Here is a 72089-nt window from a genome sequence, read left to right on the forward strand (position 1 = left end):
AAATCCTGTTAAAACTGCTCTTTCTACAACCATAGTGCTGTCACAAGACAGTGCATCCATACTAAGACGTTAAAATCAATACAATATGACAATGCTGTATTAGCAGAATGACTTAGTGCAGGAGTTCGTGCAAATAACAAAAAGGTTGCTATTCTAAATGATATCTTCGAAGAATTGTTTATCGTGAAACACAAAGCTTTTTAATCCACGACACAACTCAGTAGATAAATGCAAAAATTATCATTGTTATAAATATTATTGAAAGTGATTTCGCACAAAAACTGGTCCTTGTCTTCCGTTCTGAGACACTGTACGCATTTGTCGAAAGTTAGATTTGCATAGAAACAATTCTATTTGCTTTAAAGCAAGCAAATCAAAAGAAAATATAATACTCTCTTGTAAAATGTAATACTGTAGATAGATATTTACTTCTTGAAGATTTCTTAATATGATCTTGTCATTGTGACCACTATAAGAGATGAATTAAACGTTTTTTAAAACATATTCATTAAGTTAAATATTTAAAATAAAAATAATTTAATGGGTGCATTATCTAGTAAAGTGGCTTTAACACAGCAGAATAAGCAAGCCAATAAAATAGCAAATGGGCTACCTCATTGGCTTGCTTACTCAGCTGTGTTACCAGGCAATGTGCCCAATGACAGAGGAGTGACAGCATTCAGAATGAATTTTAAACATGATAATGAAAGAGAAACACTTAAAGACACTCTAATAGTAAAGAATATGATAAACACATAAAATAAATACAATTTGCTAAAGTTTGTATACTTAATTGCAATTCTGTAGCCAGGAATAAATCACTAGCAGCTAGAAGAGCAACCTGAAAAAACTAACAGGTATTTTTTTTCCAGCCAGTACCAGACGTACTTCCTACAATTTAATTCAATTCAATATACTCTTTATTGTAACAAGCCTTGGCTATATAGTACTGCCTACCTAGAGTCCTAGTGCAAAAATAAAGGACAGTAGCCCAAGTTTATGTGATGAAATTGAACTACTAACTACCAACTAAGCTAAGGCAGCCATATGCAGTATACATAATTGTGCAGTATATGGCAATTAAGCAGGGCCAGAGCTATGAGCTTAGCCACCTCGTAGCTATGGCCATGCTTAACTGTAGTATTTGATATTACAATTAAATTACGATAACTGTCATCTCGGCCGAAAACTGTGTCAAATGAGCTTGGGCTGCCGAACCAAGGATGAGTTCGGCTAAAGAAGTTAGTCCAGAAAGGAAAGAGGAAGAAGATAAGTATAAGAATAGAGAGTTTAAAGACTGGCACATTGAATGGGAAGAGTAGAGAGTTGGTTGATATTATGCAAAGAAGAGTGAACATCTTGTGCCTGCAAGAGGCAAAATGGAAAGGAAATAAAGCTAAAGAACTTGGTGAAGGGTACAAACTGTTGTGAGTGGAACAAATGAAAGAGGAAGGAATGCAGTTGGTATCTTACTTGACAAAGCTCTAAAAGACAGAGTCTGTGAGGTTAAATGAAGGTGTGATAGAATTATGAGCATTTGGTGGAATTTTTGTTACGATTGTATGTGTGTATGCTCCTCAGCCAGGTAGTGGAGAAGAAAAAAAGACAAATGTTTAGACAGATCTTGACAAAGTTATAATGTGTGTTCCTGTGAACAAGAGGTTAATCTGTGGGGGTAATCTAAATAGACATATTGGGAAAAGGAAGAAAGTGGAAGGAAGAGTTCTTGGGAGGTGGAGTGAGAGAGAAAGAAATGGGGAAGGAAAAAGACTAGTTGATCATGCTGTGGCTTTTGACCTTGCACTAGTTAACTTTGAGAAGAAAGTGAATTAACTGGTTACATACACGAGTGGAGGTAGATCCAGCCAGATTGATTTTTTCTTGTGCCGCAGGAGGCATCCAAGTGAAGTGAGAAACAGTAAGGTGTTAAATGGAAAAAGTGCTGCTGCACAACATAGTGTTCTTCTGGTAAACTGTGACTTTCTTATGGGCCATTGTAGGAATTGTATTAACCAGATTGAACAAAGGGTTAAATGGTCGAGATTGAAAGAGGAGGAATTGAGGAATGAGTTTAAAGCAAAAGTGTTAAAAGAAATTCAGTTCTCGGATGTTGTGCAAACATGGTGGCTGCTGAATAGTAAGTGCAGTTTGAAAGTTGGAAAATAGGTTTTGGGAAAACCTTCAGGGAAGAGGTCACCAGAAGGAAAGGAACACTGGTGGTGAAATGCTTTTATGCTGACCTCATATAAACATAGGAGAAGGCAAAGAAAAAGAAGAACTGTAAATATATTTGAAAACTCATAATATAATAACAATTACATTAAAACTAAATAAAACCAGGCCAAACTGATTTAAACAGCTTTTTGATTCCTTGTATTTCAAAGGTATGTTTTCATGCAAGTGTTAGTGATTAGCATCTGTAGCAGGAAGATGCAGATCCCCACCAAAAGTGGCACCTACAAACCACTTTCAAGTGGTGCATTCGAGTTGCTGGAACATGCGACCAAGTGATACAGTACATCTGAAAGCAGCCTTAGCGTAATTTGTGTGAAATATTTTTTGCACATTTAAATTGTGGCACAAAAAGCTTGTTTTATTTTGCTACAGTAGAATATTTTAAATATATTTTTTTGAATAGTACAGTAGAATCTACTTATTGTAAACACCGCTATCTTTAGATAAATTGGTATTCTATCCATCCTATCAGCATAGACGTATGGCCATCATTAGTTATCATTATCTTTAATTGTTATTTACTTTTATTGCTGCTAGCATTTGTTACTTCAACTACTAGATATGCAGGATGAATTATTATAATTAATGACGATGATAATAAGTAAAATTAACGAATCTTTAAGTTATACAAATTAACATTTTTTGAAATGGATGATGAACTTTTAAAATTAATAAGTTAGGAAGATTTATTTTTTCTTCTCACCGAAAGATAACAGCATTGAAAACGCTTATTCAAACTTCATTACTGCTTCGGCACAAGACCTCATCATCCACGTAACGAGAACTAATGTGTCAGGCATTGACAGAAGACCTCATCATCCATCTAACGGGCTAACATGTCAGGTGTGGCAGGCATACAAACTCTCACTAGATAGATGAAGAGATTTGTGCTAAAACTTGAATGTTTCCAATGCTGTTATATTTTGAGAGGTAAAAAAATAAACCATTATTGTTGAATATTCCTCATAACTTGTTAATTGTTTAATATGACCTTTTAATGTCAGAGTGAATAAAACTAACATTTCTATTAATGATAGTCGTACTTACTTACCTCGCTTAATTTTATCAGTTGCTTATCATCAAATTCCAAGGCAAATTTCAAAATAATTACAATAAGCAGATTCTACTGTGTACTATTTTCTTCATTTCAATATATGATAAAAAAGTGAAGTTATCCATAAAAAAGTTTTCTAAATACATTTACTTTGTATGCTGAGACTAACACTTTGCTTCCTAAATATTAAAACAAAAAATTGTCTGTGAATACAAGCCTGAGAGATAAATAAAAATAAATGTATTTCATATATTTATATTACAAAATATCAAATGTAAGTTTAAAATACGAGATGATTTTTAATGTAACCATCCAATTTTAAGAAGTTGAGGATTAGACAACTGCTTTGGTTTGTTTACAAAAATGTGAGACTTGGGAACACTGAAAAGGGAAATGCCTGCAGGGAGGACTTTCTAAGGGAAACTGGCTCCTATTTAGGTGGTACAGATGTGAAGAAAGCCTGAAAAACTCTATATAGCCAGCCGTTGGTGAAATGTGACAGACTACTGGTGATCGGCAGTTTCATTTGCTTGGTCACTAATGGGCACTATCCTGTTTTGGACTGAATGATTTTTCAAAGTAATTAAAATTCAAGCATTAATCTCTATTTCTTAATCTTTATGTGAAGTTGGTGATGGAATTGCCCTACTTTCGGTCAAATTTAATAATTAATTAATTAAATTAGCCTGAAGATAAACCTTATTACACGTGAAAATAATCCCAAATTATATTTTGTTGTTGATTCGGTTTCATTATACCATAAGTACAGTGTAATCCCTGTTTACATGTATTACAAAGTGCTTTCTTTTATCCCTCCTCCCCATTAATATTTGATACACTATGTTTCAATTAGTATTTATGAGAGAGAATATTGTAATCACGAGTGCTACAAGAATAGAATTCCTATGCATTCTGATTACATTTTCCATTTTCTTTGTTTCACTCGCATTGTCTAAGAGTTGTGCTATGCATTTTAATCCCATTATAATGTTCACTAGCCACATACTATAGATCTTGCTATTGGCAAATATTGGCTAGCTGTTGCACCTGTTACAAGCATGCTCAAATCACAAAATTATAGAACAATTTATAAAAGAATTAGTCTTTGTTCTACAAGATACTAGCATCTTAAAATCATAACCCCAATTTTATCTGTTACATGAAAATCTACTCTCACTGGTGAAGTGTAGGGCTTATCCCAATCTGCCCACATCTAAACCAAAAGCCTTACATCAGAAAGATATTGAAGAAAGATTGGGAAGACAAGACTGACCCCTATTTAGGTGTTACGCATGAAATAATCCCAGAAAACTCTACACAACTAGCCCATTGAGGTGCAAATCCACGACCGACCGCCAGTATTTGGTGGCATTACAAATTTGGCCACTGGCAGGCACTTCCTTTATACAAATACAAATCAAGCAGAAAATTTAGCTAAGTACAGTTTAAAAATTAGTTATAAAGTCTTAATTTTTAAATTGAAAGAGGGGGGGAAAAAACATGAAAAATAACAGGCGGAAACATTACAAATAATTTCGAATTATTTCTAAAAAATGATGTAACAATTTACAAAGGGAAAAATTCACTTTTTATCTGGAAATCAAACAAGTAAACATAAGTATATTGACATAAACTATATTTAAGAAGTTCAAGGTTAGATTTTTAACAAATAACGACCAGATACGAGCATTTGTTTGTTGTCAAAGTAAATGTAAATGTGTATTTAGATTAAAAGAATGTGAAACAAGATGTATAATTCTCTAAATTTTAATTCACTTTGTCTTATTTAAAACTTTTGCCAAATTTATAATTTTATGTATAGAGATAGGATTTTTGGGAATTGTAGAATTAATGGAATAAAGTGTGGTCTTGCGCCATATCTTTTTGTATATTTTATTTGTATATATATATATATATATATATATATTTTTCATTTCCCCTTCTACCTCTGCCCTCCCGAATATTGTAATATTCATTTATTGATCGTGAAAAGTTATATTATTATGGCAATGAGTAATCCAGTAGGAAGTACTGTTCATAGTGACAGGGCTGTCCGACCCAAAACAGATCCAATTTAAACTTGTAAAGGAGCATCATAATGGCCAGTATTGCACTCCTGGGTGTAAAATTAAATCTGGCTATGCACGTTTTTCAATCAGTTAAAGGTCTCCTGCTCGTTAAGGGCAAGATGAATAATCTGGACGTAACCGTGCTCATAAATACTGGAGCAGAAAAGTCCTTGCTAAGTTCAATAATTTTAAAACGGATATTGCCAGCTTGTGTCAGGGGAGCTAACGTTAGAGAGGAAAAATTGGGGATACGGGGCATAAATGGGATAGTAACAGAGTGCAAACAACTCATTCTGGTACGTAGTTTGTAGCAAAGTGGAACACCTTACGACCATAGCTTGTATGTCCTTCCCTGAACACGTGGAATAAGAGGCTATATTGGGATGGATTTCATTAAGGACATCCCGGAAATCATTGAAAACCTAAGAAAGTCAATGGGTATTAAGCCGCATAACATATCTAAGAATGTCATTTCACAAATGAATTGCCTTGCTAACGCTCCCATCAAAGTGGCCTAGAACCGGCTGAAAAAGAAAATTTATGGTATCCTCGGAAAATACCCGCAGTGTTTTGCAGATTCATCAGGAATGATAGGGCCATCCCATAAACCTATAATTAGATCTACCCGCCCGATTAACACTCGACAACACCGAATCCCCAAGTGCTAGCTAAAGAGATTGAAGAGTTTAACTGATTCATATTTAAAGGTTGGCATCATTGAGAAGAGTTCATCTGGATGGAACTCTCCCATCCATATTGTGGAGAAGACTGCCGACGAAATACGGATGACATGGGACCTTAGGCGCGTTAACAATGTGACTGAGTCACAAGAGTTCCCTTTAGCCTGCGTCGATGAAATTATGAGCAAATTTTATGGCAGTAGATGTTTTTCTGTTTTAGATCTGAAATCGGGATATCTTCAAATTGATCTCGACGGATCGGTCCGTCATGTATACACCTTTTTGACTCCTTGGGGGAAAATATCATATGTGCCGCTTACCCCAAGGAGCAAAAAATAGTGACCGTTTTTTTCAAAATGTAATATCCAACCTCCTGGCCCTGTTCATCGGAATTAACTGCTATGTTTTCCAAGATCATTCGAGGAACACATTATGCTGCTCGACAGGGTTATCGAGGCTCTCTATAACGCCAATTTGAAGCTACATCCTGGTAAAAGCAGATTGGTAGTGAAGGAAGTACGGTACTTAGGACACATTATAAGTCAGGAGGGTATACGTCCAGATCCGGATAGCATGCGGGCTATCTGTGAAGTAAAACCATCTCGTACTGTTAAAGGCACATGAAGTTTCCTGGGGATGATTGGCTTCTTTCGCAACTTCATATCTAATTCCTCGGACATTGCACTGCCATTGACGACTTTGACCAAAAAGAAGATTTAAGTTTAATTGGGATAGCAAGTGTCAGATGAGCTTTGATAAGTTCAAGGCATTACTAACAAAGCCCCATTACTAAAACACCCAGATTTTTCATCCCCTTTCCACCTGTTTAAAGATGCGTCTAATTATTGTGCAGGCTCTGTACTCGGGCAAACAGAAAATAACAATTATTTTCCGGTGGGGTACTTTAGTAAGAAATTTGACTGTGCAGAAAGGAAGTGCTCCACGATCGAAAAAGAATGCCTTGCAATAATATTGTCATTCCGCAATTTTAAGCCGATTATTCTGGGACACAAAGTTGAGGTCCATTCGGACCATAAACCTCTTACATTCATACATAATATGAAAAATCATAATAAGCGGTTAATGAGGTGGTCGTTAGAACTAGCAGATTTGACTTTAGCATAAACCATATCGAAAGCAGGAGGAACTTAATCACAGATGCTTTGTCACACCCCAAGCATTTTGGACCCAAGGAAAACTTGAGGGAATGTAACTTCACTTCAGTTCACCCCGATCTGTGGAAGAAAAATAATAATGTCACAAGAAGAGGACGAATTCTTCCGTAATATAAAACAGAACCATATAAACTAAAATTACGGTTCGCCAATTGCAAATGATGGCATCCAACCTGAATTTGAGCTATAAGGGGGTGTGCTGATCCATAACAAACCGGGACGATTCGGGATCCGCCAGTGGAAGCAAGTCTGTGTGTGAAAAAGGGGATGATCGACGAGGTGGTATGGACATTCCACTGTCAGGCCATCTGGGATATGATAAACTTACCACTTAATCGATCATTATTACTACATTAAGAACCTTCGAACACATGTTAAATGCATTGTTCGTAGTTGCAAGACATGTCAACAACACAACCTCCACCGCAGCCAGGAAACTGAAGTAGCAGATTTCCCTTCCCAAAAGATCGCGATTGACATCATAGGTCTCCTTCAGATATCTCCGAGAGAAAATCGATATATTTTCACCATGATTGATGTATATACCCGTTTCGCCGAAGCTGCCCCTGTTAAAGATCAATCCGCCCTGTTGTGGCTGATGCCATATTTAACTACATCGTATGTAGATACGTTTGCCCAGACGTTACCATTTCCGACCGCGGGAGTAATTTTACTTCCAAAGTATTTCAAGATGCTTGCAGCTGCCTCCAAATAAAACACAACATCACTACCTCGTACCACCCGTGCTCTAATTCTATTGCGAGCACTTTAATAAAACCCTCTATGGCACCATAGCCCATATATCAGGTGGCAATAACCGGAATTGGGATTTATTCGTATCATCCGCCCTTTTTGCACATAATAACGCTATACATACGTCTACTGGTGAATCCCCGGCCTTTTTATTGTATGGGTTCAACCCTCGCTTCCCCAAGGAAGCGCAGGGCATTGAGACTGAAAGACCTTACAGGATGGAATTAAGAGATAGACTAAACGCCATAAGGGAGACTGCATATATTAGGGGAAGACTACAAAATTGTACTAATAATAGACATATTAACAAAAACAGGGAACTGAACGATTGGAGAGAGGGACAACGAGTATGGTTACTCCACAAGGGTAGAAATAAAAACTAGGGGAAATTCTCTGCAAAGTATGTAGGACCCTATCGGGTTTTATGTAAGCTTGGCCCAGTCACAGTGGAAGTTGGCAAATAAAAATAATAAGTTTACTGTACATATTGATCGCCTGAAACTGTGTCACTTTCCAATGTATAAACACACAAAAAGACGGGAATCGTACAAGTGTCCAACAAAACAAGGAGAAGAAAACTCTAGTAACGATTCAATTGACGAAGATGTTGATAAATACATCAGGCATTGGACTCGTCGAACAAACGACGCTCCAGACGAGCTCCAGGATAACCAGGATGGGACTGGGAAACAAGACACTAACAGTGATCTTGAAATAAGACTAAATACTTCACCACAATGACGGTACGACCTCCGGAGTCAAAGATTAGATTACCGTAAGCTGCATTACGGTAATTAACCTTGTGTGGGGGCGTATGTGGTCTTACGCCATACCTTTTTTGAATATTTTATTTGTATATATATATTTTTCATTTCCCCTTCTTCCTCTGCCCTTTGTTCCTTTGTCCTCCTCCTTCTGGAAACTTCTTTCTGCGGGTGGCAACAACCTTTTGTCCAAGGAGTATCGGAATCCAAATGAAAATCCTGTATAAACTATCAAACGCGGGTGAAAAAAAATAAAGAAGTTTTTTTGTAGTCTCCTATCCCTTTGTTGGACTCTTTCACTAAGTGCGTTTACAACAAAAGCAACATAACACATGGGCAATGTGCCAAAGCAGAATCTTGGCACATTGCCCACAAAGCAGAGTATGGGAAACTGTCTCCTATTCGGGTGTTAGACAAGTGAAGAAAGATGGAAAACACCACATGATTGGCCATTTGTGAGGAACAAGCCTGCAGTGGTTTTATCCATTCAGCTAACAGTGGGCTGAAGATTTGGGGCTTACAGATGCTAATGAATGAGAGAATTATGTTCTTGGCCTGCCATTTATAGGATCGTGTACTACTGGAACCAGAATAATTTGCAATTTAGGATGTAGCAACCAATTATTTATTCTAATTTAAAATATTTATTATACAATATCAAAAAAATGTTATGTACTATTTCACAACTTATTCATGGTCATAAAAAAAATCAAAATTTCTGGTTTAAGTAGTTATCATTATTCCATATTATATTAACAAATTCTATTTTAATTACACAGTTTTATGTGTACAGGTTGCATGGTAAAGTTCATACATACATTTAACTGCCTAATGCACATAGATACGGTAATGAACATGATATACACTTATAGTAAAGTGACTATGTTCCACAAACAAGACCACTTGCAGCATTCCTAGTGTCAAAATTTGGAAGACAGCACTCCTATCTTGAAAATAACATGATACTGAAAAACGTCAGCATAAAAATTCATAGACTATGACCAATTTTGCACAGAAGGATGTCCCGTGTAGGCCTATGCCTATAGTGTGAAAGCTAATGTGTATGTCGAGCACAAACTGTAAAATGTAAATTTCTCAATTTCCTATGTCTTTCTGCTGCATTCATTACTGTGTGTTGCTCATGTCAGTATACAAGGATGTTACTATGTGCCCTGTCTATACAGGGTTGTTAAATGAGAAGTTCTGCTTCCAACAGGTAAATCTGGCAATATTAGCAAGAGATTCAAACAGTTTCCTTCAAGTAAATAAATATCTAAGGTATAAGTATTTCTTGTAATGTACAGCAGTAGAGTAATAAGCACGACTAGGCTGCAGCATAGACAAGCCTATTTCTCGCAAATAAACAATTGTTTGACTGTTCAGCATTTGCATTATCACCACATAAAAGTTAAAATATAACAATAATTAAGAATTAATTACATAAATTTTTGTAAATATTAATATTTACCTATAAATTCTTGACATAAATACACCTTAATTGTTAATTATTATTGTCTTCGAGTTTCTTACAAATGACTTTGCATTTGTAATTTAATTTCGGATCACATAATAATTTGGAGTAATCGTTGTTCAGTTTGGCTTTAGTTCTTAAAAACTGGCTTTGACGTCTCTCCTGTCCTAAAAAAATCAAAAATACAAACAAATGTACAAAATTAAATTAATTATTCTATAATAGAAACAGGAAAGTGATTGTAAATGTTATATAAATGCAAGTCACATTCCTATGTAAGCATTCTGCACTCATCAATGTATGAATATTTTGACTTATAGATGATTTATATATTACATTAAGCTATTTTTATACTTTTCAAATAATATTCTACCCCCATAAAGCTCCTTAATGCCATCACATGTAACATGTCCTCGAATGACCCTCTTAAATGTACTAAGGAATAATACATAGTATGGGACAGAGAGCATCATTTTATTAATTGCAAACAAAGTGTTGACTTAAATGATATAGTTCAGTATACGACACTGGAAATAAAAACTAATTGTTCTGTTACCCAAGGGTGGGTACCCTAGCATTATGTAATGTTTTTGTAAATCTCCACCCTTTTTTTTTTTTTTTAAACTCTTTCCGCCCTGTGGGCACTAAGAGGGCCTCTTATAGCAAGCCCATTATGGGTTCGACCAGGCCCACAATGGGGCGGCCGAGTGGTGAGGGACGGGGACCGACATATCCAGACGGACCACCCCCCGAAAAATTCCTGGGGATTACTCGACCCGTTCGGATTCGATCCCGGGTCCCCCAGGGCGGTAGGCTGCTAACCTTGACCGCTCGGCCATCCGGCCTTAAATCCCCACCCTTGTAATGCATTACAATGAACATAAACCATAAACTCACCCACATCTCTGTTATGTAATTTATGTATGCATTCTGTAGATACATCACTATCCTACCTTGTTTGTATCTCGGGAACAGAAGGACTGTTCTTGATTGGGAAGCCAATCAATGTTGACATAATGCCTTGCAGTAATAGTAAATCCTGCTTCTTTTGTAAGATACTGCATGCCGTGTTGCAAAATTATGAACAGTATTCTCAGAGCTAGAAGGAAATTCAGCTCTGAATTGTCAATGCTGGAAAGCGTTTTTCTGCTACTTTGCGTCCTTGAAACACAAAGTTTTGTCTGGGAAGATGTAAGAAAACACTTCTGTTTAATCTGCATTCAAAATATTTTCTGAAGAATACCAAGTGATAATGAAAGTAAGCTTAGTCCCCTATTGTGCTACCGTGTTATGAACGACTCCTAAAAATTCCCAACAAATAGCTTTGGATTTGATACATTGCTTTTGAAATTTTAAAACCATCCATTCAAGGCCTTGAATTCCACAATGCAAGCAAAACTCAAGCAAGCTCATGATTGTGTAAAATCACAAACGGTTTCATTGATAAGTGTATTTTAATAAATGACAATATAATAATTTATCAAAAATTTGAATATTGTAAACTCGGATTTACTGACAATGGATTTACACAAATGGCCAATCATACCTATACATCCATTGTCAGTAAATCCAAGTTTAACAAATATGCTGGTGAGCAATGTTATAGTTTATTCTCACTTTATAATCTGCAATTTATGACACCAAAGTTATAGAAAATATGACAAGTTGCTCGATGATTTTCTGTAGATCAGAAAGGTCAGTTGTTTAACAGGATAGGTAATGCGACACCTGGGCCATCTTCTAAGAAGCATGCCTCTTGGGAGGATTTTCTGAAGCAAATTGACCCCTATTTAAATGTTAGACAAGAGAAGAAAACTCAGAAAATTTGACATGTGACCAAGTGCAAACTGGCAACCAAGTTCCATCTACCTAGCTGCTGGTAAGTAGGTCTATTGTCAACTCTCACAGTAGTTTTTATATAAACTACTGAAACAAATGGTAACAAAGTGAAAACAAAAATGCAACACACTACTACTGCTGCTGCTCAGGAAGATGCCCAATATCAAGAATGCCAAGAATTTTATTGTTAATTACTCAAACAGCACATTACTACTTTGGTTTTGTAATGAAACTAGTCCCTTCTATATCACCTTCATATTTAGTAAAATCTACATGTCCCGTCTCTGTTTATACAACAAATATCAGGTCAGTCCATAAGTCCATGCGCATTTCTATGACCTTGAGAAAAATCTTGTTTTGCTGTTAAAAATTTCAGCCTAATGTGATAATTTTTACACTGAAGTGTTAAATTGGAGCTCATTCATATAATACTGTTCAGAATTGTCAACATTTCAGTTGTTTATTTTCGTTAAAATGAAAGTAACCGACGAATACAAAAGACATGTTTTATACTTTTTATTTTTAAGTGGTGAGAATGCTATAAATGCAGCCATAAAAATAAATACTGTACATAATCAAATAGTAATTAGTGCAAGGATTGCGCAGAAGTGGTTTGAAAGATTTAGAAACAATGATTTAGGCTCGTACTGGAAGATCCCGTTGACTTTGACGATGATGCTCTCTCTGCACTAGTTGAAGCAGAAGCATCTTTAACAGTTGATGAAATTATGGAACATTTAAATTCATCCCATGGAACTGTTCATAGACACCTACAACAAATCTTTTATGTAGATAAAAATACGCATGAACTTATGGACTGACCTGATATAACCCAAGTCAACAATATGTTCTGCAGTTCTCTTCTTAGTCTTATGTAATTTGAATAATTTAGCTCAAGATTTTTTCTTCCAGTAAGTGAAAACTATTGTTGTGAAAATATTTCGCTTACTGTAACTGAACAAAAAATGTAAAGCTTAAAAATGTGGAATTTTCTACTAATAATGATTAGAAATCTTTTTAAAAAATTCAAAAATTTGAACTTACTTTCAATGGTTTTGGATTTCTGGCGATTAACTCGCGATGTGGAAGGATGATTCTCCCCAAGACGAGATAATATAGAACAGTTCCGAGTGGGTTTGGAAAAACAATTTCTTTTGACTTCGCCGCTATTGTCATATTGTTTACAATTAAACAAACACTTCCTCGTGCGTAACGTGTTGTTTTTATCCTTATTCCGAAGACACATCTGAGACGGCGGAGGATATCTCCGCCAAGACGGCAATAGAACCGAATTCGGCGATTGGCGAGAGAAACGTCTTCTAATAATACTGTTTCTACTATAATCTTTACAGTTAGATAAACAAGTTTCTGATTCGACTCTTAATTTATCGTCTGAGGTGTGAGTTCTGGGGCTTCTCTGTAAGATATGGGAGCTATTTTTGTCGGGGTGAGGTAATGAAGATTGTTCGGTTTGTCGGTACAAATGATTTGTTTCTGGAGTAACATAGTCTGAAGATTTCTTGCAGACATCCACAGAATTCTCTCTTGTGTTAGTCTGGAAAGATACATAAAAGATATGTTAACATTTATTTCCTAAAATAATAAACAATACTTTCGATATAGAAGATTTATTGAATAATAACGATGATTTAGCTCTGTATATACACTTAGAATGGCATGTATAGGGGCATCTAAGTTCGTGATTCAAATATAGTGGATCCAAATAGAAAGCTAAACAGGATCGTCAGTCTAGCACCACAAAATGGCTTCTGACTGCATAAGATCCTTTGCCTCATGAAAGATTAATAAAGTTTAAGGTGTGAAATAAATAATATGCTTAGCCAAATATATGAGATTTTTTTGACTGGTTCTAAATAACACAAATTAAATTTTAAATTGGTTTTCAGAGACTTATTGAACAAAGTATTAATATTGAAACAAAACAAATGATGATTAATATACAGAGTGGGTGAAAACTAACTAGGCATTAATAAATTTTTTGCTATAATTTCTGTATTTCTTATGCAAAGGTGATGAAAATTACTCGACATTTACCTTATCGAAGGGAAATACTGTTGCATGCTTAAAATTCAATGTAGGCACTGACACAATCCACCAATGATATTTTCTTTAGATCATGGCCACTTTCTCTGGGAATCCACAACTAAACCCACAGTTATTAGCTTTGAATGACAATTCTTGATTGTTTTTGGATGGATTGTGGTATGTCATCCTTTCACAATACGCTACCATTTCTGCACACTGACCACTGATTTCTACACTTTGTAGCATACAGCAATCTGCACTCGATCCCAAACAGACAAGTGGTCAGCCATCATTTTTGTCACTGTGCATGCAGCCTCTCTCTTTCACCACCCACCCAGTGCAGGAATTATAAAATTTCATTAACTGATGTATAAGCGCGCACACATTTTATTACAATTGTATTTTTGTTACAAAAATGCATGTTTATAAGTAATGCATGCTACAGCATGCATTAATTATAAACAAAACATCAAATTTTTAATATTTTCAGTACTAGTATTAGCATAACGTTTATTTTTATTGTAAATTTTAAAAATTTTTAAGTGTAAGGACAGTTGATAATACTCTTTCAGTTTTAGTGCTTGGAGCATATGCTTCTCTCTCACAGTGTGTAGAAAAAGATGCTTATTATTTTACTTCTACAGCAACTTTTCTTTATTATTTAAACATTTAAATAGTATAATTTGACTAACCTTGTTATTATTTTCATTAGACTGATCGATATCCGGTGTGATGTTTATCCTTCTGGTTACAACTCGACACTTCCGCAACTTTTCGACATTGCTCAGCGTGCTCCAATTGTCAACATCTAATATGAAAGTTTATTAGTTTTTTTTATAGATTATGAAATGTGTTATTTCATTTCTCCTACATTAATTGGAAATGATAATATATTAAAAAGCTTTTTGCCTGTATTATTTAATTACCAAAACTATTTAGTTACTTAACAATAATTACTTATAAAAGAAGAGTTATAATCATCATTTTATTTGTTTGTAGGGAGCAGTCCATTAATTATATGTGCAATTTAAGGGGAGGAGGGTTATAAACAGTACATAATGTACACAACAGGCAAGGAAGAGGGTCGAAAACTCTACACACAATTACCAGACTGCCTCAAGTATGTATTATGCCAGACATGGGCAAATGCGGCTCTTTTTGAGTTACGTGCGGCTCTTGCTGAAAGTGTTAATTTCTGTTTTTTATTATTATTTTTACAATTTTATTTTTATAATTTTGTGAAAATATGTTTATTAAAAAAATTCCATATTTGTTTTACATTATATAATAAAATCGCGTGCCTTACCATACTATCCGCGACGACAGTACAGAACTGCGGCTCCCATGCATTTTGCATAATCTACGTTTTGGCTCCCACTGAACTCTTGCTTGCCCACCCCTGTATTATGCAGTATAGTTAATGGCTGAAGTTTAATTTAATGATTTAAGACTGGTCTGTATTTCTGAACTCGGTGACCAATTCTGCTTCAAATTTGTAATAGATATTACTTACATCATCAGAAAACATGTTGTCGTAGTGTTCACAGATGGCAGAAAAGTATTAAAACATACTTATGTATTTCAAGCCTATTTTATGCACACTGATTTTTATAATTTGTATCAAGATATGCAGTCAAATTTTTCATCTTCTAAAGATGAAAAAGATACATATGCTTATCTACAATTACTGTATGTACTTTGTTACATACAGTAACTTTAGCTAAGCATATGTAAGTAATTAATCTCTCTGGGTGTCATATCAGAAAACCTGACATTGGTGAGCACCTGGTGCAGGTTAATAAATGATTATTAAGGCACCAAGGTGTATCCTGGGAGAAGTTACAACCAGAGTGGTTCCCTGTTGCCTTCTCTGGTGCGCGATGTTATGCGAGGGAAAACTGGCCTTTATCCAGGTGTTACAAACATGGAAAAAACACGGAAAACTCCACGTGGCCGGCCCATCTAAGCACAGCGCAAACCCGTGACCGAACTCCCAGTGCTTAGCGACAGAACCGCTCGGCCACCGGTGGGTAAGTAATTAAGAGCAGCATATAATTACTGTTCCTAATTATGGATAGTTCCATGTAAAACTATCCATAATTTTACTTGTCTGTGACAAGAAATGTTGAAAAATGCTGCCCTGAGGTTCACTTAGCAACAGAGCCACTTAACCACATATTTCTCCAAATGTATCGGTCATTAAGCAGCACAAACCAGCAGCTTATGAAGAAAATATTACGTTTAAAACACATCACATTGATTCACATGAGCAGATTACCTGAAACTGTAGATATTTTATTATTTTCCGGAGAATCTTTAGAATTCATTATTTGTAATCTGGGAGACGTTTGATTATTTGTCTCTTTGCAGACTAATTTATGGGAGTTTGTTTCCTTCACCTGATAAATATAAAACGACAAAAAAAAAATGAGAAAAAAAAAATGTAAATTTTCGGAAACAAAAAATAAAATTATGATTACCTCCAAGTTGCATTTTACGAGAGAATTGTTGCACAATTGAAGCTGCGCTTGTCTACTGTAAATACGAACAACTGATGTGCTACTTTTAGATTTAAAAAAGGCTGGATAACTTATATCGGATTTGTCCGGCATCTCTTCACTTTTGTTGTCCTCGTGGTACTGTTTCGTCACTAACTCTTGAGGAGGAATCTAAGAATAATGCATTTTAAAAAAAATGTATCTATAATTGTCCATATGTTTTTCAAATTATTAGAAATTAGTGGGTCGTTGAGCAGGTTTCTAAAAGCAATTATCATGGCACTTTTAAATGCAAATTAAGACTTAAAGTTAATTGCTTTTCTTACACAAATAAAAATTATTAATTTAAATAACTATTGTTGTAACTTGCTGATATTTTAAGGAACAAATATACTGTTTTATTTAATTCACAAAAAATATAGACAAAAAAAATTAGGTTAGGTGGCAAATAATATGGTGATAGAATGTTTACAAACAACTTTAAATTACGTGATTTTTTTCTGCATAAATTTGTGCCGCAGAAATGTAATTATATATGTTCAAATGTGTCATGAGATAAAATCGGTTGAAAAACACTGAGTTAGACCCACAATGAAAAGGTGACAGGAACTGACATAGCTGAAACAGACCACACCTGAAAAATTCTTGGAGTTTTTTGAGTTCTTAAATTTGACTGTATTCGAGACAATGTTGACTCAAGACAAATGCCCATGGAATGATTCCCACATCATCCTGACCTCAAACGACTAGCTTTTTACTCATGGCATCACTCAAAAGCTTGTTTATGAATAAAAGGCTATGCCTCATACTCATTTGGAGATCAGAATCAACAAACATGTCAAGCCATGATCCTTGACATCTTACAAGGTGCATAAAATCCTTGGGTCATTCATCTAAATGTGTGCAACAAGATGGCAATTATATTAAAGTGACAATGACTAATTTTTATCAAACAAACAAGTTCTTATCGAATAACTAAGTGGAAGCATTGAGGGCCAGACAATATGCTGGTCAAAGATTGCATGAAACTGCTAAATGTTGTCATCAGACCTAATCTGGGATTTGGCGGCTCTGTGTAGTCCCAAGTTCAGATCAAAGAGCAAATAGTGACGGGAAAAGTTTCCAGCTATAATACAGCCAAATCAGAAGAAGAGCAGTGACCCTATGAAAGATGGGACTAGAGGAGAATTGAATTGATTACCATCCATGCAAGACGTGGGTAATTTACAAAAAGGTTGTCTTCCGGGAGTACTTTCTATAGGAAACTGGGCCCTATTTAGATTGTAGATATGTGATGAACACCTAGAAAACTCCATGTGGCTAGTCAGTTTATTAAGTGTAAACCTATAAACAGCGTTTAGTGATTGAATAAACTTGACCAGTAGGCTAGGAAAGTGTAATTAATCTGTCTCAGTATATGGATTTTAAAGTTTGATAACCTGATATGTGATCTTGTATTAGTTATTAAAACAGTTTTATAATTTTCCCACAAATATGAAAATTATATAGAATTGGCATGTTGAAAGCAATAATGTATGATGATAACTTATGAATTAATATAAATTAATAAATATATGAAAACTAATATCCTACTTTTATCATAACAGGAGGAGACAAGACATTTTCTTTATTCAGCAACAAAATATTAATAGGATCCAAAGAAGATTTCAGATGTAACAAAAACTGATTTGACGAATCATTGACCTAAAATTAAATAATAAGTTAACAAATTTTCTATTAGTTCTTTAGAAATATAACAACAGACTGTTTCATATAGACTATTGTTTCTTATTGTGTGTTACATGTGTTAAAAATGCCATTTAACTGTAGTCAATCATACAATAGGAGTGACGATGGGTTTGTGATAATGTATAAACAAATTTCTTCACGTTTTTCAACACGAATTAATTAAATACTATGACAATATTTACAAAAATGTTGTTGTGCAAATAGATCAAATGCATTGCATCGCTTGTATAGATTAAAACAAAACTTACGGCAGATGTATTTTGTATATTATGTCTATATGAAACATATAAGAATGCAAAAAAATAGAAAAACAAAATCATTTGTTATTCATTCTCTCAATTTAAGATTGAAATACCTTTCCGGGAACTGCTAGCTGCAAAGTGGAAGGTGTGTGAATGAGGAATAACGTCTCGCCGAGAAATGATTTACAAATGTCTTCGTGACTAATGTATGCTAATCGATTATTTAACAGTTCGTTCGTAGTGTTGCTGAAACTCTGTTGCAGAAGAGAATAATGCAAATCTATTTCCTCTTCTTTCTTATCTAAGACATCTAACTCTCCTTTTAATGCCATTATTCGGTTTGTCACTTCCTCCGCATCACGTTCTGGTACAGTGCCACTGAAAGAAGTCAAAATTAACAATGGTAAAAATTTATATTTACTATTTACTTAGTGTTAAAGATAAACTTACTTCCATTGGATACAAGTTCCAAATTTCTTAATTAACCCAACTCCTTGGAGTACGCTGATAATGTCGATTATACTATTCGATTCTCTAGGATGCATGCTTTTGGCTATCTGCAATTAACTTTTCAAATTTTATTGTGAATTTTTAAGAATTAAATTTATATAAAAAACTATTTGTAATGCTTATAGAATAATAATAATGTCAAAAACATTGCAAATTTCTCATTTATATATGCTTTATACCAGTAAAGTGAGGTGATAGAGGTATCAGATTGCAAACACCCTAAGTGAGCACCAAATTTTGTAAACCATGACTGCTTGCAAAGTTTAGGAGGACTGGATCCATGGTGGAGAAGGAGCATTTGGGTCGTCTGCAACCCCCGATATTTTGGAAAGGGCGTGGAACAATTAGATCAACCATTGGGGTGTCTGACAAAATGGCAATTGCATCAAACATGTCCGAAGAGCTATTTTACAGTGCTTGAATTATGTCACACTCTATACTAAGTTTCTGACACAAATAATTAATTACTTTCATTATCTAAGCTGTGCTGAAATATAGACAAATCATCCAAGATGAAGATTTTATAGCTTGGAGGGGATCATCCGAGCTGTAAATTAGGTTATATTCTAATTACTCTAATCAATGATATGACTGACTTTTATGTTTTGCTTACAAAGCAACGAAGGCGCTTAACCATTTTAAGGTGTTTAAAACTAATATATTCAAAGTAAAGTTATAATTATCATTCTTTTAATAATGTATACATCATTGTTTTCAAGAAATACAAAATTTTCAGACTACTTATTTAGAATGATAATTTAAAAATTTCAAATAAATAAAGCAATGCGATGCAATCGGGGTTTCGTCAATGTACCATAGGTAGATACAACAGCAGAAACCTAATGGCTGTACAACTCTTCTTTCCAAGGATCTCAACTATTTCTGCTATACAGAAATAGTAGAAACTATATAATAGTATAAAATAGAGCATATAAAATTTTTAATGTTTGAGTGTTTTTATTTGTTAACTTTACACCAATGCAGTTGTTTCCTGTTCTGTATTTCATATTATAACACTGTTGTTTGTTACATTTATTTACGGTAACGCTGTTTTTGGAGGTGGATACGATCGTTACGTCAAAAATAACTGTTCCTTAGTTATTTCTCTCTCATTACTAGCACTTGCCAAGTACTAATGCCACTAATATTAAAGCATTGGAAAATGTAACTGCCTCAAAGCTGGAACAGATGAATATAAAAATACAATGTCAATCACAAAGAAATGGAAAATCATATCAGATCGAACTGAATTGTTATTGTGATACGAGTTTTTGCACATAATGATTCTATAAAAGTATTTATTCAGAAACAGTTTGTATTTTCTAATACTGTAAGACAGTTTAACACAATATGTTTGAGCATATTGATGCTACAGTGTTTTACAAATCAGTACATAATTTGTTTACCTGATTCCGATATATAAAAAAACTGTAATAGACATTCAAAAGTCGTTAACTAAGCATTGTTTACTAACTTAAAATGTTTTAACTCGCACCAAGACATAAAGGTAATGCAATCTTCTCGACGAGAAATTCTCAAATTGATCACGACGGACCAATTGCACTGTCACGAAACTATCCTAATGTCACCCCTTCTATTTCCTTCTGCGGGACTGTATAAAGGATGAAATGTCTGCAGAAAGGACAGGATATAAGTTGCCAAACTTTTCATACAATATAAAAAGACATATTTAAAGATAAATTGAGTGCAGACTTTATATTCTGAGAGCAGTGAAAGTACTAATAAGCTGTAACAATATGAAAGGTTTGTGGAGAAACATTTTGAATTAACAAATAATGTGTACTTAACTGTTTTTAGATATCTATTATAACATGTAAACTTAATTAATTAAAGATTTATTAGAGAATTTACGAATTATTTCGCATTGTAAAGGGCAATTCTTTCCTGGAGTGAAGGGAAACAACAAACGAAACAGCTGTTTACCCTGTGGGACTTTTAAAAATGACGTTTTACTCGAATGCTCTACAATTAGGCCACGTGACTGGTAAAAATAATTAATTTACCGTTTCCAGACTCAATATTCCATCGGCGGAAGCTCGTAGCATCGACATCAATTTTTTGACTAAAATATGTAAATCTTTCCTCTTCCTCTTACATCGTTTACCGCCGGCCATTTCGAACAATCGCCGGAGGGTAAACTGACGTTTGGTGACGCTCTTCTGTGCTTTTTGTCAATAAACACAACGTTTTAAGTGAGGCGCCGCCATATTTAGTCCTTTCGTCATTTGTAATTTTAAAAATAAATTTTTTGTTTGTTTATTATAATAAAATAATATTTTTGTTTCTTTTTAATATAATGCTTAAAGTTTTTAATCGGAACGTAATAATAGAGTGTAATTTTTATTTTTTTTTCTAATTTACTTTGTTTACTCTTTCCGCCAGGGGGACACTGTGATAACTTTTCGCAAGGTTCCTCCAACTGCGCAATAGGGACCACCGGGTGGTAAGAGTTATTCATGTGTGCAAAAAAAAAAAAAAAAAAAAAAAAAGGGGCAATTGTCTGGGAGGATTGTTAGTGAGAGTCCCAAACCAATCTTTTATAAAATCAATTTACTATGAATTTCGAAATTTAAATTTGGGCCATGTCTGCAGAACCTAAATTGATGGTGTACCAAATTACCATTACAAGAGTCGAACTATTTTCGTTGAGGAATTTCATCGATCCACTATATAATCAATGCGGGTAAACAGCAGGACGTGCATTCATTGTCGTAGATGAATACTTCCCAGACACGATAGGTATTCGATTATGCTTAAATCAGTACAGTATGTTCAGTTCTGTATACATATTTTAAACAAGCTGCATGCATTAGTTAACATTAACAGAGCAAGTTATCTATCAATATAACAATGGAGAAATCGAACAATACGGAAATGTGTATCGCGTATAACTTCATGCCAATATCATCTGTAATTAATGTATTCGGCATGGATCCAATTTTCTCGTGTGATTGTATTGAAAAAATGAAAAACATCAGAAAAAGTACCCTCCCTTCCAAACTTTTCAAATTTTACATCAACTTGATTGAGATTTTCCACTGGATTATGATACCCTTCTATGTTGTGCAAATCGTAAGACCCGATTTTTATTGTGTTCGAAACATATACATATACAAAGATTATGCGTTGCACGCTTCAGTTGTATTCCTGATAATGTCAGTATATTGTTCTTTACAGTTTAGTATCGTGAAAAGGTATAAAATTAATTTCCATTTTCTTAGATACAGTTACAAAAGAGAATGGGAAATGATTGATCAAATGCAAACCTTAATTCTGGGTTTTCTATCAGGATTATTCTTGTTACTGTTGATGCTATCAATGATGCCAACATTGATTTTGTACCCAGCAGTAAAGAATATGGGTGGGAGCGATTCTGAAGCTTTTCCTTGTGCTATTATTCATACTTTATGGTTGTTTTATGTGGCATCACATATCTTATCTCTTCTACTGTTCTTCGTATTCTTACTACTCCTAATTTACAAACGATTATCAAAAATGTCTGAAGAGTTAACAAGAATGGAACCACGGACAGCTTTCCTGATGAACCAAATAGAACGAATTATAGACAAACATACGGATGTATGGGAAATATATGAATTATGTAATGATAATTATCGTGTCCTTTTCGCTATATTATATTCGTACTTTCTATATGTTACCTGCTTCTTTGCCTATGCAGCAATTTTCGTTCAAATGGATCCTCGTTTGTATTTACCCATAAGAATTATTTTTCTTACATTCCTGCTTGGATTATTATTTGGTTCATGGATATTATCTTTTGTAACATCAGTTGTAAGTAAATTTTACAGAATATTAATTTATAGTTACAGCGGTGGTTGAGGTCATAAAAATCTGCCTCTGTGAGGAGTCAGGTTAGATTCCGGATCTGCACTCTGTCCCGCATGTATCCGGCTCCTGACTCATTACCAAGCTGGTGTTATTGTAGGTCTGTCCGAATCCACGAAAAGCGTGGAAAAAGGGTATTTTTATGTCAACGGGGCGAAAGTTCGGTTCGTGCGATCTGACAAGAATAGGAGCCCACTAGTGGCTAAGCGGTTCCGTTCCCCGAACACTGGGAGTTCGGTCGTGGGTTCGCGCCTCACCATGGTGCACGCTACACGGAATTTTCCGGGTTTTTTCCACATCTGTAACGCCTGAATAAGAGCCAGTTACCTATAAAAAGACATCCCTGAAGGCATTTCACTAGGCAGATCGCCCAAGCGTTGCATTGCCATAACTTAATAAAAAAAACAACAAATTTCAGACAAGAGAAAGTGCTTTCCGAGAGGACTTTCTATGGAAACTGGGCCTCTATTTAGGTGTTAGACAAGCGAAGAAAATCCGCAAAAATCACATTAATCCACGACCAACTATTGTGTCAGTGATTAATCTACTTGGCCGCTAGTGAGCCAGGATGAAGAAAAACGAAAATAACCAATTTTAAAGTTAATTTATTAAACCAAGACAATAATTAATTTACTGATTAATTAATTAATTCAGTTTTTCCATTTTCTATACTGTGACCCTAAACAAGCCTATCCAATCATCATGGATTCGGCCAGGCCCACACGACCAATCGATGAGGTCAAACGTATGCAGGGCAGATTACTGTCAAAAATTGGGAGAAGTTGTTCTCCCAGATTCAATCCTAGATCCCCAGAGCGATAGGTTGATTCTTTAACCGCCTTGTTACCTGTTCATCACTTATTATTTATTGGTAAGTTAATGTTATGTATTATATTTTCCTTCATTTATCTTGTACGTTTCAGAATATCGACAACTTCATTTCAATTGAAAAGTTTTTTCGTGCTGACTTACCTGTAGAATATAAGTTCAAGGTATTGTTTCCTGCATAACTCATACTACATTTTTTGAAAGTATACACTATAATATAAATATACTTGCAGATAATTTGTTTCATGAAAAGATTCCATAAAATTCCAATAGGAATATCAATTGGTGACTTCTTTTACATCAAGAAAAACTTCATAATAAGGGTAAGCTTTCAATTAAATTTAATTGTTATATTCTTTAATGCTATTAATTATTATTACTTTTAGGTAGTAAGTGCATTGTATTCAATCTTTAATTCATTAGTTGAACTGACTGGTGTCATGAAGAAGGAGAAAATGTGCACTTCAGCATCATTTGCAAGCATATCTTACAACAACACAGTGAATTAATGCAGTCATCTTTATGGAACATGATGTTTCCAGTACAACAGTTTTTATAATATAAGTATATTCTTTGTTACAGTACTCTGGGTTCGAAGCTATTGTACTGTATCGCCAACCTTTAATGTATTGCGATATATAATTTTTCTTAAAAAGATTTTCTCAGATTAATACATAGTTAACACAACACATAGGTGATGTGTCACTGAGGGAGGGAGAAAGTATCTCGCAAAAACTTGCTATCATAGGTCAAATATCTGATTAAAACCAGGAAAACTCCACTTGGCTAGCCCGTTGGTGAGGTACAAACTCGTGACTAAATTACCAGCGTTCAGTTTTATTTACTTGACCACTTGTTAGTAATACATGGAGAAAGACCTAGTAGCCTTTTCTCCACGTCCTTGTATGACAAGCCTGAAATATCCGAGCCTTATAATACAAAAAATTATTGGTTTTCTATATTTAGTAAAACCCTACACGTTTATGGATTTTGAGAAAATTTTCTTGAAATATAATTTTATTTCAATGGTGAATAGAAAAAAACTTTTCGAAACGAAGTATCGAATGATTTGCAGTATCTCGTGGGCACTAAGAGGACCTTTCTCGGCAAGTCTATTGTGGGTTCGACCAGACCCTCAATGGGCGGCCAGGCGAAGAGGGACTTGGCTCTGACGGACCATCCTGTGAAAAATTCCTAGAATTTTCCCACCAATTCGAATTCGATTACGTGTAGTAGGATGTTGCCTTAGCCTCTCGGCCATCCGGCCATTAGTTTGTAATGTTAAAATTTATGCTGATTATTCCGCAATCAGTTATAAATTTCGGTTGCGTGTCCTAAACCACTTTATATATAAATTAATGGATATGAATATTACACAGAGATGAAATTTATCGTTCTCATTAACTTCAATTTAATAATCAATAGTTTGTGCTTGCATTTTAGAAATTCCGTCTATATCAGTAGATGATTATTAAAAATAGATTTTTATCGATTTATTTCTCTTAAATAAAAATATATTCATGCACTTAAGTGAGTTTAGTTTAATCAGAATCGATAGATATACTGGTCTCTGAGCTACCATTAGCTCTAATGCTACCGAAGTAGCAGAATAAATATTTCTGCCACTTTGAGCGCTGCAATCGCTTTGCGGCGCAAGTTTGACACGAGCATAGGGGAGAGTCAGCCGTAAACATTCGAAATTCTTTTAATATATGAAATTTTCTCGTTTTCAACTCAGATATTGCTTTTGTGTTTTTTAAAAGACTGCTTATAAATACTATTTTATAACTCTCTGAATCAGGAAGAAAAGGGGTTGATAAGAATTATACATATTTAAACATATTTACAGGCACATAATAACTTAGAGATAATTAGAGGATGATGCGTTAAAGCTTGACAAATAAAATAGGTAAATGTAGGATGACAAGAGTTCAAACAGTATTATTAGAGGATGACAGTGATAATGATTAGTGATGGCGTGGAATCTAAAAGAAAAACATGTTAGTGATGTTTTAGGCCTATATAAATAAAGGAGAGATGTAGTAGGCCATCAATAAATGTTCATTCGTATACTACTTTTGATAGTGCTGAACATTATATAAAATACCAAACTATGTAGAGCCAATGTAAGTGTCATAAGAAATGTAATTTCTCGTGTCAATTTTATCCCAAGTACTATTTCTCACTACACTAAATCAAATAAAATTGTATAGCACACTTTATGTAGCGTTAAAGTTAATAAATTATTTAAAAAATAGTTTGTCTTTATCTGTATTAAATTTCTATGGTTATTTAAATGTATCAGAAAATAAGCTAAAGTTTTCCTAATTATATTGTAATAAAATAAAACAGTAAAATGCAAATTTATTTACTTATTTTACCATTACCTATGTATTGAACAGATATGTTATACTCAGAACATTATATACAAAACTTTCACTCTCGATATGTAGCAATATAACAGTTTTAAACAGATCTCTATTTAAAACCTGGATAAATTAATTATACCTGGAACAAACATAACTGAATGAAGTTTATTTTTCTATTCGATATCAATGGCTCCCTGATGCTGAACTTGTGAATTAGTCAAGTCTGGCTTACAGTTGCCGTTTTAAGACGAATACAAGCATCTGAATTTTCGGTAGTTAAGTCGCTCCTGTTCTTACTTAAAATAAATTTCATGTGTGAAAATGTTTGCTCACATTTATAAGTTGAACCGAATGCAGGCAAAATGGCAAAGCCAATTTTTTTTTTTTTTTTTTTTGAGATGAAAACTTTGTAGGAAGTGAAGCCCAACACGTTGATATTGTGGAAAGATCATAATCTTTTGATTTTTCCAAATCTTTCCGCAATGTCTTGAATTCATCCGAATATAAAGTGTATATTATACTTTATTTTCGGAACTCAAGTGGGTCACTTGGTAACCCGCGGGTCATAGGTTGCCGAGGCCTGATTTAAACGTTTGTGGTCAAGCTAGTTGTGACGTAGGAAGTTGTGTTCACGTTATTCTCGTGTGGTGTTTTGTTCCATAAAATGTGATTTTACTTAATAGATAAATTTAAAATATTTTTATTGTTATAAACTACATTTATAATTTATATATTTTATTATATAATTTAGAGTTCTCACAATAAAATGTTTATATCGATTGTATTATTTAAAAATTCTAGGAGGAATTCTGTACATTGCTACATTTGGTAATTTAAACAATGAATTTTATCGTTAGTTTTCAAGAATATAAGCACATTCCTTATTAAAAATATTTTGTTTACAATTTTTGAAATACGTTTAAATAATTCAAATTATTTGCAAGAGATGGCGTGTCATGATTGTTAACGTTTGAACAATTATACTTCTACAAATTTATATTTACGTTTTCAGACAACAGATGGCGCAACATATTTGACACCTGAAATTCAAACTTGGCCATCGTGGCTAAACGGTTCTGTTCCCTGAACACTGGGAGTTTTGGGTCATGGGTTCACGCGGCTGGCCACGTGGAGTTTTTCGGATTTTCTTCACGTCTGTAACGCCTGCATAGGGACAAGTTACCCTTAAAAGACCTCCCGGAAGGTATTATTCCTTGTCTAACAACCATAAACGCATACTGCTACTATTACATAACAATTATGTTACATTTTACCACGGTGCAATATAGCCTAGAAGCTCATGCTTAAGTAGCCGATACAAGATACAACTTCGAACTTGCATATAATTATGGATTATTTCACAATTTGGTAAGGTTTTCTTTTTCGAATTGTTTGTTTAATGTTATAATATTCTATACCTTGGAAAATACAGTTTTGCCCAATAATTATAATACGTATCAAGATGATATCTATCCCACCCATACCTGGAACTTGTAAAATAAAACATATGTTATTACAAAGTTATATTACTAACAAACGATTTTAATGATTAACAAACATCAACGATCCATTTATAAATTCTTTCTTTTAAATACGATCCCGGAGGCTAACTTGCCAGAGGTGTTATATTGTACTGTATTGCGTATCTTCTTTACTCGGCAAGTTGGTTGGGACATTGTCCTCTTCTGAAAATATATACGGGTACTTCGTTTAGGTCACTCATTTGGTAATGCATAAAGTAAATTGAATGACTCGAAACGAGGGATGAAAAATTTAAATACTCAAGAACTACAGTAAAGTATACATCAAGAATGGAGTGTTGGAGACGGAGTCAAGAGTCGGGAGTCGAGAAATCGAATCTTTCTATGGGAGTTGGGAGGCGTGTATTTTTATTTTAAATTTTACAATGAAAAAGAAACACACGTTTCAATATATTCTGGATTGCTACATATGATAGTCGTAGATTCTCTTTAATGCAGCAAAAAGTGATTTGATTTAATATCGGTGAGAGTTCATACACACGTGTCTTTATAATTTGATCGAAATTTAAATTATGAAAAAGAATACAAAAAATGTACAACAGTAATCTTTAGAGATGATCTGTCATATGAGCCGTTTATTTTGAAAGTGGCCAAAGTCCATTATCAAACATTAGCCAATTCTGCTCATCTTAAATGCATAATAATGTATGCCTTTCCACGATGTTTACCTTTTCTTCGCTATTATTCGGTGCCTTAATTGTAATGTTTAATAGATGGCATTTATGGCACTTATCATTCTGCAAGTGGTGAAATGTAAATTAAAATCTTTAAAAACTTTTCTGCAAGTCCATTCATTAACAGCGCTTGTTTTATTTTCTTTACCTCCAAGCAAGTATAAATTAAACATACAGTAGAGAACCGAAAATCGGAATCAATTGGGGACTGGGGTTGTTCAGATTAGTGATTTGTTCCGATTACCGATTATGTACGAAAAAATAACCTGTCCGATGTTCAAATTTTTCTCCGTTGCGTGTCGCTTCGTGTTGAATAATTTTCGTCGATTTTAAGCCTAACGAAAATTTTTATAATAATAATCGAGGCTATCGTATCGTTAAAAATTATTTCTGCATTTTGTACAATTAAAATAAATATATTGAAGAATATAAAAACATGAAAATTATACTTTAGAAGTAAATTTAGTATCAAAAACGTTCGATTGAGCAAGACACAGTCCGACTGAAAATCGTTCCGATTACCGGCGATTCCGATTACCGGGGTTCCGATTAACGAGTCTCTACTGTATTTATATTTAGATTATGTCTTCTAGATGAGAATGAATGCATTTATATTTATTTTATAAATTATTCTGAGAAGTATTTTTACAAAATTATTTTGCTGATTACTTACAATTAAACATTTTACATTTTCCATTAATAATACTACGAGTTCTTTTATTTACTAGGCTACATCAAAATTCAATTATTATAGCTTATGGATTTGCGCCGCACACGAAAAAAAAATTCGCAATAATTTTTTGTCATGTCAGAAAGTTGTTAATTTTCAAGTTGTAAATTTAAGTTGTGAAATTATATATTTTTCTAATTTTATATTACGGTTAATGTTACTTATGGTGCCAAAATGGCGGCTCGTCTCTGATTCAAGGAAACAGAAGGAAGAAAACAGTGGGGATGCACGTTCTAACCTAACCTAATTTATTCTAATAATTTGGTTGCTAATAATTATGGTAATTTATTAGAATAGATTAGGTTAGGTTAGAACGTGCATCCCCACTGTTTTCTTCCTTCTGTTTCCTTGAATCAGAGACGAGCCGCCATTTTGGCACCATAGGTAACATTAACCTATATTACAATAATTGGAAAAGATTGTATCTAAAACTACTGGTAATCGTGTTTATCAAGACGAAAATTATAAACGTTACAATTGCGGCTGGAGGTTGGGAGGAAAGGAAAGCAGGAAATCACCCATCTACTAATGTAAAAATACTATGAGTAATTATTATTTGTGACATGGTCACAATGCCGGGCTGCAATTTTTAATCATAGTTTTAATTTATTTAATTTAAAATATGTGCTCTCTACCTGAAATTAGTAGTGGCTTGCGCCTGTACATCATACTTCTTCTTCAACAATACAGTCAAGCCGGTCATCTATCTAACACCTTTCGAGAGAAAACATTTGAATTGCAATAACGTGAACTCCGCTTTGCACCATAAGTTTTTATACAGTCATTCGGGGCCTTATGCCACAAAGGATTCCAATTCGGGTCACATGCTTTATCTATCTAACTCAGTTCTCGATATTGAGGAAAGACAACGGACAGACGACAGTGGGAATTCATAGGTTCACAACTTTTCTCAAATTGAAGCCCAATAACATTTGGTGGTATAGTGTACTGTCACGAGTACATCTTGTATGAAACAATTGGAATCATTCATTTCTTGGATTGATACGAGATGTAGAAGTAGAAATTTTTATAATGTTAACTGAAGTATCTATTTGTTTCTTTCTTTATACACGGGTTTATATGAAGAACTAAAATATCTATTAAGAATGCTTTTCTTTCACTATAAACTGGGAACCTTGTTTTTATGAGTTGTAATAATCGAAATACTGTCTTTTCTTGATATAAAATTTTGAAAAATGCAAAATTTATTTAAAGAATTTATAGTATTGATCAGTTCAAGCAATTAAACAGTGTAAATAATCATCCAAATAGTAAAATGAACGTTCGAACATGTTTTTTCTCTGTCTGTTGCTATTAGGATCGGAAATTTAAATTTTTGTTTGCTATTTATCTACCATTTAAGCTTTATGTACACTAAAAGGGCTTTATTTGCAGTCCCACAGTGACTTTGGAAAGCCCATAACAAATATGTCGAGTTTGTCCATCATTATTAGCCCAGTGATGGACAAAGTCGACATATTCAAAGAAACCATTCCCCAAAATATTCCTGGAAAATTGTTTCTCGGATTCGAACCCGGATCCCCCAGAGCAGCACGCTGATGCCTTAACCAGATTAGCTATCCGCTGGCTTATTTTTGGGCTAATTTTTGGAAATATGACGTGGTTAAAATGTCTCGGTTATACGTTTTTCGATCTTTAAATCTAATGCAGTGTAATATATACAGATAACTCTTTTACAGTATAATGGGAGCATTGGCGAAATTTCACTCCGAGACTGGAGACATAGCACAGTTGCAACGTCTGCTTTTCTTTTCTTAATCTATTATTTATCTAACACTACATTTTCTTATCTATTATTTATAAAATCAGTTTACAAATACACATATTATTATTATCTTTATTTGTAGTCTAATTCCAAATGAATTACATTAAATTCTTTGGTAATGAAGTTTGCACGGTTAGTATTGTCAGCATAGACGGCCGGATGGCCGAGCGGTCAAGGTGGCAGCCTACCGCTCTGGGGGACCCGAGATCGAATCCGAACGGGTCGAATAATCCCCAGGAATTTTTCGGGGGGTGGTCCGTTCGGATATGTCGGGCTCCGTCCCTCACCACCCGGTCGCCCCATTGTGGGCCTGGCCGAACCCATAATGGGCCTACTAAAAGAGGCCCTCTTAGTGCCCACAGGGCGGAAAGAGCTAAAAAAAAAGTATTGTCAGCACGGGAGTTTATCTTGACATCGTATTCATTCCTTATATCGCCACCTATCGGTAATTTTTTGAACTATTTTTCCCTGTCAACAGAATACTCACTGCTGAAGTTTGCCCTCATGAATACTGCATTTAATTCCTATAATTCTCCCATATTTAGATAATTTTTAAAGTTTTTATGGATATTTTGCACACACTGCATTTGTGTGAAATCAGAAAGAATTATATAAATTCGACGTCGGTAATTGTTTATAGTAAAAGGTAATTACTGTATTATAATTACAAACACAAATACAATAATATTCACTATAAATTACATTAAATGTGAAAACACCAATTTGATTTATACAGATAATTAAAATTAAATGGACGAATTGTGAAATGGCAATTAGTGAAAGTAATTTGATTGGGAGCATAAATATATCATTATGGTAAATTAGGGAACAATTACATTATCAATTATCAAACATTTTCCAATAAATTGTTAAGGAGAACGTCCAGTTGTTTTATTCTTTACCTTACTTGATTTACTAATTACAATCTCCATTACCAATACCACAAAACATATACCGTATCCTGCAAACAACGCATAGAATATACCCACAAAATCTTCGAATTTCAGGAATATTTCATCGACTTCATCATTTTGTGCATGGAATGCATTATATCTTTGACGTTGCAGCATATTCTGACTTTTTATTTTCTGTAGAATACCAGTTTGTTGAAAAATAACTATTCTGAAGTAAATATAGATTGTAAGCTAACGGAATAATTTTCATGTTGTCAGGAAATGGTTTATTAATTATGTGTTTTACTTACTTTCTGATGACTTCTTCAGCATGGTTGAATTTCACCAAATTAAATCGAAAGTAACGAAAATTAGTGTAAACAGTGTCAGGAGATATATAAAATTTTTCCTTTCCCCATTTATTCATAATTGTCTCCATGACGACTTTCGGTGCGATAATTGCTTCTGTTCCATTAAGTACTTTGTAAATAGGACCGTCATCGGAAGATAAATAGTTGCGACGTTTAACACCACGTCCACGGTTCATATAAATATTATCTGAAATCGTTCGGATAATCTCGTTCTTTTCTGCTAATCTTTCCGAATTCTGTAAAAATTAATGTTTAAGAAATTCGTAGTATCAGTTATTCATTCTTTAGTTAATTGTGCATCTGAAAATATAGGTTCGTATACAGATTACATATCTTACGTTAAAGGTAAGGCTTATTCTAAAATTAAAGCTGTGATGGATATCCTGAGAAGAATGAAAAATAGCCACGTGGTTCTGTGCAAGAAACTAGCCGCTTCTTTATTTACTTCTAGTTGGTCCTATGGCCTGCCCTTCTAGGCACCTGTTTGTTTCGATGACCTTGACTCGATAGAGCTGATGCTCATGCTCCGTCTTCTTGGTCTCGAGAGGTCGAGCCCGTCATACGCAATTAGATCTGAATCGGGTCTAGAACTCTCCCGGAAACGTTTTGTTAAACTAACTCTTAGCGTCCGAAATTACTTTTTTCAAAAACTATCTCTTTGGAATGTGTGGCATACTCGCCTCTGAAGAAACTGTCATCAAATAGGCTATGTAAATTTGTTGATATACCAAACTAGATGGACTGCTTATTAATAGATTAGGTGTTTCACTTTCTGTAATTGACTCATCTCCAGATGTTATAAAATATACAAACATATAAACATTTTTATAATTATTTTGATATACAAACACTATGCTATGTGAGTTTGAAAATCTTTTCTTCACAGAAGAAAGAGACAGGATACTTAAAGACCACAAACCACACATGGTATTCGAAAATACTAGATAATCGTCGGTATCTTTATATTTATCACCAACGACTACAGTTTATTGCAAAGAAAACGATTGTTCAGATTCGATAAAACAAATATCGTTTAGTATGGTAAAATTCACATATAGAGTTGAGATCATCATCTATTTGTGCATATTTTATGCAGGATAATGCAACTCTGAATCATTACTTGTTTGATTATAAAAGCGCGGATCATCTTCGTTTATCAACATGTATTAGTAGTGTTACTTGTAATGAATCGACTGATAAAATTCATGAATTGTATTCTAACATCGGTTCGATTGAGACCGTTTGGCACAAGTTTAATTTAATAATAAATGCCATTAAATATGTTACTCATTCTACTGAAAATGGACTTATGTATGGAGTAATTAAATTAATTAAATTAATTGTACATCTGAAAATATAACAAAAGACGGTTAATGTTACCCTAGGATCCAAAATGGCGGCCGGGGAAATTTTTCCCTACTTCGGAGATTGCGATGGGGAAAATTTTCCCTACTTCGGAGACTGCGACGGGAAAAAATTTTCCCCCGCATTCAAGATGGCCGCGGTTCCGGCCGCCATCTTGAATTTCTCTGCAGACTCCGCGGATTTTTTAACCGAAATAAACAATAAAAAACAACAAAAAGAGGAGTTTTTTACTCACTTTTTGATTGTTCGATATTCTGAGTATGATCTCCTGTTTGGGGGTCGACGAAATTTTTCGAATGGTTGACTGTTCTATGTTCGACCGTTACTCCTTCTATGTCGTCAATGTGCATATATTCTTTCTATTCGTCCGTTATTATCGTACTGCCGGAATTCACGTATTTACAAACGATCCAATTCACAGTGTTTTCTGATCTGTCGTTCACCTGACATATGAAGCATTTCTTATCTTCATCGCAACGAATGCAAACGGACTCGGTCGGCTGTATGCTTAATTTTACAGCAAAATTCAATGCGTTGTCGATACGGGGAGGCAAACCTAGCTCCGAAAAGTCGTCTTCCATTAACTTGTAGAAATCACGGGAAGTGCATCTCGACCAAAATTCGTCGTTGCAACTCAAATCGGCAAAACTAGTCATTATCGAACAATTGGCAATAAACTAAACGCAGGGAGGTAAGGAGAGGAAAAAAACACGGTCTTTCCTTAATTTCTGATTACTTGGTTTTCTAACTTTTAGGATTAAATTGTAATAAAAGAAATAACAATACTTACTAATACTGGAGGAATTAATAATAATAAATATTCACCGATAGCAATTTGAACGTTGAAGTTACGAAAAAAAACACAGCAATTAATCCAATACGCAATTCGTCGCAACACAGCAGTAAACGATTCCAACAGGAAACTAGTCGATTTGCATAAAATTGCCCAGAAATGAACAGAAATCATGTCGCAGATCATGCATTTGCATATTCGTTCGTAACACCCCTACGAATTTCTCGCCGATTTTACTCTCGCACGACGTCACGAAAAGAGCTCCCTCTACCGTCGCAAATTTACACAATACCGTCTCCGTTTCGAGGTTACAGAATACTCGGCAACGTCGAACGCAGGGTAGAAACCGAACGGGTAAAAAATCCCTACGTCGTCGACGTCTCGACTCTAGGGAAAAATTTTTCCCCGTCGCAGTCTCCGAAGTAGGAAAAAAATTTCTCCGGCCGCCATTTTGGATTCTAAGGTAACATTAACCCAAAAGACAATGATAATTTACTTGAAGAAACAACATCACAAACCTTGTCAACATGAAAGATCTCCATTTCTTCTGTGTCCACAAATATGGTGACGTTGTATCTTCCTTCTTTAATTGCTTGTGTCAATTCCATAAAATTTTTGGGAATGGATTCACTTCCTGGATTAATCATGAAAGACGGAAGGATGCCAAGATATCCGGTAGTAAATATGAAAGTCGTTAAAATCCAGCAACTTATCATAATACGAAATTTAAAATTCGTTATGTGATCAATAGCTGAGCCTATAAAATACAATATTAAATTAATAAATGTTATTTAATTACTATAAAATTATGAACTAAAATGAAATTGATTTGATAAAATTGATTAGAAATAAGAAATGTGCTTAAATGTTATCTGAAAAATATCATCTGTATCTGGATTGTATTCGTAATATTGATCAGTTATTATGATAAAAAATCATTTATAAGGCTTATTTAATTATTACGCATTGAAAATTACACAGGGCTTATAAATGATTGAAGATCTTAATTTTTGAATTTTGTGCAACCGTTTCGAGGTTACAGAATACTCGGCAACGTCGAACGCAGGGTAGAAACCGAACGGGTAAAAAATCCCTACGTCGTCGTCGTCTCGACTCTAGGGAAAAATTTTTCCCTAGAGTCGAGACTGCTGCGAGTCGAGTTGCCAACGGCAGACTCTATCAAATTTTGGATTAGTAGAAAATAGAGCCCCTAATGCAATCTCAGTATTTGATTGTAAAATCAGATTGTTTGTCTTAACATGTCTAAGATCAGTACGTGGTCGTTTGTTTGTTAATGACTTGATAATTAAAAAAATCGTTTCAGCTCATGGCGATCTCACCCACGGTTGAGCCCAGGATGCCTTAGAGTTTACACGAGAGGCACATACTGAGGCACCACGGTTTCGCGGGAACTATACTCCCATGATGTAGCCAGAATGTACAAGACTAATTTGTCCGGAGTACCCCGATCAGTTGACTCTGAGCCTTAAATCCAAAGGACTCAACAACCAACCGATTGACTTGCATGGAGCCTAAAATAATTGTTCGAATCGTCTGTTTATCGGAAGCAAGGGCCAAAGCAAAGTGTTGGGATTTTCCTTTCCGGCATACAGGTTCCGGAAACGGAGAATTCCTCTCCAAAAGTATAGAAAGAAGGAATGTAGTATTATATGAATTCTGACAAAACATCGATGGGTTCATTTGCACATACAGGTACAGTAAGAAGTCAACTGCAACACATGCAGTTGACTTCATACTGCCACTGTGGAACATTCTTCCCGACATTTACTGCTGCTCTAGCATGTACTGTATCTGCTTATGGCAATAAATAGCAATCAATTTTCGTCATTAATCTAATCAAACTACGCTGTTTCTCCTTTCTGCACTGCTGAAGAGCCGCCTCCGTTTTATTGGTTCTTATCAGTAGTCTTGCCACTCAGTTACTGTTGCCTTTGACTTGGACGTTTCGGGTGTCAAAATTATTACGCCATTGCTTATTCTCGTCTTTTAATGACACTTTCCGTGTGTTCTGTTGAATCAAGCTTGTATGTAGTCGTCAGATATCTCTTAATGTTAATAAATTTCCTGATTGGAGAATGAACGTGGAATAAACATGAATTACAGTAAAAGTTTATTAATCCTTCATTTTAATATTCTGCAAATTAGGAATTTCGACACCGGTGAGATAAAGCTTCTGAATGAAAATACAGGAATAAATGCACGCTAAGGAAAATTACTCATTTTGCTCCTTTTTGTTTTCTAAAGGATTAAACATTACTGTATGTTTTATAACAGTGCATACTGTACAAAATGTAACTGCATGTTCGAAACATTGAGATCACATATAAATTCTCTAATTTTATGAAAATATCAAAATGTACTGCAATTCGGCATTTTTGATGATCCGGCTTTACCCTGGCCTCGTACATGAAGAATTAACAAACTTTTACTGTAATGGCATTATGATGCATAATTTTTTCATTATAACAACTGGATAACGACAATTAAATCAATTTACCTTGTCTGAGAAAGTTTCTTATAAAAATCCAATTTAAATCAGAAATTGTCAACTTTTGCATTCCCTTAACTTCACTTTCATTTTTTATTATTCCATACATAATTATCAAAGTTACAGGAAACGTTATTAAGATGCAGAGCCAAACCTGTAATAAATAAATGAAGTTTCGATTTCTGTAGACTAAAATGAGTAAAAAATAATTAAAAATTCGTATTAAATAATGTAATTTGACAAGGCTACCAAAATACAAAATGAAACATTACAAATTATTTTCAAGAGAAAAGTAGTTAAGTTTAATCTATCTATATATATAATCGAGACGAGTTGATAATAATAATAATAATTGATTACACTAAAAATAATAAATAATTTTATATACATTGATTTAAATAATAAATAAAAATACACGAAACTTTCTACAATAGAAAAAAGTATTATAGTAATGAAATATTACTGTAATAGGATAAGGTCTGATCAAGGATACGATTTTCCCTAAAGGTCTCGCTGCTCGGATCGCAAACAAAGAAGATACATCAAATATGGGAGAAGAATATCCAACATAGTTTTTCCTACTGACGTAATATGCAGATGATACTTCCATCTAAAATTATAACATTATTTAAATATTCATAAGAATTAAAATGCTTTTATTTATTTTTAAAATAAGTTTGATGCAAACCATATCACTGGAACGCCTATAATCGTATCTGAAACAACAACAAAATGGTTACTATTATTCATAACAATGCGTAGTTTTTCCGTAAAAATAAATCTTACTTTATTCCAAGTGATCTTTCCAGCAACTTCGAATGTTGCCATGTATTGCTATAACCGAACTAAAGTGAAGAAAGGTGCATTTAGCATTAGAAAATAATTTATTTCTAATTTTTAACTGAAAGTTTTATTTTTTAATGTTTGCTATATTCATCGATTTATAAACTACGGTTACAGCCAACAGACACAATGCTAACCACAGTTGCTCTCATTAATTCATAGACTAAGCAATATGTAAATTATCTAACATATTTTATTAAGAAAACTATGCTATGTTTTGTTCTATCCACGAAAAATAAGATTCAAGTGGAATGTGACCAGAATCCTCAAGGTGCTGCATGGTTGTGTATCCACTACACTATTAACAAATTGTGTCGAAATAATATTTGTTACTCTCTCCTAACTTATAAACGATTTATTCGTGTTGGGCAACATTCCCCGTCGCAATTCTTATCTCTGCTGATTGATCCGAATAAAGATCTAAATTATTTATTCGTTATTCGCGCACAACTTATTAATATAAACGGTAGTGTATTTGCTGCTCATTTGTACATGAAAATATCAGTCGAGAAGATAAACGGAGTGCGACTATTCCATCGACTTAATGAGATGAACTGGTCGTTAATAAATCATGGGATATAGTATCCTATCACGTGCTATTCATGATGTATTATGGGAATCTGCACAGGTTTTGTACTCAGAACCGGGCTATCTAAACTAATGGTTCTTGGCTTTTGTGTAAGATGGCTGAAGCTGAAGCACTTAGATACACTTCTGCGACTATCACGGACTCAAGTTCTTACCACGCGTAGATAGTGAGTGTTCAGAACCAGATATATGAAGAAGTCTTCTCTTCGCGATTTCAGCACGAGAAAACGTTCTCTTTGTCCTCAAAGTATGAAAAAATTAAAAAGAAATAAACTAAAATATTAATTTTACTATCGAATTAATCAGTAACATGTTCAGTGAATGCCTTAAGATATGAAGAAATACTTACTCTCTCATAAGTCATAGTTACAAGCTTTCCTTTTAAACTGTCGAATTCATACATCTTCGTAACGTTGTATTTATTACAAACAGATGATTTATCCACACTACACTAGAAAATATTTAAAATATAATTACTTACATGTTATATATAATATTACAGATAATCACATTTTCAATTAAATTTACTAGAAGGTTACAGGATCAGATAGTCTATCGCCTTGGATATTCAGACCTGATACCAGTTCATAAAGATTTAAGAAAGCATAACCTACTATTTAGTTGTGCTGTTAGCTCTCTTAGCTCTTTCCATTCTGTTGGCACAAAGAGGGATTTTTTTAGCAAGCCCACTGTGAGTTTGGCATGCCATAATGTAGCGGCTGGATGGTGAGAAATGAGTTTCAGTAGACTCGGTGCTGATTTATTCCCCAAAAAATTTCTGGAGTTTTTACCTGTCTAGGTTCGATCCAGAGATAGAGAAGGACTGCCATTAGCGTGGAAATTCATCGTTAAAAAGAAGTTACTATTTAAAAACTCCTTGTTTTCTTCAAATCATACAGTATACACATCACATCACATCAGTGTTACAACCATTCTCACCTCATAAATTAGGGTGAAAATACTTGTACATGTTTAAATCAATGTTTTTTTGAAGCGAAAGGTGATTGGTGATTAATTAGCGATTACTTAATTCTTCTGGTTATGGTTAAAATTATATATTTTACTGCTATAAAGTAAATTCCGTAATCTGTTTCGGTTAAATTTAAAAATTAACCGACCATTTCTATTGTATTTGATTTTTTACATTTTATTCAAAACAAGTTGGGTATAAAAATCAAATTTTGCATACGGCACGTGAAAATTCAGTTGTGATTTTCAGGGTGTATCATTATAAAAATCCATGCAATTGTTTGTTGAACAACACTTGTAGAATCAAATACTAAAAGGAAATTTTAAGATTGATATTGTAACGCATTAGGCTAACTTACTGATTAGTAAATGCAAAGCACCAGTATATTGCAGGTTTATGATAATCACCTGCGGTTACTTGCATTTCGGCACACCTGATCGAAAACTGAAAATAAAGACAAATTTTTTAACCATAAAGTTTGTCCGTTTTATGCAGGGCTGCCAGTGTAGGTAAAGAATATGGAACGAAGCTTTGACTGATGGGATATAAGGATCTGCATCTTTTTGAATTTGGATGCAATATGGTGACAGACATTGCTTTGGGATATTTTGGGTTTACAATTCTGTAGTATTTAGATAATTTGAAAAAAAAACTTTTCATACGTTTTCAACTTCTTACTCGAAACACTCGGTAGTGTGTTATTTTATGGGAAAAAAAGGGAATTGCCTGGGGCTTCAATCAACAGGGAACCCCAAACCATTCTTTTATAAAAAAATATTTCCCTCAAAGTAAAATGTCTGAAAGTGAACACTGTACATTGGCCCTTTAATTGAAATGTGCCTGGGCGCAGGAAACTATAACGTGCCACTAGAAACATTATATATTATACCAATTTAGGGTTAATGTTACCTTAGGTAGCCAAGATGGCGGCTCTTCTCTGATTCCAGCGAGGAAACAGTGGGATGCACGTTCTAACCTAACCTAACCTATTCTAGTAATTTGGTTGCTAATAATTATGGTAATTTATTAGAATAGGTTAGGTTAGGTTAGAACGTGCATCCCACTGTTTCCTCGCTGGAATCGGAGACGAGCCGCCATCTTGGCTACCTAAGGTAACATTAACCCAGTTTAGTAATAGTAATTATTGTAATAATTAAAAATTTGATTTTATTACATAAACGTTTCAAAATAATAATTAAAGTATCTATTCAATGCTTTGTGCAGAGATATGTAGCAGTCTAATGGCATCGAAATTTTGTATGCCAATGTTATACGGCATGCAGAAGATATTTCCGCAAAAATATTTCAATTTAAAAACTTACTAAAGCATATATCACATACATAATGCACACGTGCTATGAGAGATTTCTGGGTAATAAATTTCCCAAGTCTTGTTGAATAACTTCGCGAGAACAAATGCTAAAAATGTGCTTATTTGTGTTTTAGGTGAACTGTTTCTTTCGTGCAGCTTGCAATTGTCATACGGTTGTTGCCGATCACAGAGTCAGAATTTCAATACTATGGTTTGAATGTGATTTTTATTTTTCCGGCTGTTATATATAACAGAGGTGAGGGGAAAATAACCCCGAAGATTTTTACATTTTTTTGTACTTAGGACAACTTGAAACGTCGAGAAATTAAAAAAATCGTGTTTTTTCTGTACGTATAAGTGTAGTGTGTATGGCACGATCTTGTTCGCGCAATTTGAAGCTTAATAACTCCGGTGCATTGTGTCGAAAAATTTGGAAATTTGGCAAAAAGGTTTGCGTATTATGAAAATTGATGCTATTAAATTTTGGTGATTAACTGCGTTAGGCACCCGGGGTGCCGGTGTATCCCAGCCATTTTTAAATGCGTGTACTTTTTAATCTATTAAGTGCTGAAAAATAATATCCTCAGTACTTTCCTTCAAAGTACTGAAGATCGCGCTGAAAAAATTTCATATTCGTACAAAAAAAATTTTGGTTAATGTGAGCCTAGGTACACAAAATGGCGGCGCTTCCGGTAACCTCGATGGCAAGTGTTTTTAGAAAAGAAATGAAGATGGCGCTGATAATAATGATTCGTTCGTATGCAAATATTCATCAAAAAATTCCGTTCAGGAAACATGAGAAATAATGTAAATTTCGAATTTTAGTTACGATGTAGACTGATTATGCACGTTGTTAATTTTTTTAAAAGTGTCTGTGCTTTTTTAAAGTTTGTACAATTTACTCGAAGTTTAAAGTTATCGAGGAGGAAAGTTTGTCAATGGTAATTAACATGTTAAACGTGTCCTTAATGTGTTTAATGCGTGTTAAATGTCATAAAAGTGTATTAAAGGTGTGTTAACATTGTGTAAGTGAGGTAAAAATTTTGTAAAGGGTTTATATGTGGTTCAAATGTGCGTTTAAAGTGTGTAAATGTGTTAAATGTGTTTAAAAGTGTGCAAATGTATGTTAAACGTGTTTTAAAGTGTGCAAATGTGAGTTAAATGTGTGTTAAACGTGCGTTTATAGTGTGTAAATGTGTGTTAAATGTGTTAAATTTATCATAACCAAGGATATGTAATAGTGATTTCCGACCCGAAAGACAACATGAACGACACATGGAATGCTAGGTGGCCGTGGATCGCAGGTGGAGACGCTGCCTATCGTAGATGAAAAGGCGAGAGATATGAATCGTAAGACTGCAGTTCTTAGGAGGAGTAAAATTTATGTACAATGCAGGCAAATTTTGTTCGAACCACTGATGTATAGAATCTCGTAATTCATTTCTTCCATGCATCGATTGAATTTATAGGTAGTATGATGACTTTTTTATTTTTCGTTTCTGGTCCAAGAGTAGGAAAAGTAACCAAAAGCAGGGGAAAAAGTAAGTAGCAAATTCACGTTTTAAAAATGTTTTAGTTTTAAAAAAGTTTAAATATAGGCCCGTTTAGGTTTTGTCGACAGTCGCCATCTTGTTTGCATATTTGCGTGTGCAAACAAGATGGCGACCGGAAGAGCCGCCATTTTGTATACCTAGGCTCACATTTTTACATGACGCTACAGCGAAGTTCAGGGTAACAGATGTACTGTACCCCGCACGCCTAGGGGAGGAAGTTTAATTAGTGACTAACCGAGGGGAGGAACTGAGTGAGGGTTCTGAAAGAACGCTCGTTGCTTGATATGGGGTCAGTCATGAGAGAAATGACCAATTGGAGCATAGAAGGCGTATAAACAGGATTTTCAAAGCCAATTAACGGCAAAAAGGCTCCCCGTAGACATAGCATTGAAAGTTTGAAAGGTGGAGTTTCCCAAGAATACAGGCAGTCCTCTACTTACGAACTTTCGAAGTTACGAACAAAGCCGACAGATGGCGGGTTAACATGAGCGTGAGAGGTAGGTGAGAGGCTCTTAGTTGAGTTTGGACTGTAGTCGTGTCAATGTGTGGTGTCATTTGTTTACTATTAAAGTGCAGTTGGTTATTGTTTATGTACAGTCAAGTTTATTTTTGAAGTTTTACGTTAAAAACATTTACAGTACATGCATACGTACATTTGTAGTTGTTTTAAATGAGTAATTTTAATAAATAATTTACATGTGATTAATTTGAATTTATACTTCCCTTTAACAATCTTAATTTAACATTATTCAAGTAGCCTAAACATTACATAATTGTAAAAGCAACGTTGTATTTGAGTTTTTGCGCCAAACATCGTTTTTTCGAGTTACGAACTTCTCGACTTGCGAACGACCGCTACGAACGGATTAAGTTCGTAAGTAGAGGACTTACTGTCTTTATTGCTAAACGGTTTTTAAAACATGTTTATTCATCTAAATACTGTCTAACATTTTTTCATTAGCAAATTAGAGGTGAAAAAACGATTAAAACACGCGATTTTATAGCGACTGTTTACATAATCCGAAGTAGTAGTCTGCGGGGCCATGGCATTTCGCGGAAAATTTAGCGACAATTGTTTTTACTGGTGGATCTAATAACGGACAAAGAAATTAACCAATTACAGTGTAAAAGAAGCATACTGTCGATGTTATCAGCGAATAATCTGCCTTTTTACCTCTAGTTGCTGTAGAATATTAGGGGGTGTTTTTTTGGAAATACTGAAATATTTTTGACGCGGAGTTTGTTACATTTATTGGTTGAAACAGTTAAAAGACACATACAAGATAGCGAATCAGAGCTTAGATAGCAGTAGACTTGTTTTAGTTTGTAAAACACGCTTCTAGTTGATGATTTTTTCCTGAAAAATTCCTGAAACGTAATACTTTTTTGTTTTCGTTATAAACAAGTAAAAATGATATATTTTGAGTAGTTTTGTCGATTAGTACTTCAAAAACACATTCCCACAAACATCCGAAACCTTAAAACCACGGAAAAAACTATGATTTTTGCAAAATTGATTTTTGAATCTGGCTAACTAATGCTCCCCGCGCGCCTAACTGCGCGACAAAACCTTGCGCGCCTGACTCAGGATTAAAATTCTAAAGGTAAAAAGACAGAGAGGATCGTATGTATTTCTAGTAGAATCAAACTTCATGACGATTTTACTTATTCTTAGCATTTACAATTTTTTAGAAAATCCATTCCTACCCTCAAAATTAAGCTGATTGTAATTTTAAATACTTCAAAATATAAGCATTTTGAAAATAAAATATCATATCAGAAGGCGCTACTAAATGTTGCCGAAAAAGTTAGCAACTCGTTGCTAAATTTTTCTGAAGAAAATTGTTCCACATGCTATGAAACGTTTCTTCTACATATATCTGATTCAAGAAGGATACTTTAATTACAATCATCCTCTATTTTTATCATTCAAAAATTATTATAAGTATTACGTAAAATCCAAATAAGAAGCAAGTTATAATAATTGCATTATAAACAGTTCTTACTATTTGTATGAAAGTTTCTTCGATGTTTACGATGGAAGAGTTGTTCAAATCTTCACTGAATGCGAATCGACGAATTCCATGTATGTAGAAGAAAGTAATCTGAGTATTTATGATCAAATATTCTTCAATGTACGCTTTCACAACGAATCCTTTTTGAATGATTCTACTCGGCAATTCCCCTGGAAATATATAAATTGCTAATGAAAATTACCGAACGAAATTGTTTAATAAATGTTTGTGTAGTGATTATATTGAACAAAAAATTAGCATCTATACGAATAATTCAACATTGTAATTTTAAGGTAATATTTTGTTTACAGAATTTTTTCGATAGAAATGAGTGAAATATATGAAACGGTAATTATATTTTAGTATATTTAAAGTTATTGAGTAAAGACTGGGGCCGTATTCCGTTCACTTATCTCTTGTCTCGTCTTTCAGAGACATATGGCGGCAAAGGCAAAACGATAGACGAAATTCGCCTTTGTTGTTGACGTCACGATTCATTGGCTTTGCATTAGCAGAGTCAATGAATTATGGTGGTCACCGACTGGGAGCTGAAAAGTTGTGAAAATGACTACAGTAAAAAAGACAATAAAAGGTACTTTTTAAGGATGCCAGAAAATGATTTGGAACTTTACAGAAGATTCATTCCACGTGACGATAAGACATTAACCACAAAGCGACAAGCATTTTGTAGATCGATTCTTAAAATTATTCAGTCTAAAATCGATGGACAATTAGTGCAGCTTGCATGTAATAGATGGGCACTGAATCCGGATGCTTTTTTCTGTAAGAAGAACAAGTTGATCTCTCAGGTGAAGAGTAGAATATGTGTTTTACAATAATGTTTCTTTGATTAACGCAACGCAACAATTAGACGATCTGCCTGCGGGGATGCCATCCGAGAGGTATTTTTAAGGGTAACTGATCCATATTCAGGCGTTATAAACGTGAAGAAAACCCGGAAAATACCACGTAGACAGCCCGTTCTGGCCACGTGGACCCACAACTGTACTCCCAGTGTTCAGGGAACGGACCCGATTAGTCACTGCTTATGCAGTTACTTATAATATAACATTTATTTTACACGAATACAATGCTTTAGTGCATAAGATATAAACAAACCAAGAACCCAAACGATTGCAGCACATTATTGTGTTGTCCGACTCTTCCAGCCAAGGTTCGACGAAACTGGATTTTGAAACCGAAACCGAAATTTTGGTCAGACATTACATCCAACAAGCGAGTTTCATTTTATCTTTCGATTTTTAGGGGACTTCCAGGGAAAATTGTTTTTGTTCTGCTGATTGGGACTTCAGCAGCTCCATCTATCAGTGACTGACTTGTGACGAAGAGACTGTGACCAAAATACGACCCTTTCTACTATTAATATGGCATTAATGATCAAAATTTTTTGTTTTAGCAGGATCCCGTTCTACGGAGGGTCACATCGTTAATTAATAAAAAGGTTAAACGTAGTAAAAATATATATTACAACTAATATTTACATATCTCCAACGCCCCTGTTTTATATTATAAAGGAGTGTTGAAAACACCGAAACGTCTATATCGCATCGGAAAAATTTGCTTAAAAAGAATAGCCTAAAAGCTATCCTTTTTTAATTGTAAATTTAGTAAATCCTTGTCTCAGACTTTGGTCAGCAAGATCTTAGAAAAGCGCGATTTAACAATGTTTTTCTATAAGACTATTCGTATTATTTCACTTCTTACGGAAAACCAAACCCATTAAAGAATCTCATACTTACTTTCGAAATTTGTGGGATTTTTGTAAGTCAATTCACCATAAGTAATCAAAATGTAGGATAATTCCAACATAAGTATCATCTTCAATATGTTTCTAAATTGAATAAATGTATATTTACTATCAATTCAAGAATATTACAAAAATATTTACATATGTTCATGTTATATTTAGCAATTTATTACTAAAGTATTGTATAGTTTCAATAATAATATTTAAATATACGTTATATTTTTGATTATACAACGACAAATTGCCAAGAAGGTAAAGTATTTTATTGGACTGATAAAATAAGAGATTTGTCAATACTGCTTAACGAAAAGACTTTAAATAAAAAACTGGCTGCATTTATATTATACCTATTATGTGCGCAGTTCTGAAACGTACTGTTTAATAAAATTAAACTTCTGGATTTTAACTGAATTTGCTTATATATTTTATTCTTTCACATAAGGGTCATGTGCATGGCTCGGAACCGAAGTCCCTACACTCAGTTATTTTGTATTTACTTTCTAATAAATAAATATGTATATATATCTATTCATGTTTTATCGTCCTAAAGCTTGTGAAAATAATGTGTCAGGCAAATAAATTTAAAAATTCATGCTATTTTAAACTAAATAAAATTTAAAATGCTGTTACTGCTAATCAATAGAAATAAAATTTTATTATGAATTTTTTATGATTAAATTTATTACTCACCAACTGCTAAGCATATGAAACTTATTTCAAACTTTATATTTCCGTGGCGTAACACGCGCTTTCGTAACGTTTACCTGTTACTCGAACCCTTTTGATCAAATAATGTTCACTAGAGCAATATCAATTGACTGCACTATCTCTATGGTAACGGGTTGATTTATGATGTATTTTCTGTACGCAAGCGTGGTACAATTTACTGTGGTTCTGCACAAAACTCTGCTTATTGATATAAATTATAAATACTAAATTTGCCGAATTTCGGTAAGGTTTATCTTAAAAAATTAAGGCGATTCGATTTCTTGAGTCACTACAAATTAACGTTCAAATTTAAGAGGGTTAATGGGATACTTCGAAGAGCTGTGTACCATCCATCAATGACAGATGCCAGTAGTTTAGCAGTTAGATACGTGATGACAACCCAGAACACTCCACGGGGGTTCGTGCCTCGCCAAGACACAGGTGAGGCACGAACCCGCACTGTTCAGTGCTTTTATTAACTCGATCATTTGTGGTTCTAATGTTCAAGTGATTTCTTCTATATTCTTAAAAGGGCAATAATGAGCACCAAGCTTCGTGGTATGGCGAAAATCATCGCATTAATACTTTTGTTTAATGGTCTAATATGATAGATATTCATTTTAAGACTAGACTGTATTATAAGACTAGATTTTAAGTGTGTTATGACAGTATGAAATTGCTTAATTCTCTGTCTTATCGTCTTATTAAAGCTACATTTCTGCTAAAGTAATTTCAATTTACGACATGAATGTGAGAAGAAAGATAATGAAGATTTTCCAAGGTTTAAATAAATCATAAAAGTTGACTTTACTGTAAATTTTTATGGTAGATTTTTCTTAATCTACCATAAAAATCACAGAATAATTCAGATTTTTATTGTCTAACAATTCAACTTTTTTAAAAAAATATTATATTATTGATCGGAGTCTATGAATATTAGTTTTTACTAATTACAAAATGAAGTTAATTTTTGTACAAATCATTAATAATTAATAATATGTACTAATTTTAATTACAGTTATAAATTACATTCGATTTTTGTTAACTGCAGTGAGTAGAGTCGAGGTTAAGGCTTACTGTGAAGAACCTGAGTATAGGCTTTGATTCTCTGGCCTCTTCGCTCATTAAAATCTTGAATGTCTTCAAGGAAACTAAATTACTACAGCAATTGGAGCAATTGGATGATGCAAATATATCAAAATGATTATAAATGCATGATTGTCTTGTATCGGCTAGTTGGAGACGAGCTTCTAGGCTATATCGCCCGGTGGCAAAGTATGACGTAATAGTAGTTGTATACGTTTATGATGGTCGTTACGCGGAATATAATGCCTTCCGGGAGGTCTTTTAAGGGAGCTGGCTCCTATTTAGGTGTTACAGATCGTAGAGAAAACTCGGTAAACTCCACGTGGTCGGTTCGTCCGGGCGGGGGTCGAACCCACAATCAAACTTCCAGAGTTTAGGAAACGGAACGGCGTGGCCACTAGTGGGCTAAATGCATGCTTTGCAACTCAAAATCTAGCGTTCTGTTGAATTACTTTACTTAATTTTGTATGCATTCGACTATATTTACAGTGAGACAAACAACATTACGACAAACTTCAAAAGATTTAATTATCATTCTATAAACAGGATCGCGTATAGGGAATAAACGCAGGCTTAGGCTAGGTTTTCAGATAAGTGAAAAACAGCAGGGTCTAAATTTGCAACACTAAAAATTTGACATATTGAATACTTTGAATTTTCAATTGTAATTTATGTCGTTGTTTACGTTTATGTTATGTCTCATACCATAAACATTACCGATAATTTAAAGCTGTATATTAAAAAAATACCAATTAGTATAATAGAAGTTTTGATATCGATCGCATTAAAATCAGATAATTTGGCATTTTAATTTCTTTGTGACATGATATCACATAAAACATTTTATGAATTAAAAAGTAGATTGCATAACTTTCCAGGCTTTACCAGGAAAGTTTGCAACATTTCTTTTGTGAAACCCCATTCCCCAAAAGTTATGTTGCATCAGGTTTTCGCATCCCTCGTGTAGAAAAATTTCCTAGGACAAAATCTATACCACTAGATCATATTTTATTTAGTTTTTTTCTTTAACTTTATTTGGACTAGTAATCATTTAAAATAAAATTGTGTGTGGCGCCATCTGTTATCAGATTTTATAAAAATATAAATTATATATTATTTTACTTTTCTAAAAAGTAAAAGGCTTAATTTTGAGGTTATAGTTGGTTTTTATTATTAAATTGGAAATATCAATAACGAGTGTAATTTTTATTAAATGCAACCCCACTTCAGATATGATACGTGACCACTCTCTATCTCTCTATCCCTCAATCTTTATCTATCAAAATTTAATAGCGTGAATGTCTCTTATATATAAGACAGTATGGGATAGTTTCTTTCTTAGTCTTTACCCATATTGTGATATTAAGCAAAGTAGAACGTCAACACACAAACGGGATTTTTTTCTAGTTTTTTCAACTTTTTTGAGTTCAGGGGTATCAAAACTTTCAGATTTGCAAAGAATCCGGAAGGTCACATTTGACCCAACACAAATTAAATACTTTCCCATGTTAAATATTAAGTTGTAAAGGCAAAATTTAGACATTTTGAAAGAAAACATTTATTGACAATTAACTCAACAACAATAACACTTCAATTTTGTAAGTAATCGCCGTCAATATCAATCACACTTTTGGTGCAAACTCTCCCATGAGCATAGTATGAACGAGATGATTCTTTGAAGAAAGTCTCGATAGTCTGTATTATTGTTGAATTGTATATTGATAATATAGTTATGCATAGCGCGAGATCGATGGGATTCAGTTGCCGCCAAATGTGGAGTTTAAGCTGGATGAGACAGAACCTCTGTCTTCAGATTGTTCTGTCTACCCCTTCTATGATCACCACTGTTGCCACGCCGATTTGCTTGCCATCGGTAGATTCCTTATCGGTAGATTCCTATTGACGAAAACATTGTTTCCACATTAGCTGAAGAATGAGGCAGATACAAGATATTCTCAACAAAACTAGTCAACACTGGAAAAACAAGTGTTTCATCGCCCAGAGCAATAGTTTTAATATTTCGCCAGAAAACTTGCACATCATTGCCAAACGACTGTATTTCTTGATAATTTCTTAACAGTCTCCATTCGGAATGTACACTTTGAAGCTCGCGATCAGTTATGAGATTAGGAAATAACAAGGCAACATCTGTAATTGTATATATAATTTTACTTTTAACAGCAGTTGAGTTCAAAAAACTAAAATTTTATAGAGTTGTTTTTAAGAGGAATCCTAGCAGTAATTTAGGTGCAACCTTCACTGTAAAAATCCGAACGACGTAGTCGAAAAAATGTAACGTGTTCATCTGTAAGGTTAAGTTGCGTCATTCAAATGACGACTTTTGCTCCAAAATACATGTTTTCTATAGCTAAATAATTTCTTGGATTTTTAAAATCAATACTTTCAATTGGAGTGGTTGTTATATAATTTCTTTGAAGGAAGCAATCATAAATTGTTTTCAAAATGAGGCAAACATTATCATACAAAACATGCAATTTTGGGGACTCGGATTGCATCTCTACATTTAAAATATTGAATAGAGGCAACACATAATTCAAAAATTCTAGAAATAATTTTGAAACTGAATCATTCAGTTTCTGCTGTATATCATATGCAGCGAGGACATCATTACTGTTGACAGCATCAGTAAAATATAGTTTCAGAGCAGCGTACTGTTCTAAAATTCGGATTACCACACCATGAACTGAAAGTCATCTGGTTCGCGATGGATATAGAATTTTGTGGGTCTTAATATTGCAAAATTGCTGAGGTTGGCTGAATTCACAAACTCTTTTTGGGCTAGAATTAAAATAATTGTAAATATCGCGGCAGAGATCTTCGACGTACTGTACCTAGGGAATTTGTGACACGCATATGATGCGCACAAGTGAAACGAATGACATATACATTTTATAATATATAAATTAGGTACATTATTTTTTATAGTGTCATCAACGAATGATGACTTTCCGTCGTAACATTAGCTCCATCGAATGCAAACCCTATCAAATTGTTTTTGTAGGGATTATTATCATTGTTAAACATTTCAGCAATGTGATTATATAAGGTAGTTTTATCAGAAGCGCTTAATTTAACAAGACCAAGTGTTTTATTGTGTTCCGATTCGTTGATTCATTCACGATAAGGGAAAATTTCTTATTTCGTAAATCTTCACAAACCTGAAGAAAACCCTCGTTACCAGCAACGTACTTCACAATGGCTGTTGTTTTGGTTCTGCTGCATGCCAATCCTTGAGTAATTTTTGAGTCGAGACAAATGTTCATAATTAATTTAGGCAGCTGCTCCATGACCAAGAAAGGCAGTTTGTGCTCTGCTACAAATGCTGAAAGGCGTATTTCACCTGAATAATATTAATAATACTAAATAACGAATCAATTAGTTTAATATTTTATTTTTTAACTGTCACAAAAACGTACCTTCTTTAATTGATGCTTCCAATTGCTTTTTCCTTGATCCGGGTATAGCAAAAGTTTTCATCATTGAGACTTGTTTACTTGAGATTGTCTCCACTTTTTTTATATGAAATTTCCTGACACTATGTTTAAGTAAAGCGTCCTTTCCACTTGAAATGTTTATGTCTTTGCCACAAGGACTGCAAAGTGTAAATTGTCGTTCTTTTTTACTTCGGGTTAACCACCGTTTGAACCGTGGCAGGGCTTCCACTCGTGTTTGTAGAATTGTTCATATTTCTATTTTTAGTAACAGCGGTACTAGAACCTTCACCACCACTAACGTACTTTTGGTCACTCATTTTTGGATTTCTAATATATTTTTAATTATTCACAGAGTGAATAATTAAGAGAGTACATTTCTGGCGATTTCTGTTATAATGTAACCAGTGATTATGCTAGTACTGTACATAATAGAAGGCGCTAAACAGATAAGCAGAAATAACTTTGTATTTCAATAAAGTTTTTTACTATAAGAAATGAACGTACAAAGAAATGTTTTATTGAGAATTTTCAGATACATTGAAAATAAAATTTCTTTCATGAATTATCGTCAACTTTTCGGTAGATTTAGTGCTTCAATCGGTAGATCGGTAGACCAAACCCAAAATCGGTAGATATACCGAAAATTCGGTAGACGTGGCAACATTGCTCTACTAGCTCACTTTGCTAGATGTTTTAATGTCTGTAGCCAAAAATTTTGTATAAAGTATCCACTGAAAAAATTTCTTTCTAATAATAATAACGTGAAATCTGGGATCTATTGGATTTTCTGAAGTATCTTCCCCGAATGACTGATAAACGAGCTTCGGAGTTCGTGGGATTTTAATAATCCTCTCTTTAAAAAGATAAACGTTTTCAAGCGGTCAAAACGTAAAGTTTACCGTTACCGACCAATACTATCAATTGTTTTAATCCCGATGAAACTTTTAACGTCTAAACAATCGGTCTCGTGACATAATTTCTTACCGCAAAACTATAAAAGCCGCTTCTTCTCCCCTTAGAGGGGAATTTGCTAGTCATCTTTCAAGCGGTGTACTTAGCGCCGGTCGTCGGAATCAATAAGTTTTGTGCCTACTTTGGATAATTCGTTTCCAGAATCGGTGTATAAGTGTGACTTATTTTTACGTGGCTATTGTGCCCTATAGTAATTGGATATTGGACGAATCCGTCTTCTACGGAATTAAAGGAAGAGGTATGAAACCGATCTTGTAAACTCTCTCTCTCCGCCCCTTCTCTTACGCGACCACGCGTTGTATTCGGGCATTATTTTCACTCCTAATAAACCTTGTTTTGTTATCAAGTAGTGTCTTGCCTCGACTGTCGGTCACGCCTTATCGTCGGCTCCACTGACCTCCTCCACTCGCGTAACGCGTAACGCGCATCCAAAGTAACTGCCATCCTTGACAAGTGAGCGGGTCAACGACTTGACGCAGGAAAGGGAAATACGACTTCCTCTTACAAGAATGTATTTGAAAAAAACAAATATTTGTTTTCTTTGGGTCTCTACTTAATAAAAAACAACGAAAAGCCATTTAAAGTGCATTTTTATTCAAATAATATATTTATAAATAATATGTAGCCAATAATTTAGCCGAGTCAAATTTATGTAGCCAATGCGGCAAATGATACCTTTTACGCCGAACTGATAAAAGGGTGGCCAAATTTGGCGAGGCTGCCCTCTACCGTTTTGATGACGTCCGTTTATTTAAAGCTTTTTAGTCATACAATAAACTACCTTAGTATACTGTATCGCAAGTGTAAGGTCGCCGACTGGTGGGGATAAGTTAATCCCGTGTCAGGATGAACCTAAGAGACGTTTGCATGCAGGTGTGGCGGAGGAGGAAAATGATGACAAGTGTTTTACATAAGGAAACCCGTTTATTGGATAACATATATGCTTACATCCACAATTGACAGTCCACTTTTCTACAGTCCTTCGGAGTGGCGAGGATTTCCCTTCCGTCGAAGCCCCGGGGCGGACGAGATGAGATCGCTGGACAGCTGCTGGCAGAGGTGCTGAGGTGTCCTACGTTGTTGGCGGCGACACAACACAACACAGATCACGGCTCTTTGCTGATGCAGAGGAGACTCTCCCGACCTTGGAGATTCCGATTTTTATAGTATATCGCTCGCTATTCCGATTTCCGATTGGCCCATTATCCCCTTTTTCGTTTTCCGATTGGTCTTTCCCTTGTTTCTAGGCGAAACTCGGGACGACCCGGGTCACGGGAAAGGTCCGATTCGGAGTGTCCATCTAGCGTCTTTTTGACCATTGTGTTCGGAGACTGTTGATAAATTTACAAGATTCGAACTCATAATTTAGCCCGTTAATTGCGATTTCTGTCATCTAGGAACTTTTACGATTCTATCGCGATGGTTTTCTATCTATTAAACTATCCCCCCTTCCGAAGTTGTCTTCTTAGATCGACTATTTATGAGCACTCGAGTCAGACTTTCACCTATTTATGAGTCTTTATGTCATAATTCCATTTATTTATAGACTTTCGTGTCAGAGTTTTACTGTTCCGTTTGACATAGATGGATCGTTTTTAACACGTGTTTTGGCACGTGTTCCGGCACGTGTTCCGACACGTGTTCCGACATTTTGTGTCGCGATGTCTAGATCAAGAGTTTTTTTTTCTTTTTCTCTCTCTCTTTTTTCTATATAATCTATTGTTATGATTTAAATGCAAGAATTTCGTGATTTACGGACCTCGTCTGCAACCTTACACAAGGTACAAAAACAAAGCTACTTTTGACATCGCCATGAAGCTAATGGGACTAATCGTAATCTTTTTTTATTCACTGCTGAACATTAAATGGCGGTTATTAGAACTGTTTTCACTTATTCAGCACATTACCTTGCGAGACTTAATATTACAAATTGATTAACTGTTGATACTGGGATAAAAGTTAAAATTTGAAACTTAAATTACAAAAAAATGAAATTCGTTGATAATTTCAAAGTTCGTTAGCATTCGGCCGTTAAATTAGTTAACTTCATAAGAAGGTATTACTCTGGTTTTATAAAAATATCTAAATCTGAAGGTATTACTCTGTATAAGAAGATTTCAAAATAATTATAAATTGATCATTTGTATAATAATGGATTTGCAAGTAGAAAAATACAGAAAATTCGAAATTTAAATGCAAAAATTAAAATATGTCAAAAGGTGTTCAGCAACAAGTTAGTTAACTTTCCTAGCAATATGTATAACTGCGTGTGTAATGCCATCTTTCATTATACAGTCAAACCTGTTTTTATGCGGTGGATAGGGACCGCATTAAAAAAAACGCATAAAAAATCGCACGAAACTTCACGAATGGCTGTAAAAAACAGTTTTAGTAACACAATTAAAAAATATTTTTTTATGCGGTCAACAGGGACCGCATAAAAAAAGTCTCACATAGAAAATAACTCAAAACCGTACGAAATAGAATTTATTGACAACAGATGTCAGCACTTGACTGCATCGTCTGGTTTACATATTTTTGTCCAGGTGGTGTTTTGTTGACTTAAAAAGTAAATAATTTCATTTTTCGCATATTCATGCAATAATATTACTATAATAAGTGCATTTGTGCTATAATAAGTTTATTTAGCTATAATAAGTCAACGTGAGACATGACGAATCGCACGAGACTAGTCGCCAACTATACCACACAAATAAAAAATCGCACAAAAGAACCGCACAAATTAAAAATTCGCATTAAAAAATCGCACAAATAAAAATCGCACATAAAAAGAGCGCATAAAAACAAGTTTAACTGTAATTTGTTATTAAGACGTTTTATATTTTTAATTATTATAAAATGTCAAAACGGTTAATTTTAAAGATAAAGATGAGTTTTACAAAAAGTTGTAATTACTAATAACAGCTAACTCGTCACTAAGTCTGACCCTACAGGAAATACGACACATGACTCCCGTTGGCTCTTCATCCCTTATACCTTTAATTACCAAAATATAACAGCATCAATCCTACTAATACACAAATTCACCGGAAAATTTCAGAAATTTTCGATAGAAAGCACAGAAGTTATTAAGCTTCGAAGAGGGTGAACAAAATCGTACCTTCCACACACTAACATCCATACATGCAGAAAAACTCAAAAGTTTTTCATTTCAAGATGCCCCGGGGCCAAAAATGTAAAAATCTTGGTGTCATTTTTGGAATGATTACTATACTTTTCCTTTGCTATATATAACCAAGCTGGAAAAGTAAAAGAAAGGAAGAGGGAGACTAACACTTCTTCCGAATGATGTAAACTTATTGATGTGTAGTTGAGATAACAGAGATTTATCATATTGTTACTGAAATAAACACACTTAATATTATCGACGTAAGGGGAACCTTTTGTTTTGTCAATACTTGGTAGCATTCCCTTTGGCCTTAATGATTGCCTTCATGTGCCGTGGTATTAAATTAATGAATTGCTTGCATTTAGAGTACAATGCTTTAACAATACCTCTTCTTACACAGCTTTACACCATGCCAACGGGATCCTTAACGCATTATTAATGATAAGTTTCATGGATAAAGTGCCAAAAACATGGATTTTAATTTAACCCACAGGTCTTCAATAACATTTAAATCAGGGCTGTTTGGTGGCCAAAGTACAGGTTTAATGTATCTCTTTTTCAAAATTTCTATTATATTCTTTCCACGATGACAAATTCCAGAAAAGAAGTTCCTTATCCCCGAATTGATTTTCCACCACAAAAATCTTAAAAATGTCAAAAATTTCTTGGTTCCGTGCGAGTCCGCACTATTTGTTTGGGAAGGTGCCTGAATATCGTGGGCCTAGGAAGGTGTCAATATTTTTAAATACACTGTTGACAATATGAACCACAACACGGCATGGTTCAAAGCGGAAATCTTAAATTTTTCTGAAAGTAATTGAAAAACTCGTGTTACTTTCTCGGCTGTAATAAATACATAAGAAAAGAAAATATTGAAATCGTGTCAGATTTCATCCTCAAAGTTTCTGCAAGTCTCGAAGTTTTGAGACAGTATTAATCCAAGAAAGTCAAAACAGCGACAAAAATTCCTTGGATATGTATGTATGTATGTATGTGTATATGTCTGTGAGTGTTTGCGACTATTTTGCTTTCTTTCTTAGGATGGGATGATTATCCAGAAACTAAATTTTGGCATGGTGGCTTGTATATAAGGGCCATCGACAATATTAAATTTTGGTTGTTAAAGAATGACGAAGTGGCGAGAGAGAAGCGGGTCTCGTGTCATATCTCAAGAGGGGTAGGACTTAATGAAAATTTTATTAGTTTTTAACATATACACTTTTTCACGAAACTCATTCCTATTTTCAAAATTAAGCCTTTTGCCATTTTATATTAATTAAAAAATATAAAAATGTTTAATAACAATGTCTCGTAACAGATGGCGCCACAAACAATTTTATTTAGTTTGCTTAATTTAAAAGTAATATTTTAAAATAAAAACTCATAGCAGCCGTGAACGTTACGCTGTTCGTTTTGGATTTTTTTTTTATACGTGTTAACTGTAAGTTTTCTGAATATTTTTAGAGTAAATAAAACCCTCGTATGAAATAAATTTTAAATTAAAAAATATATATATTTATACAAAATTATGTTAAAAGCAACGTTTTATCTTCATGAAATTGTTGTGTAAAGAATTAAATTGCAGCCCAACAAACATAAATTTACGTTAAGTATTAGTATAAAATTGATCGTAATGTTATAAATTTAGTTACATTTATTATTTTATTTGTTATTAAGCACATTTATACATTATCAAATGAATTATTTAATGGAAATACGAGAATAATATAAAGTACTTAGATATCAATTCGAAATACACGGTTAAAAAAGTTATGTGAACACTGGCATCAAGCTGGATGTTTATTAATATAAGATAAATCAGCTTTATGTAGTACAGCGTTTGTTTGATGTGGAGGAGTTAAGAAATAGAAAATTTCGTAAAGAGAAACAGAGAAATCTTCGGTGATATCATTATATAATGTAATGTTCGTATTTTGGAATCAAAAAGAATTACATAAGTTTGAGTATGGTTAATTGCCTATATTATGTTATAATTACAAACACAAATACAATAACGATTACTGTGAATTACGATAAAAATTAACAAGGATTCAATATCTACAGCATAAATGAACGAATTGTGAAATGGCGATATCGGTAATAATTTGATACAGTGCATGGAGATATTCTTATAATAAATTAATGAAAACATATACAATCAGTTATCAAACGTTTTCTAATGAATTGTTAAAAAGAGCAGACAGATGATTTTGTCTTTACCTTGCTTAATTTACCAATTACAATCTCCATAACAAATACTACAAGACATACAGCATACCCTACAAACAACACACAAAATACAGCTTCAAGATCTTCGAATTTCAGGAATATTTCTTCATCGTCATCATTTTGTGCGTAGAATTCATAATATCTTCGATCTTCCTCTAGAATATCAGCTTGTATTTTTGCTGGAATACCACTTTGTTGAAGAATAACCACCCTAAAGTAAATATAAACCGTAAGCTGACGGAACGATTTAATGTTGAGCAGGAAACGATGTATTAAAATACTGTTTTTACTTACATTTTGTCGATTTCTTCAGCATGATTGAACTTTACCAAATTAAATCGAACGTATCGAAAGTTAGGGAAAATGCTATCTGGAGATAGATAAAATTTTTCCTTTCCCCATTTCATCATTTTTAACTCCAAGAGGAATTTTTGTCCTATATCTGCTTCGGTTCCATTAAGTACTTTGTAAATTGGATCGTCTGCATAATGCAATTTGATGCTTTTTGGACAGTTTATAAATATATTATCAGAAATCGTTCGTATCATTTCGTTTTTCTCTGCTAATCTTTCTGAATCCTAAAAAAAAACAATAATGTTTAAGAAATTTGTAGTACCGGTTATTCATGCTTTCATTATTTGTACAGCTAAGAATATTATAAAAATTCCAATAACGAGTTGCTTAACTTTCCCGGCAACATTTAGTGCCTTTATCTGTGATCATATATAATTAAGACATTTATATTTTTAACAACTATAAAATAACAGAAAGCTTAATCTTGAGCATAGGGATGGGTTTTGTAAAAAGTTGTAAATGCTAATAACCAGTAAAATCATTATTAAGTCTGATGCTACCGGCGATACACACGAAATTCTATATCTTCCCACCCCTGGATCTGTAATTACCAAAATTTAATGGCTTCAATCCTCCTAATAACCAAACTTCCCTGCAAAATTTCGGACATTTTCGACAAAAAGCACAGGAGTTATCAAGCTTTTTAGTGTGTGTAAGTGTTCGTGCGACACGATTTTGTTCATCAAACAGGATAAACAAAAGCGTGTCCACACACACATACAAACAGAAAAACACCCAAATTTTTTTGCATTTTTCGACGTTTAGAGGTTCTGTAAGTCTCAAAATATAGAAAAATCTTGGAGAGGTTCATGTTTTGACCGATTGCTCCCTACACAGTACTTTTCCTCTGTTATTTAAAATAGCCGAAAAAGTAAAAACGATGTTTTAATAACCGGAAGAAACAACCTAACGAACCTTATATACGTGAAAAATATCCATTTCTTCACTACCACCATATATAGTGACGTTGAGCTGTCCTCTTTTTATTGCTTGTGTCAATTCCATAAAATCCTGAGGAATGGATTCACTCCCTGGATTAGCCATGAACGACGGAAGAATTCCAAGATATCCAGTGGTGAATATAAAAGTAGTTAAAATCCAGCAACTTATCACAATGCGAAAAGTGAAAGTGGTTCTGTGGTCAATAGCTGAGTCTATAATTTATAAATGAAATTAATAAATTTAATTTGATTAGCTTGAAATAACAATTACTACAATTGGTTCAATAACTTGGTGAGAAATAAGGAATCTCTTTGAATATGGCTCCGTTGTTGTGTTAAATAAGCCGTATAAGTGAGTGTTGTAATTTTAATCTATTGATATGATTGAAACGTAATGAAATCAATACATAAATTGTTTTAAACATCTTTTGTTCTGTGATACACGGAACGGACCTTCTTGGAATTTTGTGTATGTAATTTTAAAGTACAAAATTTTTTACTGTAGTACGTACGAGCGTAACATATAGACTATAACACCTTATGACTTTTAATGATTAAATTAGCGATATCATTAAATTTCGTATGTTTTCACTACGGCTGAATTGCCTTACACTCTTAATATTACCGAAACGCGACTGAGCCTATACGTTTTGAGCATTACAAAAGTTTTACATATATCTACGCTGTACTTTATAATAATAAAGTATTTTAAAAATTATTGAAATAATTTGCAAACGTTGCAAACGTTCAAAATTGCAAACGTATATAGACGTAATAGACATTATCCAATAAACTTACCTTGTCGAAGAAGATTTCTCATAAAAATCCAGTTTAAGTCAAAAATTGTCAAAGTTTTCATTTCCTTAATCTCAAATTCTTTCTTTATTATTGCATACATAATTATCAAAGTTACAGGAAACGTTATTAGGAAGCAGAACCAAACCTGTAATATATATAAATAAATTTTCGGTTAATGTTACCCATGGTACCAAAATGGCGGCTCGTCTCTGATTCCAGCAAATAGAAGAAAGGAAACAGTGGGTCGCACGTTCTAACCTAACCTATTCTAATAAATCACCGTAATTATTTCCAACAAAATTATTAGAATAGGTTAGAACGTGCGACCCACTGTTTCCTTTCTTCTATTTGCTGGAATCAGAGATGAGCCGCCATTTTGGAACCATAGGTAACATTAACCGAATTTTCTTTATCTGTAGACTTCAATTATGATTTATTAATAATAAATAAATAATTCAACAAGGCTATAAATATACAAGATGTGTCATTTGCATTTAGTTACATGAGAATTTATTTCGTATGAAATATACTGTTTTAAAAATGTTATTCGATGCCAGATGGATTTGAAGTTACTTTCAAGAGAGAAGTGATTAATTAGGATATAGATTTTTCCATACAAACTGCAAAATCTATGTAATAAAAGCAAAAATCGGGCATCTGATTTGTTTTCGAAAGACCTTCTATAAGATGTATGCAGTGATATAATAGGAAAATACTAGTTATGTTGAAGGTGAAATATATTATGGTCTCCGTTTCTTAAGTTATCGCTGCTGTTACGAGACAGTTGTACGATATGAAATAATTTAAAGATTATATATTCACACCAAAGAAGGCTAAGATAAATACAATTAACATAAACGAAGATAGTGAACTGAACGAGGCTAGAAAATACACATTCTCCGATAAGAGAATACAACCAACTGTTTTTGTTCTACTTTGTGTATTTTGATACATCGTTTTATACATCGTTTTACCGTTTCAAACAGCTATAAAAGAATTTTATAATGGTTCTATAACCACCTTATTCTTCAAGTTTGTGATGTACAGACTTAAGCGTGTACAAGTACCATATCGGGAGGCAAAAAACTGGTACGTGTAAAATATACATGTGTATTTTAAATTATTTGCGCAGTTTATTTGTAAAAGTAATTTTAATGTTGTATACCCTATTCTTGTTTTAGTTGACTGATGAGGGGCAAAACGCCCGAAACGTGTAAAATTAGTTACCGTATCAACTAAATAAAGGTGGAGTCAAAAGCCAAGTGATTGAGTTAATAACACGATCTTGTGTTTAACAATTCGAATAATAAACGAAGATGCTTTAATGTGTGCTTGAAGTGGAGTAACAAAATCTGATCGAATCAAAAATGAATACATTCGAAGAGCAATTAAATAACTCATATTGAAAAAAAATAAATAAATAAAGGCTAAAAAGATATGAACGCGTCATGGAAAAATGCGGAAAGCTCATAGAGATCGAAGGAAGATGAAGTACCAAACGGTTTAGGTTATGGTGGGTGAATACAGTTGAAGTGGACATGAAAATTTATGCTACCAGTAGTTAATTTTGTGCGACATTTTAATTTTACTGGAGGCCAAGGTTATCGTCGATGCCGCTGCAAAATTGGTTGCAAATCTAATACATGCAGATGCTACAAAGAAAAGATTATATAATTCCAAATATCCTCAAAATCTGAATTGTTCGAATAAATAAATTAAAAACATTTAATTTTTTATATAATTTATACCAAAAATGAAATTCCAGAAGATCCGGTAAGTTGATTTTCGTTAATATTAGTTTAATTGGTAGAATTTTAGCTATGTTCACTGTCATGGCGGCGGTCGCGACTGTTTGTGTTTCTGACGGACTCCTCCCGGGGGGAGCAGCCGATTGTTTAACATCACTAGTTATTGATTCACGGTGGTTCTTGAAACATTATCAACAACTAGTGACGTTAAACAATCGGCTGCTCCCCCCGGGAGGAGTCCGTCAGAAACACAAACAGTCGCGACCGCCGCCATGACAGTGAACATAGCTAAAATTCTACCAATTAAACTAATATTAACGAAAATCAACTTACAGGATCTTCTGGAATTTCATTTTTGGTATAAATTATATAAAAATTAAATGTATTTAATTTATTTATTCGAACAATTAAGATTTTGAGGATATTTGGAATTATATAATTTTTTCTTTGTTGCATTTGCATGTATTAGATTTGCAACCAATTTTGCAGCGGCATCGACGATAACCTTGGCCTCCAGTAAAATTAAAATGTCGCACGAGATTAACTATTGGTCGCATAAATTTAAAATTTGGTACTAAACGCTATACGCACGCGTAACTCAGATGCGAGTGCTGATTGGCTAGCGTATGTTGGATGATCACTCCTTAACGTATTCTTATCACTTTGCCCGACTAGGTGATAGCAGTATTCATAATAGAGAGGTTGCGGCCGACGTTTTTAACGTGAAAACGTGTACGTCAAACGTTCAGTGCCACCTTCCTGTAAGCCTAAAAGTTTCACAATGGCGTTTGGATCGTCGAGCATAATTCCACTGACGTTCCAAACGCCATTGTCAAACTTCTAGGCTTACAGGAACGCGGCGCTGAACGTCCGATTTACACGTTTTCGCGTTGAAAACGTCGACCGCAACCTCTCTAATGACCAGTCAATTTGATAAATTAACCAATATTTATCAGACTGCGCACCCATTTTAGTCATTATTCATAATGACCGGGCATTATGGATAATGTCCTCTCTATTAATCATTCGGTATTTTAAATTATAACTTGTTATATAGACATCGTACTTTCCGTAAATTTACGTAACGCAGACATGGATGGGGTTCAGATTATTGTTACAATAGATCATACGAGTGTGGAAATTTACAATAAACTGTGTGACGTTAGAGTGTCAACTTTTAGGTAACGGGATCACTTTTATATCCGAAGAGTTGAATAGCAAACCGTACTGTTAATGTCTCTGTATTGTAAGTAAGTAATAAAATAATTATATAAATATTAAATTGAATGGTAAATAAATTTCGAAAATTGTTATCAAAAGTTCACATAAATTTCTACAATAAACAGAATAGTAACGAAATATTACAGTGACAGGGTAAGGCTTGATCAAGGATACGGCTTTCCCTAAAGGTCTTGCTGCTCGGATTATAAAGTTAGTAGATGCATCAAAAATTGGAGAAGAATATCCAACAAAGTTCTTCCTACTAGCGTAGTAAGAAAACGAAATTCCCAACTGAAATTTTAAAAAATTATTTAAATATTAATAAGAATCAAAATGTTTTACTTATTTATAAAAGGTGCAATACGAACCATGTCAGCGGAGCGACGATCAAAGAATCTAAAACGAAAACAACAGTTGTTATAATTGATATACTTTGTGAAGTCTTTCAATAAAAAAAACAGGGTCTTACTTTATTCCAAGAGAGTTTCCTAGCAAATTCTGATATTCTAATAAGGGTGACCTCTTATTCACATTGACGAAACTCCACTAATGTGAAAAAAGTATTAAAAAATGGAAGGTTATTTCTATATTTTAAATGAATATTTTAGTTTATTTTTCAAATTTTGCTACATTGCTTTATTTCTTAACGTGAGTTACAGCTAATTGATACCATTCAAACCACAGTTGCGCTCGTTAGGCCAGAGTGACCGGTATTGAGGTCATCTAACGTATCTGAGAGAACTCAAAACAATATCCAGATTCAGATCGAATTTGACCAGGACCTTTAGCCTGGTCGTCTAGCCACTAAACTACCAATGAATGGTGTCTAATTATATTGTTACTTTTTCATAACAGCGTAAGTAATTCGTGTTGGACAACATTCCCCATACCATTATGCTGATAGATCCGAATAAATGTCAGAATTGTTTATTTATTATTCAACACTGAGAATAGAAACAATAACGTAATTGCTGTTCATTTACGGGCGAATATCAATAGAAAAGTAAACAAAATTCAATTATTCGATCGACATAATCCAATCTTGGTCTTTGATAACATTCGTTATGTTAATTATAGAAGATCGGGATCTTGATCAGGGATAATTGACATAAGAAATGATTCTTGGTCTGAGTTAGATGGTTGCAAGCTGTTATACACGTCTAGCACTCATGCGTTGATACCGAGTGTTCTGGTCAGATATATTCAGGGTGTTTGATCTTGCCATTACAAGCGCACTATTGCAAGCCTGTCATAAGAATAAGTAAACGTTCTGTTTGTATCCGAAGAAAGAAAAATTACAAAAGAAACAAATTAATAAGGTGTGTTAATCTACATAATACGAGAAGATGAATTTATAACCAAAATATAATCTTGATATTAATTACTTAACACGCTTACTGAAGGCGTCAAGATATAAAGAAATACTTACTCTATCACGTCCCGCATATATAGTCTTTCCTTTTAAACTCTCGAATTTATACATCTTCGTAACATTGTATTTATTACAAACAAATGAATTCTCCATATTACACTGTAAAATATTCAAAATATGTTAAGATTTACGTAAAAATTTATTCTATCTACAATATTATATGTAATTACACTTTGCAAATCCGTTTACTAGGTGGCTGCACAATAATTTATTACTTTACCATTGTGAATCTTTAGATTTGATATCAGTTTATATTTCCATGTCTTGATGGAAGTACTGTCGTGTACTAGTGGTGTACTGTGCTGTATATTTCCATGTCTTGATGGAAGTACTGTGGTGTACTAGTGGTGTACTGTGCTGTGTATTTCCATGTCTTGATGGAAGTACTGTGGTGTACTAGTGGTGTACTGTGCTGTGTATTTCCATGTCTTGATGGAAGTACTGTCGTGTACTAGTGGTGTACTGTGCTGTATATTTCCATGTCTTGATGGAAGTACTGTCGTGTACTAGTGGTGTACTGTGCTGTATATTTCCATGTCTTGATGGAAGTACTGTGGTGTACTAGTGGTGTAGTGTGCTGTGTATTTCCATGTCTTGATGGAAGTACTGTCGTGTACTAGTGGTGTACTGTGCTGTATATTTCCATGTCTTGATGGAAGTACTGTCGTGTACTAGTGGTGTACTGTGCTGTATATTTCCATGTCTTGATGGAAGTACTGTGGTGTACTAGTGGTGTAGTGTGCTGTATATTTCCATGTCTTGATGGAAGTACTGTCGTGTACTAGTGGTGTAGTGTGCTGTATATTTCCATGTCTTGATGGAAGTACTGTGGTGTACTAGTGGTGTACTGTGCTGTATATTTCCATGTCTTGATGGAAGTACTGTGGTGTACTAGTGGTGTAGTGTGCTGTATATTTCCATGTCTTGATGGAAGTACTGTCGTGTACTAGTGGTGTAGTGTGCTGTATATTTCCATGTCTTGATGGAAGTACTGTGGTGTACTAGTGGTGTACTGTGCTGTATATTTCCATGTCTTGATGGAAGTACTACGTTCTCTATCCCTCAACCATTCTGATGAATCTTGTTATAAGCTATTCTATCTGTGTAGTAAGCATAAATGTAGCCGGACATATAACATTTAGTATTTAGTATATCTATTTTCCATGCCAGAATAAGTGTCACTTATTTGCATTATATTAATACATTGTTTGTATAATTGTAGATATCCACACAATTCGTTGTCGAACCGCTGTTGTAGAATCAAATACTAATATTAAAAGCGAATTTCAGTGTTTATACCGAAAAGTATTGTATATGCTTAATGATTAATAAACGCAAGCATTAGTATATTAAAATGCTTATAAACGTCTGCAGTTACCTTTATACCGGAAGGCCTGACTCCAATCCGTTATCGTGACAGATTATTCACCCATAGGTGTTAGCCCGCTCTATAGAGATCTGCTAGCGTAGGAAATGGATATGGAACCATGCCTCGAACTAAATTATCGATAATGATTATATTAACTGCATTAGTGTTTATCTTGGATGCCACACTACAATATTGTTTTGGAATGACTGTTTTCTTGATTTCTGAACATTGCGTAGCATTTAAACAATTTTGAAAACAAAATTTTTGTACGTTTTTAATTTCCTACTCAAAAGAATAAATGTTATAACAATTTAATACAACTTATAATTGTAATAAGAAGAATGCAATAATTAAAAATTCGTTTTTAATTACTAGAAGACTTCATGAACATAATTAAAATATCCCTATTCAACGCCATAAGGAGGAATATGTAGCAGTCGAAAGGCAATCGAATTTTGAACTCTGATATTACGAGGAAAGCGGAAGAATTTCCTACAACAGTAAAATTTACTTTAAAATTCATTAAAATATGTATCACATGCAGAAAGCCAAGCGCAACGGGTAACTTCTGAGTATAAAATTGCCCACAACACGTGGAATGACATTCAACTATGGACGTGGCTTTGCGAGCACAAGTGAACAAACGTGGTGTTTTTGTGTTCAGTTTCATTGCTCCTTTCATTTAGTTTACCTTTTTGTGTTAGGCTACTGTTGAAGATCACAGAGCCAGAAGTTCAATGCTGAGTGAAACTAACTTTTTCCACAGGATGTATGTTTTGTGTCCTGAAACAAAATTGGAACTGCTACAACCGTTGAATAAGGAAACTTTAGTTATAATCATCCTGCATTTTTAACATTGTAAAATAATTATGTAATAATTCCCCAATAAAACAACAGATAAATTTAAAACAGCGTATGATAATTATATTATAAACAACATTTACTTACAATTTGTATGAAAGTTTCTTCAATATTTACGATGGAAGAATTTTTCAAGAGTTCACTAAATGCGAATCGACGATTTCCAGATGTGTAAAAAAATGTAATCTGGGTATTGATATACAAGGTATCTTCAATGTACGCCTTCACAACGAATCCTTTTTGGATGATTCTACTCGGCAATTTTCCTGAAAATATGTATATTCTTAATTAAATTCCTGAAATTAATGATTGTTAAGTTTTAGCATTTCTCGCGATGTACAAACTTATGAAGAAAAGAAAGCCTGTTCTAATACACGAAAATGTTGAGTGGCAATGGATTCAACGTAGATATCAATTGCTCAATATTAAAATAAAAATGCTAGAGACAGTCTCTAGGTATACAAATCTTACAAGAACTCTGAGACAAATATCGATGACACAGACAGTGTGAATAAATATTAAGTACATAGTGAAAGTGTTGCGAAATTACGTGGGGTTTATGGATTGAATAGGATTGATCAAATAAATCAGCATACAGTAAGACACGGGCGTTTTGCCATGGAAGCGTGTTTCTCCGGAAAGACTTTCTACGGAAATCCGCTCTATTCAGACGTTACAAACGTAAAAATATCTTTATAATCGCACCAATTATCAGTGTTCATTCCTATTGTCCACTTGGCCATTGGTGGGCCACACTTTCAAAGTTGGCATCTTATCATAAAAGCAATTTATTCAAAAACTAACAGATGTTCTTTAATAAATTTGCTTGCAGTCTTTTATGTTATATCAGAAAGGAGAATTTTTATTAAAAAATATCTATTTTTAAGTTTGTGTGTATGTTTTTTAATATTTTAAAGAGATTGAACAGAGATTTATAAAGTTTGGTAATTGAGTTTTGATAATGAAAAAAAAAACCTTACTTACGTTCGAAATCTGTGGGATTTTTATATGTCAGCGCACCATAAGTGATCAAAACGTAGCATAACTTCAGCATAAGCATCATTTTGGATGTATTTCTATGATAAATAAATACATATTTAACATGAATTAAATAGCATAATATTACAATTAATCTTAATGAAATTCGCATTAATATTTGATTGCATTGTTCGTATAATATTCTTACAGAAAGGAAAAGGTTCTAAAGATGTTAGTGTGCTATTTTGGGAATTCCAGGATTTACTTCGGTTTGGATTTTCATCAATTTTATGTGGGTAGTTTCACAGAAAGGGGTATTAGCAGTGGCAACAGAAACTTCTCGTTTGAGATGTTAATACATGACGAGAATTCTATGTCATGTGCTGTTATTTAATAAATAATCTGCCACTGATCGACAAAGGACTGATTACCTTTTACTGAAAGCAAAGTTTAAGAAAAATAAAACAAGTTAACAACAAAACTGCAACCGTCAATTTAATATTGTATGTAAGAACAATAATCTTAATGGAAACCAGCAGAGTTACATTTAGTCTGGGTCCTGAATATACACTAAGCCTCCAAAATTTAATTTATCTTGCTAATATATCATTTCAATGTAGGGTTTTTATAGTTAATTTGTTTATACAGTTTATGGGTTTTGAAGATAAATGAGTGTTGTGCTTGTAACTAGCTAAAAAGTTCCAGTCACTCCTTTGCAGTACTGTATATATTCTATTTTACAAATTTAAATGGAATGTGAAATTTCAAAGTATCTATTGACGCCACCAGATAGCAGAGACCAGAAGCATTGCGATGGTCATAATGTAGTCCACGTGTATATTTTTTCCCATAAATATTGACTCGTTCCTCAACACCCAACCCTTGTATTGTAAGACTAAACAAACCCACAATGTAATTGAAAGGTCCTGTTTGTGCTTACACAACAGAAAGAAAAAAAATGTACATCTTCTCTATATAAATAAAAATGTGGTTAATGTAACCTATAGTTTTAAGATGGCGGCTCATCTGATTCCAACAGGGAAACAGTTGGGATGCACGTTCTAACATAACCTAATTTATTCTAATAATTTTGTTGGTAATCATTATGGTCATTTATTAGAATAGGTTAGGTTAGGTTAGAACGTGCGTCCCCACTGTTCCCCTTTTTCTATTTGCTGGCATCAAAGACGAGCCGCCATTTTGGAACCATAGATGACGTTAACCAAAAATGTAAATGTTCGTCTGTTCAAAATCTTAAATCTCCGAAAGTTCTTCACCGATTTCTTTGAAATTTTGACACAACGTTGCATTCGAATACGCGCGTTTTTATGTACCTACTATTGTATACATGTCTAAATTCCTCTTCCCGCGGGGAGAGGAACAGATTAAGGCTTATCCTAAAGAACTCAGCTTCTACTCTACTATTTTAGATAGAATTTTTCTATTTTTAACTGCGTTTTAGTAGAATACCACGTAGGGATGAAAGAAGTGTATTCCTTAACAATGGAAGTGTTAACAATTGAAGTGTTAAGAGAAAGGAACTTGCAAGATTTACAGGCGCAGATGCGGTTTTTTCCGTTTTTGCGGGAAATCGAACATATTTTTAGACCCATCTAAAAATTCTCTAATTAGTCTAGAAACAGAGGGACCGAATTCTTGCATTCTTTGAAAACGGGTAAAATTGGCTATAATGTAACAATCTTAATCTTCACTGTCGTTACTTTTTGCTCGAGCAACGCCGGGCTTCTCTGCTAGTATATTTTACACGCTCATTTATGAATAAAATGTGAGTTAACTTACCAGAATTGAAGAATCAATCCTTATTTTTCCATGATATTACACAATCTCTCGTAGCCTTTGCTTGTTATCTAAGTATTTGAAGTGAATATCCTGAATGTAAGTAGGCACGTAATTGGACTTTGTTGTGTCTCTATAACAACAAAACAGTTGTCGAAATTTATCAATAAGCCAATAATCAAATGTACATATTTGTCAGATTTATTACAGTAAACTGATAAACTACAAGTTAATGTAAAAATATTTAAAAATATGAAAAAAATCGTTTTAATTTAATTTATAGAATATGTACACGTTATGCTCAAATATATAAAGAAATTGTAAGAATTTGCATTGAAATGTATTTCGGATGAGAAAATTTTTAAAAATGAATTGATATTCTGCAATAAATGTAATTACTGCTGAATATTGTATGAAGGCGATCAATATTTTTAATTAGCGAAAGAACTGACTTTTCGTGTTTTCTGTCAACAAAATGATTAATTATTTTGAAGCAATAAATTAATATTCATTAAATATGAATGAATAGCATATTTTCAAATTCGTAACATTAAAGGATGCTTTAGGAAACTGAAATAACATATCCAGGCCTGACATATCCAGATGGATTACCCTCCGAGAAATTCCTGGAAATAATTCGATTCCGGGTCCCCGGGAGCCGTACGCTGCACCCCTGACCGCTCGGCCATCGTGCCTTAAATTATAAAAAGCCTCTTTATTAGACAAACGAATATGTTAGAACCGAGGGGGTAGAGAAGTGATCTCTATGCCCCGCATACCGGCACGGTCTGGTGAGGACTGTCACTGTGTCAAGGAATGGCCCGGAGGCGCGAGTGCGACCCCCTTTTATATGCGTTTTGCCGGGTAACTATTGGGAGGAATTCTGATGCCATGTGGTCTAAGTTCGATTTAGGTCCGGGTGTTGTTTATGTTAATTGTCAGGAATCGAACGTTTCGACAAATTTATTACCTTTTTCTATCCGGCATTGTTACTTTTTTTACTTCACAATCGCGATAACAACTGTCAAACATATTAAATTAATTGCCGGTAGTGACTAAGGCCAGGATTTGTATTACAACCTTAGTAATAATTGTTTTAATCGAAGAGACATTTAACCGGTCTTATCTGCTAAGAAATCGGGAGAAATAGGGTGTATGTGGGTTTTTCCGTTGACCTTTTTCCTCTCTAACGTATTTTAGGTTAAGCGTAAATTATTACTAATTAATTAAATTAACTTATCCCCCATAGGTCACAAATACAACTATTAAAAATTCGAAGTTAAACGCGGACCAATGAGTTGACCATCAATAGTTTTCCATATTATATTAAGTGTTAAATGGGGACCAGTTTTCTATAAAACGTTCTTTTTGTACACATTTTTACTGGCAGATCGTCGCTGAGTTGCGTGTTTTGTTTCATCGATTTCATCCTTTCCAATTCATGTCGGGCCTTCCATTTTGAGTCTGGCCGAATTCATAGTTTTTTTTATTTATTAAACTGTTATCAATCTGACCGCACTAGAAATAAACACATTCCCCTTTATTTCCCCATCCTGTCAACCTTTAATTAGCATCAAAATTTAATAGCATCAATTCTCCAAATACACAAACCTCCCTGCAAAATTGCCGAAATTTTCCGACAAAAAGCACAGGAGTTATTATTTTTGTACAAGTAGAAGCGTAATGGCATTTTGACGCAACGTTTATTTGTACAAAGTTTCTTTGCACTGTAATTTGAGCATTTTATCAGTTGTTGTAGAATTTAGAAGTATCGAAAAGTATGCAAAATGGCGTGCTTTATAATCGAGAATATTCAGTAATAGCCAATGTAAATAAAAACCTTTGAAAATTTAGCAGCTCAATAACAGAGAAATAAGACACGAAATATCAATGAGAAGGCGATACGTACAAAAATGATGACTAAATAATACAATGTGGTGTGAAGTAGCGCCATTTTTGGAAAAAGAAAGACAACAAAACGAAGCTACAAACAAAAATAATATGGTAATTATTACATAGTAATAATTCCTTTCATTATTTATATTTACATATCACAGGTAGGTTACAACCAAATAAGTTCGCAATTGTTAGGAGGAAGGATTAGTTTCTCTCTTTTTCTGTTTGTTTTACTGCCGTGCACTTTTTCGTACTCTTCCTTTTTTCGCATATAAATTGAGCATTTTCTGTACTTTTGTACAGATAATTGTAAATCTGTTATTAATAGAAATTACTGGATAAAACTCATTTAAATACCTTCTTATAACACCTTTAGTTACTGGTATTTTAATGTTTAAATTGCTCCTTTAAAATTTAATTAATTTAACAGTCTAATCGTAAGAAACTGTGAAATTGAAATTGTCAAGAAATTTTATTTTTTACTTTACTGGCAAATCTGCTCCATTGGTGAATATTTACTGGTAGTTCAATGTCACTGAAGTTTTATAGATTCCAAATAGTAAAAATGAGCGTATGGCAATTACAAACTTCAACCACAATGTATCCATTTTATTACAACAGTTTGTAAAACTGTAGTTGATCATCTCAATAAATAAACCGTTAAATTAATCACACATTAGTTACATGACATTCCCACAGAATTATTTTCTGTCATGACTCGTGATCTGTATTTTGCTGACATCATCAAGTCATGCTGAAAATGTTTTTCCCTGTTTCTAGTTGAGGCTGACTCAGTCATTTATACTGCTTACATCAGCACCTATTGGCTATTTTACTTGTATGGACAAATTTAGGCTGAACGACGCTGGCAACAAGTTGCCATCCTTACATCAGGCTCTTAGTTTATCTTCAACTAAAACAAACTATCAGACAGTCGTCAGCTGTTACAGTCAAAAAGCTGGCAATATTTTATGATATGGCAAAGATCCAAATGATGGATCCAAGAAACTGCATAACTAAACTAGAACGAACATTTGAAGAAGGAGTTTGCTAAAGAAAAACAAGGGGCGACAATCTATAACACAGCAAACAAATGTGGCTGAATTTGTTAGTAAACTAGATGAACTTTTTGACATTTCTCATGTTAGAGCAGTCAAAATGATAAAAATTGCAGAGGATCATGAGTTTTTGTTAGCTCAGCGTGAGAAAAGACGTAAAGGGTAAATGGTAGGTGTGGATGCACAATTAGCTGAG

The 72089-nt window shown here is 34.0% G+C and overlaps 1 protein-coding gene across 1 annotated transcript; it reads right to left on the reverse strand.

Annotated features, from left to right (window-relative positions):
- Positions 1-3204: 3204 nt before the first annotated feature.
- On the reverse strand, positions 3205-21319 carry LOC136971263 (uncharacterized). Its single transcript, XM_067265726.1, has 10 exons — positions 21110-21319; positions 19026-19132; positions 18689-18953; positions 18178-18288; positions 16567-16755; positions 16365-16485; positions 14779-14894; positions 13085-13595; positions 10199-10368; positions 3205-3468 (listed from the first exon to the last, which is right to left on the reverse strand). Exons 1-9 carry the CDS (start codon positions 21218-21220, stop codon positions 10232-10234), a joined length of 1668 nt encoding a protein of 555 aa, XP_067121827.1. The 5' UTR covers positions 21221-21319; the 3' UTR covers positions 3205-3468; positions 10199-10231.
- Positions 21320-72089: the final 50770 nt, after the last annotated feature.

The sequence above is a fragment of the Centruroides vittatus genome, unplaced genomic scaffold, assembly GCF_030686945.1.
Source record: "Centruroides vittatus isolate TY-2023 unplaced genomic scaffold, ASM3068694v2 contig_2425, whole genome shotgun sequence".
NCBI classification, from domain to species: domain Eukaryota; kingdom Metazoa; phylum Arthropoda; class Arachnida; order Scorpiones; family Buthidae; genus Centruroides; species Centruroides vittatus.

Bases quoted from the DNA above. Each gene is read 5' to 3' on its own strand.
- LOC136971263 (XM_067265726.1), bottom strand. From the start codon at position 21,220: ATGGCCGGCGGTAAACGATGTAAGAGGAAGAGGAAAGATTTACATATT. The intron at 18,289-18,688 runs GTATTTCAATCT...ATTTAATTTTAG, and splicing joins AGCTAGCAGTTCCCGGAAAG to GTCAATGATTCGTCAAATCA. The intron at 13,596-14,778 runs GTTAGTCAAATT...GTATCTTTCCAG, and splicing joins CTAATGAAAATAATAACAAG to ACTAACACAAGAGAGAATTC.